At 41.4% G+C, this 59,157-nt stretch overlaps 1 protein-coding gene across 2 annotated transcripts; it reads left to right on the top strand.

The window, feature by feature from the left end:
• Positions 1 to 14,888: 14,888 nt before the first annotated feature.
• LOC308413723 (cytochrome P450 2B1-like) lies at positions 14,889 to 51,399 on the top strand (the record flags this gene model as incomplete). 2 transcript variants are annotated; one of them, XR_013974848.1, is made up of 10 exons in its annotated part: positions 14,939 to 15,059; positions 29,791 to 29,953; positions 30,088 to 30,237; positions 32,346 to 32,506; positions 33,225 to 33,401; positions 34,101 to 34,242; positions 35,691 to 35,878; positions 36,047 to 36,188; positions 48,315 to 48,484; positions 50,959 to 51,078. XR_013974848.1 is itself a non-coding variant. In XM_080908743.1 (9 exons), the coding sequence occupies 9 exons, from the start codon at positions 14,889 to 14,891 to the stop codon at positions 51,138 to 51,140; spliced, it is 1,476 nt and encodes a 491-aa protein (XP_080764869.1). In that variant the 3' UTR covers positions 51,141 to 51,399. The 2 variants fall into 2 exon arrangements, 1 of the variants encoding a protein (XP_080764869.1); XM_080908743.1 differs by lacking the exon at positions 48,315 to 48,484 and having other exon boundaries at positions 14,889 to 15,059; positions 50,959 to 51,399.
• Positions 51,400 to 59,157: the final 7,758 nt, after the last annotated feature.

The following is a 59,157-nucleotide window of genomic DNA, read 5'->3' as shown; positions in this document are numbered from 1 at the left end:
AGTATGTATGTTTCAGGTAAACAGAATCACATAGTGTGTGATCTTTGGTGTCTTGTGCCTTTATTTCACCTAATATTATCTAAGTTTCTGTGTCCTACAGGCTACATTCACACACCTACATGGGTTTTTCTCATATTATTTCTTAACATATTCTTCCTGCATCTTCTGTCTAGGCAGCCCATTGACCCTGAGCTGCATGTTTCTGAACATTGACCTCAGGTTTCCCTATGTTTCTCCTTAAATCTCCCAAGAATCACACCAATGTTTACATTAGTAAGGGTTCTCTAAAGGACAAGAGTGACAGAATCATTCTGCCAGTCCATCTTTCTGTATATCTGCCTCATTATGTATTTGTGTATATGTGTTTGTAAGTTTGTACCATGTATTTAAGTACTTACCTTGTATGTATGTATGTATGTATGTATGTATGTATATATGTATGTATGTATGTATGTATGTATGTATGTATCTATCTATCTATCTATCTATCTACCTATCTATCATCTACCTATCTATCATCCATGTCTCTAAGGGATTTATTAATCTAGCTAAGGTCTATGTCTAGGTACTACGCCAATGGTTGTCCCATAATGGGTAGCTGCCAATCCATGAGGTCACTAAGTTTCCTCTGTCCCATGTAGTGCTGCTATCCTGGAAGGTGCCTGGAGAGTTGCTGCTATTTCCATCTATATTACAATCCAGACGAAGTTGGATTCATTTCCAACCATAGCAACAAATTAGATGAAAGTGCCTGAGAGCAAGGACAGGCAGGAATAAAAAAAAATGCAAAATTCTCTTCTTTCCTTTGTCTGTCAGCAGGAGGTGTGATCAAGGTTTAGAGAGTGTCTTCCTACTTTAAATACTCTGACCAAGACACTCTTCATAAAAGTGCCCAGCAGCTTGAGCTTTAGTTGATACCAGGTGCAGTCAAGGTAATACCCAAGAGCAGCCACTACAATACCCAGACCAAAGACTTCCCTGATATTTTTACATATGTCTTTGTCTTAGGGTTTCCATTGCTTTGAAGAGGCACCATGGCCAAGGTATCTCATATAATCAACATTTACATTGGGGCTGGATTACATTTTCAGAGTTTCAGTTCATTATCATCATAGCAGTAAGCATGTCAGTGTCCAGGGAGACATAGTGCTGGAGGACCTGAGAGTTCTACATCTTGATCTGAAGGCAGTTAGGAGAAGACTCTCTTCTGCAGGAAGCCAGGATGAGGCTCTCTTAAATATTGGATTGAGCTTAGGCATTGGAGCCATCCAAGAGTCTACCTACACAGTGACAAACTTCCTCCAACAAGGCCACATTTAATAGTGCCACTTGTTATGGCCCAAACATATTCACAGCATCAAATTTCACTCCCTGGTAACCATAGGTTTGTTCATAAACATGAGTCTATGGTTGAAATCTTAGTTTGGTTTTCATTGCTGTGAAGAGTCACTATGACCAAGGCAACTCTCTTAAAAGAGACTATATAATTGGGGCTGGCTTACAGGCATAGAAATCAGTACATTAACATCAAGGCAGGAAGATGGCAGCACCCAGGCTGACATAGTGCTGTAGAAGGATCTGAGAGTTGTGTATCTTGACCCAACAGCAACCAGGAAAGCCTGGCTTCCAGGTGGCTAAGTAGATGGTCTCAAAGCCCATTGTACAGAGATACTCTTCATCCAACATGGCCACAGCTCCTAAGAGTGCCACTCCCTTGGCCAAGCATATTTAAACCAGCACAGGGTCATACCTAACCACAGCATAATGCAAAATACATTTAGTCCAACTTCAAAAGTTCCTCTAGTCTCTCACAGTCTCAACATTGTTGAAAGTTCAAAGTTCAAATTCTCATCTGAGATTCATCCAATCACTTAACTGTGATCCTTTATAAAATCCAACATCATGGGATATACAAAACCTTTCCAAAATGTCCTAGTGAGGAAATACTGGATCAAAGCCAGACAGAAATTCAGCTGGGCAAACTCCATGCATCTCCACGTCTGATATCAAAGCACTCTTCATATATCCAATTCCTTTTTCTTTCTTGTTGACCGCAACAAAGTTCCTTCTCTTGGGCTGGTTCCACTCCCTGTTAGTAGGGTGCCTCAGCAATGACCCCGTGGCTCTGCTTTCTCTAACATCCTGGGGTCTCCAAGGTAACTTCAGCATCATAGCAAGCACGCTGTGAAACCATGCCTTCAAAACCAGTACTGCCTGGGTGATTCTTACACATGACCACCAGGTCTTAGCATGAAGCCTCTCTCTGCAATAAAACTTCTTAGTGGTCTTAAAAAAAACACTTCCAAGAATAATTCTCCCCACTGATGCCCATCTCTTCTTAATCACCACTAATTCTTTAGCTCCAGTCAGCTACTAGCACCAATATTCCCAGTAACCTTTTCTATTTTTGTTTGCTTTGGTTGATAACGACTTTTTAAAAATAAATTCACTTTGCATCCCAGTCAGAGTCCCTCTTTCTTCCCAATCCTACTCTTACAAATCCCTGTTCCAACTGCCTCCTCATCTTGGGTACCATCTAATCCTGGGACATCTGGTCGCAGCAGGACTAGGTATATCCTTTCTCACCGAGGCCTGAGTTCAGGTAGGGTATGGGTATCAAATGTCAGGAAATAGAGACAGAGACTTCCTAATCCCACTTGTTAGAGGACTCACATGTAGACTAAGCTGCCCATATTACATATGTGCAGGGGGTGGGTCTAGGTTCAGCAAATACATGCTCTTTGGTGTTTCAATCTCTGAGAGCTCACAGCTTCCAGTTTAGTTTACTCTGTTGGTCTTCCTGTAGAGTTCTTATCACTTTTGGCATCCTCAGCTATTCGAGTCCTAGTGCTCTGTCCATTGTTTGGCATTCTGTCTCTGCATTGATTGCAATCAGTTGCTGGGTGAAGCCTCTCAGAAGACAGTCAGTCATGTTAGGTTAATCTGACTGTAAGCCTCACAGCACCTCATTAGTATTGTCAGGAATTGGTGGTTGCCCATGGGCTAGGTCTCAAGTTGGGTCAGTTATTGGTTAGCAATTATTTCAGTCTCTACTCCATTTTGTCCCTACATTTTATGTACACAGGAACAGTTTTGTGTCAAGAGTTTTGTGGTTTGGCTGGCGTCCTTATCTCTCCACTGGGGAGGGCATCCTGCCTGGCTAAAGGAGGTAGACTTTTCAGGGTTTCATATCCCCAATTCTTTGAGCATGTTCATATTGTTTATCCTTAGGCACCTTGTTGCAGTAAATATTAAAAAAATACTAAGGGTTTATCTCTTTACTGGCCCTGAGGTCTCACTCCTCAAGCTCGGTTTTAGCTCAGATCCGTGCGCTCCTCTGGCGCCCTGTCTGAGCTGACGCCACGGACCAACTTGTCCGTGCCAACTCCCTTCCCTGGCAGTTTTCTACAGCCTACTCTCTGCCTCTGTCCCTGGGAGTTTCTCTACCCCAAAATCCCACAAACACAACTCTACAGCCTGATAGCTTTTCATACAGGTTCATATATTCAATTCTCAATCCCCAAGCCCTCTACACAACAAGATTGCAGCAAATAGACAAAGATACAAACTGCCCTTCTATATGAGATGTTAGACCTGTAAAACTCTTAATGTTCATAGCTTTTTAACACCAATAAGTCCCACCTGGGTCCAGCTGGTCCTTGGGAAGCTCCATGTTGCCATGAACTCTAACCCAGTCCTCTGACCTACTCAGACCTTTCAGCCCTCTCCACTTCCCTTCCCCCCTCAGGTCACTGGATTTGCTTTATTTTACTAATTAAAATGGGCTGGGTCAGTTGGAATCATGTGAGTAGCCAGCCCTTCTTGGGGATGTGGAATTGACATTAAAATACAAACACCTTCAGGACAATCTACAGTACCACCCTTATCCCAGTACTCTGCCATGTCCTCAAGATACCCCCAAATCTCCCTGTCCTATCTACAGATTTCCCTTCCTTCTCCTGGTCTCCCACCCATCTCTCCAGTGTCTCTATACACCCAGTCCTCAAAGACTCCCATGAGCCTCCCCATGTCTTTTCTCATTCTGATCCCTTCCTTGATTTGCCTCCCATGGCTTTTATTCTCCTTTCTAATTGTCAGAATGGATTCCTTGCTTGTGCATTCCTTCTTGTTTAGGTCATTGGGTCTGTGTAGTGTAGCTTGGGTATCCTGTACTTAGTGGCTAATGTCCACAAATAAGTGATAAGTACTTGTCCTTTTGGGAATGGCTTACCTCACTCAGAATGACATTTTCTAGTTTTTTTTTTTTCATTTGCTTGCAAATTTTATGATGTCCTGGTTTTTAATACCTGAATAGTGTTTAATTATATAAATGAACCACATTTTCTGTGTCCATTCTTTGATTGAGAGACATCTTGGTGGTTTCCAGTTCCCATATTTACTATCAATAAAGCTGATTTGAACATAGCAGAGTCCACGTCCTTGTGATATGGTGGAACATCTTTTGGAGTATATACCCAGGAACTCTACAGCAGTTATAGTTCTATTTCCAATATTCTGAGACACTGTTAGATTGATTTTTTGAGTGAGTGTACAAGTTTGCACTCCTACTAGCAAGGAAGCAGTGTCCCCTTGCTCCACATCCTCAACAGCATGTGCTGTCACTTGAGCTTTTGATCTTAGTCATTCTGATGGAATCTCAGAGTCATTTTGATTTACTGATGACTAAGGACTTTGAACATTTTTTAAGTGCTTTAAGATTCCTCTGTTGAGAATTCTCTGCTTAGCTCTGTTACACATTTTTTAAATTTGGTAATTTGCTTCGTTGGCAACTAACTACTTGAGTTCTTTATGTATTTTGGATATTTGTTCTCTGTCGAATGTAGGGTCAGTATCTTTTCCCAATCTGTGGGCTGCCATTTTGTCCTATTGACAGTGTCTTTTGCCTTACAGAAAATTTTCAGTTACATGAGGTCCCATTTATCAAATGTTGGTCCTAGAGTCTGAGCCATTGCTGTTCTGATCAAGAAGTTGTCTTCTTTACCAAGACATTAAAGGTTATTTTCTACTTTCTCTTCTTTCAGACTTAGTGTACCTGGTTTTATGTTGAGGCTTTTGATATACTTGGACTTAAGTTTTGTGCAAGGTTATAGTGCATTCTTCTACATGCAGACATCAAGTTAGACCAGCACTATTTATTGAAGATACTTTCTTTTTTCCGTTGTATGTTTTTGCCTTTGTCAAAAATCAAGTGTCTGCTTGTGTGTGGTTTTACTTCTGGGATTTCATTCAATTCCATTGATCGTCCCATCGGTTTCTACACACGTACCACACATTTTTTATTACTCTTGCTCTGTAATATAGTTTGAGACCAGAAATGGTGATAACTCTAGATGTCCTTTTATTATTCAGGATTGTTTTGACTATCCTGAATTTTTTGTTTCCCTATATGAAGCTAAGAGTTCCTTTTATTTGTCTGTAAAGAAATTTTGATGGGAATTGTATTGTGCCTGTGGATTTCTTTTGGTATAATGGCCATTTTTGTAGTGATCGCCTATCTCGCCGGCAAGGAAGACGCACCACAACAGGATCCTTCTACAGGCATTTATTGCGGGCTTGATTGCAGTAGCGAAAGACCCCGAGCCCAGAAACCAGCCCTCCTTATATATGCTTAGGACTGTGTCGCCACCTGATTGGTGCATTCTGTGCGCCCTGATTAGCATACTCAGAGTCACCATGATTCAGCAAAAACAGGCAGGCGTGCATGTGCACTTAGGTTGCTTATCTCAAAACTGGCCACTCTCCCTTCGGGCTGGGCGCCATCTTGTAATGGCGAATTCAGTGGCTTCCCACAATTTTCACTACATCAATCCTATGGACCCATGAACATGGGGTCTTTCCATCTTCTGATTTTTTCCCTCAATTTGTTTCATAAGAGACTTGAAGTTCTTGTCATAAAAGCCTTTCACTTGCTTGGTTGAAGTTGCATCAAGATATTTACATTAATTGTGCCTATTCTGAAGGGTCCTGTTTTCCCAATTTCTTTCTCAGCCTATCTATTGTCTATAAATGTGGGCAACTGATTTATTCTGACTCTATTTTATATTCATCCACTTTGCTAAAAGGCCTTTACCAGCTGTAGAAGTTCTCTGGACGGACTTTGGATATCACTTACGTGTACTATTATATATCTGCAAATAATGAATCTTTCACTGCTTCCTCTCCATTTTCTATAGCCTTGATCTCCTTTAGTTGTCTTATTGCTCCGGCTAGAACTGTAATTCCTATATTGACTATCTATGGCAGACGTGTCTCTGATTTTTGTGGAAATGCTGTAAATTTCTGTCTATTTAATTTGATGTTGGTTATTGGCTTCCTGCACTTTAAAAAATTATTTTCTTGTATGTTTCTTGTAATCCTGATCTTTCTGAGACGTAACATTGAAAGGAAGTTAGACTGTTCAAAGGCTTTTTCATCATCTAATGTGATCATCTTGTAATTTTTCTCTTTCAGTTTGTTTATATGTTGGATTATGTGGACTGATGTTCCTATAGTGAACCAGCCCTGCATTCCCGGGATGAAGTCTACTTGATCCTACTGGCTGATATTTGTGTTGTGTTTTCGCAAGTGTTTTATAGGGTTTTTGCATCAATGTTCAAAAGAGAAATTGGGCCGAAACTCTTTTTCTTTGTTGCATCTTTTTGTGTTTTAGGTAGCAGGGTGGCTGTGGCCTCACAGAATGAGTTTAGCAGTGTTTCTTTTGTCTTTTTTTTTTTTTTTTTTGTGTAATCCTTTGAGGAGTATTGGCAATAGCACTTCTTTGAAAGTCTGGTAAATTCTGTGCTAAAACCATTTGGCCCTGGACTTTTTATTTTCATGGGAGATGTTCTTTTTAATTGAATATTTTGTGTATTTACATTTCAAATATCCCTTTCCTGATTCCCCTCCTCTGCCATCCCTCATTCACATGCTTTTATAAGACTGTTTCTCCTCCTACTTTCACCTCAACATGCTGGCATTTGCCTACATTGGGAAAATGAGTCTTCACGGGATCAAGGGCTTCTCCTGCTATTAATGTCAGACAATGGCATCCTCTGCTACATATCTGGCTGGAGCCATTGGGCTCCCCATGTGTAATCTTTGTTTGATGGTTTAGTCCCTGGGATCTCTGGGTGTTGGTCTGTTTACTTTATATTGTTATTCTTCCTATGAGGTTGCTAACCCCTTTAGTTCTTTTAGTCTTTTCTGTAACTCTTGTATTGGGGGTCCTTGTGCTCAGTCTGATGGTTAGCTGCAAGCATCTTAATCAGTATCAGTAAGGCCCTGGCAGAGCCTCTCAAGAGACATCCATATCAGGCTTCCGTCAGCAAGTACTTCTTGGCATCAGCAATATCAATCGGGTTTGTTAGCTGTATATGAGATGGATCCCCAGGTGTTGCAGTCTATGGATGGCTTTTCCTTCAGTTTCTGATCCACTATTTGTCTCTGTATTTCCTCCTGTGTGTGTGTATTTTGCTCCTCCTTCTAAGAAGTACTGATGCATCCACATTTTGGTATTCATTCTTGATGTTCATATGGTCTGTAAATTGTATCTCGGGTGTTCTGACCTTCTGGGATAATATCCATGTATCAGTGAGTGCATACCATGTGCATTCTTTTGTGTCTGGGTTATCTTACACAGAACGATATTTTTTAATTCTATCCTTTTGCTTAAAAATTTCATGAAGTCATTGTTTTTAATAGCTGAGTACTACTTCATTCTGTACATGTGCCATATTTTCTGTATCCATTCTTCTGTTGAGGAAGATCAGGGTTCTTTCTACTTTCTGCTAGTATAAATAATGCTGCTATGAACACAGTAGAGCATGTATCCTTGTTATAATTTGGAGCATCTTTTGGGTATATGCTGAGGAGTGGCATAGCTAGGTCTTTAGGTAAGACTATGTTCAATTTTCTGAGGAACTACCAGACTGATTTCTAGAGTGGTTGTACCAGCTTGCAATCCCACCAGCAATCGAGGAGTGTTCCTATTTCTCTACATCCTCAGGAGCATCTGCTGTCACTTGAGTTTTTGATCTAAGCAATTCTGACCAGTATGAGGTAGAATCTCAGGGTTGTTTTGATGTGCATTTTTCTGATGACTAGGGATGCTGAGAATTTCTTTAGGTACTTTGCAGCCATTTGCTATACCCCAGTTTAGAATTCTTTGTTTAGTTTTGTTCCCCATTTTTAATAGGGTTATTTGTTTTTATTTTTTTTTGAAGTCTAACTTACTGTGTTCTTTTTATATTGGGTATTAGCCATCTATCAGATGTAGGATTGGTTAAGATCTGTCCCAATCTGTTGGTTGCTGTTTTGCCCTGTTCACAGTGTCTTTTGCCTTACAGAAGCTTTGCAATTTTATGAAGTCCCATTTGTCAATTCTTTGTTTAGGTATGGGCTTTGATTTCCAGATCTTTCCAAGATTTTTTTATCATCAAGGGGTGTTAAATAATGTCCAATGCTTCTTCAGTATCTAATGAGATGATCATGTGTTTTTTCTTTGCATTTGTTTATATAGTGAATCACATTGATGAATTTTTGTATATTGAGCCATCTTTGTATAACTGGGATGAAGCCTACTTAATTATGGTGAATGGATGTTTTGTTGTTCTTGGATTCAGTTTGCAAGAATTTAATTAAGTATTTTTGCATTAGTATTTATAAGGGAAATTGGTCTGAAGTTCTCTTTCTTTGTTGGGTCTTTGTGTGCTTTAGGTATGAGCATAATTGTAACTTGAAAGAATGAATTGGGTAATGTTCTTTCTGTTTCTATTTTGTGGAATACTTTGAAGAGTTATTGAATGTCACATAGAATTCTGCACTAAACCCATTTAGTCCTGGATTTTTTTGGTTGAAAACATTTTAGTGACTGCTTCTATTTCTTTAGGGGTTAAGGGACTGTTTAGATGGTTTATGTGATTCTGATTTAACTTTAGTACCTGGTATATGTCTAGAAAATTGCCCATTTTCTTCAGATTTTTTAGTTCTGTTAAATTAGGATCCAATAATGTTTTAAATTTCCTCAGTTTCTGATGTTATGTTTCCCTTTTCATTTTTGATTTTGTTCATTTGAATACTGTCTCTTTGCCCTCTTGCTAGTAAAACTAAGTGTTTATCTTGTTGATTTTCTCAAAGAACCAACTCCTGGTTTTGTTGGTTTTTGGGATACTTTTAATGCCTGCTTTTACTTTCTTATGGGTTATAGGACTATTGAGATTGTGTACCTGATCTTGATTCAGTTTTGGTAACTGGCATCTGTCTAGAGAATCATACATTTAGTTTAAATTTTTCAGTTCTGTGGTGTACAGGATTTTTAAGTAAGAACTAATTATTCTTCAAATTTCCTAGTGTGTGTTGTAATGTCTTTCTTTTCATTTCTGATTTTGTTAATTTGGGTACTGGCTCTCTGTGTTTTAATTAGTTTGGCTAAGGGTCTGTTAATCTTGTTGATTTTCTCAAAGAATGAGCTCTTGGCTTTGTTGATTCTTTTTATTGTTCTCTTAGTTTCTAATTGATTGATTTCAGCCCTGAATTTAATTATTTCCTACTATCTATTCCTCTTGGGTATGTCTACTTCTTTTTTTCTAGAGCTTTCAGATGTAATTTAAATTTCTGGTATGAGGACTCTCTAATTTCTTTATGAATACCGTCAGTACTGTGAATTTTCCTCTTAGGAATTCTCATTAGCCCTTTAAATTTGGTTATGTTGTGCCTACATTTTGTTGAATTCTAGAAAGTGTTTTTAAAAATTTATGATTATGATTATGATTGTTGTTGTTGTTATTTACCTTATTCACTTTACATCCTGCTCAACTAGAATGTCTTTTATTTTTTTATGTTTTCTGTGACACAGAAATCATTCAGTAGATTGAGTGGTTCATTTTCCATGAGTTTGTATGCTTTCTGCTGCTCTTGTTGCTGTTGAAGTCCAGCTTTAATCCATGGTTTTCTGATAAGATGCAAGGCATTATTTCAATTTTCTTATATCTCTTGAGACTTGCTTTGTTACTGACTATATGATGAGTTTTGGAGAAAAGTCCTGTGAGATGCTGAGATGAAGAGATATTATGTTGTGTTTTGGTGAAATATTCTGTAGATATCTGTTAGGTCCATTTATTCATAATGTCAGTTAATTTTATTATTTAGCTGTTATTTTTTTCTGATTGACCTGTCAATTTGGTAAGATTTGGGTATTGAAGCCTCGCCCTGTTAATTAGTGGGATTCAATGTACTATATAAACTTTAGAAAGTTTTATTTTACAAATTTGGGTGGCCTTGTCTTTGGCATATAGATGTTCAAAATTGAGATATCATCCTGGTGAATTTTTTCTTTGACTAGTATGAAGTGTCCTTCCACCTATCTTTTTTTATTTTTCGTTAGGTAGCTATCTTACTAGATATTAAAATGGATTTTTAATGTTGCTTCTTGGTTACTTTTTTTGGTTTGTTTGTTTTTGGAAAACTTTTTTCAAGCTCTTTACTCTGAGGTAATAATTTCTATCTTTATTGCTGAGGTATGTTTCGTGTATGAATGATAAATCTTATTTTCACATCAGTTTCTGTTAACTTATATTTTATCAATGTTTAATTGATTACATTGATGTGGTATTAATGTCCAGGGACTGTTAATTCCTGTTATTTTGATGTTCCTTGTGTTAATGTGTGTGTCTCTCTCTGTGTGTTCTTTCCTTGCTGTTTTTATTGATATGGCTTACTTATTTCCTTGGCTTATTGGGTTTTGTTGTTTTCCTAACTAATAAAACTCCAACTTGGTTGGAGTTTTCATTGTACTATTTTCTGTAATGCTAGATTTGTTGATAGATATTGTTTAAATTTGGTTGTGTATTGAAATGTCTTGTTTTTGCAATATTTTGATTGAGAGTTTTTCTGAGTGTAGTAGTCTAGGTGGTCATTTGTGGTTTTTTTTTTTTTTCTTTTTTCTTTTTTTACCCTGCTAGACATCTTTCCAGGCCCTTCTAGATGTTAGTATTTCTGTTGAGAAATTGGGTGTTATTCTTGGCCTTTCCCCTTACAGCTTTTAATATTCTTTGTTTCATAGATTTTTTTTTTGTTTTGATTATTATGTGATAGGAGGATGGCCTGAGTAACACACCTCTCTTGGCTTTTCTTCTTTTTCAAAAACTCTGTTCCAGCCTATATTTTTACTGTCTAATCACAGACCTGGTGCCTGCCCTCCTTTAATTTGAATCAAAGTGGTTTATTTCTCTAAAGCTGCCATCATGAACTTTGGCATCGAATCTGTTAAACCTTCTGATGTTCTTCTGTGGGTGCTTTGTTTCTGTGCTTACAAATGGGAAAATCTCAAGTAAAGGCAAGTTACATATATATGACTTACATATCCATTTCATCTGTGCCCAATCTGGGTACACTATTAAATGCTTAAAAAATGCTTCCAAGTTTTTTTAGCAGCCGGATGGTGATGTTACCATCTTCCTCAGTTGTTTTCCACTTAATTAATTAATTAAATTAATTTGAGACAGAGTCTTTTACTGTATGTGAAGCCCATCAATCCAGTTAAGCTGGATTACTGGTCAGTGAGATTCAGGGATCCATCTCCCTCTGACTTTCTACCCTTTAGATGCTGGGCTTGCAGGTATACAATGGGTATCTGTGTCTAGCTTTTATTTAGATGCTGGGCACCTAAAATTAGGTCTTTGCGCTTTTGAAGCAGGTACATTTCTGGCTAAGCTATTTCCCCAGTTCCTCTTGAACTTTTCACTAACTTTTGAAGAATATAAAACAATGGATGCTATTAAGAAATTTCCATACACATTAATTACACTTCACTACTCCACTACCCTGTCTTTCTCTGTAGTAGGAATTGAACATGTGGTCTCATTTATTCTAGACTAGAATTTTACCATGGAGCCCCAAGCCCCTACTATTGGTAGTTTGAGTGACAATGACTCATAGATCCATATGTTTGAATGCTTGGCCTCCAGTTTCTGAAACTGTTGGTGAAGGATTAGGAAATGTGGCCTTTGTAGAGGTGTGTCATCAGGAGTGGGCTTTGAGGTTTCAAAACCCCACACCATTCTCATCTCAGTTATTGGTTCTCTCCCCAACCCTCTCTCTGCCTTATGCTTATAGACAAAGATTAAGCTCTCAATTAGTGCTCAAGGGCCATGCCTGCCGGCTGCCATGCTCCTTGCCATGATGTTCATGGATTCTAACCTCTGGAATTGAAATAAAACCCCCTTAAACATTTTATTCTATAAGTTGCCTTTGTCATGATGTCTCTTCACAGAAATTGAAAATCAACGACAATACCAGGAAAATGGTCTACCATTATGATGTATCGCCAATTCTTTTAAAGTTTTAATTTTGAGATTGGATCTTCCTGAGTTACACAGGCAAGGACTGATGTTTAATGTCAAGCTTCTCAATGCAGAGATGAGAAGCAGGGCTGCCTGTCCATCCCTGGACCTCTTTCTTAACAACACTTTATTTCCTTTTAATGGGGAGAGAGATGGAGGGAGAGGAGGCAGCACCCTTCTTGTGATGTTCAGCCAATGCTTTTCTGGATCCAGGACATAACCTCAAGAAAGTGCACTTCAGTAACCTAGGAGGAAAGTCAGAAATCCATGGTAATTTCAGGTAGAAAATCTGTTCTTTCCTGACCTTGTACAGTGCAACCATAAACTTGACTACAGTGCACACAGGATAGCTACTTTCCAGACATGACCATCAAGAACTTTAAGTGTTCCAGATGTGGCAGCACACGTCTGTGGTTCCAGCAGTGGAGAGGCCAGAGGAGAACATTATGAATTCAAGGCCAGCCTAGGACATATAGGGAGAACTTGTCTAAGATGAACACATGAAGTGTCCAACCAGTGCATTAAAAATGTTTGGTGGTTTGAACCTATTTACTTGAGAAGTTGAGGCAAGTTGTCCTCACGTTAAAGGCCAGACTGAGCTGTAAAAGGAGACCTAAAATAGATACCTAAATATGATAGTACAAACATGTAATTCTTACACTTGGGAGGTAGAGGCAGAAGGACTGGGAGTTCAAAATCAGCCTGGAAAGCACAGTAAGAGTCTTTTCCTTCCAAATTCCTGCTACAAAGCAACCAAGAAGAAGGATTTATTTTCTCTTAGTTTCGTTGCAGGCAAGGTATGACATTCGGAGCTTTGGTCTAGATGTGGAAGCTTGTGGTTGTTTTTATATATGGCAGATGGAAGAAGGAAGAGAAAAAGGACACACACAGAGACACATAAAGGGGGGGAGAGAGGGAGGGAGGAGAGAGAGAGACAGAGAGAGAGTCATATGTAGTGGAGTTGTGACTCATTAAGTTGACTCTAACAACCTTCTTCTTTGTTGCAAGCTTTACTCCTTAGTTTCCTGCCACCTCCCCAGATAGTATCAGTTAGGTACAAAGTGTAGAATCAGGAATTTCTGGGACAGATTTCACAATTCACATAGAACATATTATGAATAGATCAATGTTATCACTGTTGTGCTGGGCTGTGTGAGATTGTCTGGTTTTCTTTTTAGCTTTCTATTTCCTTTACGCAAGAGGGAAGGTCAGATAGCTTCATGTGATATGAACAAATCAGGAGGATGAAGGGAATCATTTGTTATTAGATACAATGATCAGTGACTATCTTTGTTAAGGTCTCTCTTTCTGTGGCAAAACATCACAGCAGAAAACAACGTGGGGTGGAAAGGGTTTATTTTGCTTGCACTTTACAGTTTGTCCTCCAAGGAATCCAGGGCAGAAATCCAGGGCAGGAACACAGGGCAGGAACACAGGGCAGGAACCTGGAGGCAGGAGCTGATGCAGTGGCCACGGAGGGGATGCTTCTTACTGGCTTGCTCATTATTGCTTGCTCAGCCTGTTTTTTATTTTTTATTTTATTTAATTAATTTATTTATTTATTATTTTTTTATAGAAACAAGGACTTTCTAAAAGCCATCCAGCATTGAAATTTTCCACAGTGGGTTAGGTCTTTCTCCATGCAATCACTAAATAAGAAAATACTCTACAGGCTTGCCTGCTACGTGATCTTAAAGACATGCTTTCTCAATTAAAGTTCTCTTCTACCAAATGATTCTAGCTCGTGTCATATTGACACAATAATCAGCCAGCTCAGAGATCCAGGGGCCCCCACTGCTTCACTGTCAGGTTTCAACCTCTCTCTCTCCATCTGGCTCCTGAAACTCACTACTCCGAAATCTCTTGCGTATACTTTCTTTTCCGTCCCTTTCTCCCATTTGTGGCTCTCATGAGCCAGAGAATGAAATGGGAACTCTGGAGAAATTACACCTGCAGACTTTATAAAGTCCCGTGCCAGGAAATGAGGAGACGGAGACATGCACAGGATTCTGGGACGCTATTCTTGTCAACTGAAATATAATCACATTTACACGGAACACAAAGGACATACAGAGACGCCTTTATAATTTAAGGTCATAAATGTAAATATACCCCAGACATGCAAGAACAGACTGGCCATCACATCTCGACTCAGAGACAAAAACACACATCTGTACATTTTTATCAGAAAGGACCTTTCATGAATTGAAAGGCTACAGCACACACACACAACCCCATGCCTTAGTGAGTAAACAGACAAAACTGAGCCGACAGCTGCACACTATCCCCACAAAGCAGGAGGCGTCACTTGCACTGCCCCCGTTTCTCCTGTGTATCTGTTTCATGGTGCCCTTGCCAACATCCACGGTGCGGGTAAGGGAATGAGAAGTGAGCAGCCAAACAGGAAGTTGCTATGGGTGCTCAGTCTCTGGGCAACGAGAGAGAGGAGGCGGGATCATCTGATGTTGCATAACTGAGTGGAGAGGCGGGTTCAGCATAAAAGATCCAGTTGGAGTGTGCATTGAGGTCAACAGTGGTTAGATCAGGACCATGGAGCCCAGCATTTTGCTCCTCCTTGCTCTCCTTTTGGGCTTCTTGTTACTCTTAGTCAGGGGACATCCAAAGTCCCGTGGCAACTTCCCACCGGGACCTCGTCCCCTGCCCCTCTTGGGGAACCTCTTGCAGATGGACAGAGGAGGCCTTCTCAATTCCTTCATGCAGGTGAGACATGCACAGGGCCTGAGCCCTGTGGGTTTAGCCCTGTGTTTCCTCTTGGAGATCACTCAGCAGGAAGGGCAAGGGGCTCCTTCCTGGCTGTAGGTTCGGGTTGGAAGGTTGCTGAGGGGAGAGTGAGATATTAATTCATGGGGGATGATGCTCAGATGGACAGGAAAGTCATGCTGCTGTGTGGGGGCACTGTGCTTAGAGGGCACTAAGTGTAGAGGTGTTGAGGTATAAGCAGTAGAATTTTACTCCTTGGGGCTTGTCTGTTCCAGAAGAGAAAGACAAATATCAGAGTCATCATCATGAAAGTTTGCTTCTGCCAACAAGAGATTAGCCTTAGTTATTCCAGGACAAAGGTAAAGAGAAGCAGGGCAGGAGGAGGAGTGGGTAGGAGTGTTTATCAGTTTATACCAACAGTTGGCTTGGCATTTACCCACCAGCGTCTTTTTGGTGCTTCACACATGGGTTTCATTTAAAAAAAATGGATTTTTTTGAAACTTACATTTCAATTGTTATCCCTTTCTCTAGCTTCTTTTCTGGATTCCCCTTATCCTATTTCCCTCCTCCTGCTTCTATGAGAGTTCTCCTCCACCCACTTACCCATTCCCTCCCACCTCCTGGCCCTGGAATTACCTTCCACTGGGCCATCATCTTTCACAGGACCAAGGGCCTCTTCTCTTATTGATGCTGTATAAGGCCATCCTCTTCTACATATGTGGCTAGAGCCATGGGGCCCTCCCTGTTTACTCTTTGGTTGGTTATTTAGTTTCTGGGAACTCTGGGCCAAGAGTCTGATTGATTGATATTTTTATTCTTCCTATGGGGTTGAAAACCCCTTCAGCTCCCTCAGTCCCTTTTCTAACTCCTCCACTGGGAACGCCATTTCTGTCCAATGGTTGATTGAGAACATTCACCTTTGTATGTGTCAGACTCTGGCAGAGCCTCTTCAGAGACAGCTATATCAGGCTCCTGTCAGCAAGCACTTCTTGTCATATACAGTATTGTCTGGGTTTGGTTGCTGTATATGGAATGGATCCCCAGGTGGGGCAGTCTCTGAATAACCTTTCCTTCAGTCTCTGCTTTACACTTTGTCTTTTCTCCTGTGAACTTTTTGATCTTCTTTCTCAGAAGGACTGAAACATCCACATTTTGGTCTTCCATCTTCTTGATCTTCATGTGGTCTGTGGGTTGTAAATTGGGTATTCCAAACTTTTGGGCTAATATCAACTTATCAGTGAGTGCACACCATATGTGTTTTTGTTTTGTTTTGTTTTGTTTTGGTTTTTTTTTTTTTGGTGACTGGTTCACCTCACTCAGGATGATGTTTTCTAGTTTCATCCATTTGCCTAAGTATTTCATAAAGTCATTGATTTTAATACCCGAGTAGTACTTTATTGTGTAGATGTACCACACTTTCAGTACCCATTCCTCTGCTGAAGGACATCTGGGTTCTTCACAGGTTCTGGTTATTATAAATAAGACTGTTTGAACAAAATGGAGCGTGTGTCCTTGTTATATGTTGGAGCATCTTTTGGGTCTATGTCAAGGAGTGGCATAGCGGGGTCTTCAGGTAACACTATGTTCAATTTTCTGAGAAACTGACAGACTGATTTTCAGAGTGGTTGTACCAGATTGCAATCCCACCAGCAATTGAGGACTTCTTCTCTTTCTCCACATCCTTTCCAGCACCTGATGTCACCTGAGTTTTTGACTTTATTCATTCTTACTGGTATGAGGTGGAGTCTCAGACTTGCCTTGATTTTCATTTTCACGATGAGTAAACATTTTAAACATTTCTTTACATGTTTTTAGGACATCCAGTATTTTTCAGTTGAGAATTTTTTGTTCAGTCCCCCCCCAACCCATTTTTAATAGGGTTATTTGGTTCTCTGGAATCTAACTTCTTGAGTTCTTTGTATACATTGAATACAAAGCCCTCTATCAGAAGTAGGATTGGTAAAGATCTTGTCCCAATCTGTTGGTCGATGTTTTGCCCTATTGACAGTGTCCTTTGCCTTACAGAAATTTTGCAATTTTATGCAGTCCCATTTGTCAATTCTTGATCTTAGAGCATAGGCCATTTGTGTTCTCTACAGGAAGTTTCCTTTTGTGCCTATGTGTTCGAGGCTCTTCCCCATTTTCTCTATCATCACTTTCAGTGTATCTGATTTTATATAGAAGTCCTTGATCCACTTGGACTTGTTCTTTGTACAAGGTGAAAGAATGGATTGATTTGCATTCTTCTACATGTTGACCACCTCGTGGTCCAGCACCATTTGTTTAAAATGCTGTCTTTTTTTCACTGAATGGTTTTAGCTCCTTTGTCAAAAGATCAGGTGACCATAGTTGTATGAGTTTATTTCTGGGTCTTTAGTTCTATTCTATTGGTATACCTGTCTGTCTCTGTACCAATACCATACATTTTTTTATCACCATTGCTCTGTAATACAGCTTGAGGTTGGGGATTGTGATTCCCCCAGAAGTTCTTTTATTGTTTAGAATAGCTTTTTGCTATCCTGGGTTTTTTCTTATTCTATATGAATTTGGAAATTGCTCTTTCTACCTCTATGAAGAATTGAGTTGGAATTTTGATAGGGATTTCATTGAATCTTTAGATTGCTTTTTGCAAGGTGGCCATTTTTACTATATTAATCCTACCAATCCATAATCATGGGAGATTGTTCCATCTTCTGAGATCCTCTTTTATTTCTTTCTTCAGAGACTTAAAGTTCTTATCATACAGATCTTTCACTTGTTTGGTTAGAGTCACACCAGTGTATTTTACAGTATTTGTGACTAATTTGGAGGGTGTTGTTTCCCTAATTTCTTTTTCAGCTTCTTTATCCTTTGAGTCAAGTTAGGCTACAGATTTCTTTGATTTAATTTTATATCCACCCACTTTGATGAAGTTGTTTATGAGATTTGGGAGTTCTCTCTTGCAATTTTTGGGGTCACTTAAACATAGTACCATATCATCTGCAAGTAGTGATATTTTGATTTCTTTCTTTTCAATTTGTATCCCTTTGCCTTCTTTCTGTTTTCTACTTGTTCTGGCCAGGATTTCCAGCACTATATGAACTAGGTAGGGAAAGATTGAGCAGCCTTGTCCAGTCTGATTTTAGTGGCATTGCTTTAGGTTTCTCTCCATTTAGTTTGATGTTGGCTACTGGTTTTCTGTATATTGCTTTTAGTATGTTTAGGTATGGACTTTGAATTTATAATCTTTCCAAGACATTTAACCTGAAGAGGTGTTGAAATTTGTCAAATGCTTTCTCAGCATCTAAGGAGATTTGTTTTTGTTTTTGCCTTTTGAGTTTGTCTATATAGTAGATTATGTTGATGTATTTTTCTATATTGATCCATCCCTGCATTTCTGGGATAAAGCCTACTTTATGATTATGGATGATTATTTTGACGTGTTCTTGGATTAGGTTTGCGAGATTTTTATTGAGTGTTTTTTTCATTGATTTTCATAAGGGATATTGGTCTCAAGTTTTTTTTTTTTCTTTGCTGGGTCTTTGTGTGGTTTAGGCACACTTCTCTTTCTATTAAGTGGAATAGTTTGAAGAGTAATGGTATTACATCTTCTGTGCACGTCTCATAGAATTCTGCACTAAATTTAATCTGGTCCTGTGCTTTCTTTGGTTGCGAGAGTTTTAATGACTGCTTCTATTTCTTCAGGGGTTATGAGACTGTTTAAATGGTTTATTTGATCTTGATTTAACTTTGGTATTTGTCTAGAAAATGGTCCATTTACTCCAGATTTTCCAGTTTTATTTAGTATAAGCTTTTGTAATAGGATCTGATAATTTTTTGAATTACCTCTATTTCTGTATTATGCCTCCCTTTTTATTTCTGAGTTTGTTAATTTGGATAATGTCTCTGTGTCCTCTGGTTAGTCTGGCTAAGTGTTCATATATCTTGTTGATTCTTTCACAGTTGATCTTCTCCTGGTTTTGTTGATTCTTTGTATAGTTCTTTTTGTTTCTACTTGATTGATTTCAGCTCTGAATTTGATTATTTCCTGCCTCCTAATCCTCTTGGGCAAGTTTGCTTCTTTTTGTTCTAGAGCTTTCAGCTGTGCTGTCAAGCTGTTGGAGTGTCCTCTCTCCAGTTTCTTTTTGGAGGCACTAAGAGCCATAAGTTTCCTCTCAGCACTGCTTTTATTGTGTCCCATAAATTTTGGTATGTTGTGTGTTCATTTCTATTACATTCTAAAAAGTCTTTGATTTCTTTCTTTTTGTTTTCCTTGATCAAGTTATCATTGAGGAGATCATTGTTCAGCTTCCATGTGTATGTGGGCTTTCTGTTGCTTTGCTGTTATTGAAGACGAGCCTTAGTCTATGGTGATCTGATAGGATGCATGGAATTATTTCAATTTTATTACAATGGGATTATTACAATTTTTTTGTATCAGTTGAGGCTTGTTTTGTGACTGACTATATGATCAATTTTGGAGAAGGTACCATGAAGTACCATGAAGCTTTCATAGTCTTTGTTGAGAAGTCTGATTAATTCTGACAGGTCTGCCTTTATATGTTACTTGACCCTTTTCCCTTACTGCTTTTAATATTATTTCTTTGTTTTGTGCATTTGGTGTTTTGACTATTATGTGACAGGAGGAATTTCTTTTCTGGTCCATTTTTATTTGGAGTTCTGTAGAGTTTTTGTATGTTCACGGGCATTTCTTTCTTTAGGTTAGGGAAATTTTCTTCTAATTACTTAAAGGTATTTCATGGCTCTTTCTTTAAGTTGGGAATCTTTTCTGTCTTCTATACCTGTTATGTTTAGTTTTGGTTTTCTCATTGTTTCCTGGATTTTTGGATGTTTTTGGGTTAGGAGTTTTTCTGTTTTGTTTTGTTTTTCTTTTTTTTTTTTTTCATTTTGTTTGACTGTTGTGTCAGTCTTTTTTTTAATGGTATCTTCTGCACCTGAGATTCTCTCTTCAATGTCTTGTATTCTGCTGCTGATTTTGCATCTCTGACTCATGACCTCTTTCATAGGTATTTTATCTCCAGGGTTGTCTTCTTTTGTTATTTCTTTATTGTTTCTATTTTCATTTTTATATTCTGGATGGTTTTGTTTAATTACTTCACTTGTTTGTTTTTTGTTTTTTGTCATTCTTTAGGGGATTTTTTATGCTTACACTTTAAGAGTTTCTATCTGTTTACCTGTGTTCTCCTGTATTTCTTTAAGGTAGTTATTTATGTCCTTCCTAAATTCCTCTATCATCATGAGGTGTGATTTTATATATGAATCTCACTTTTTCATTGTGATGGAGTATTCAGGACTTGCTGTAGTGGGAGAACTGGGTTCTGATGCTGTCAAGTAGCCTTGGTTTCTGTTGTTTATGTTCTTGCACTTGGCTCTTGCCATTAGGTTATCTTTTGTTCTACCTGCCCATCTGTCTCTGACTGGAGCCTTCCTTCTTGTGATCATAGTTGTGTAAGAATTCCTCAGAGTCTAGTTGTCTCTGTGATCCTGTGATTCTGAGTTCCTGGGATCCTCAGATCCTGGGTGTGTCAGAGCTTCTTAGAGTCAAGCTGCCTCTAAGATCCTGAAATCCAGGTGTGACCACACTACTAAGATCCTGTTATGTCAGAGACCCTGGGAGTCAAGCTTTCACTGGGATTTGCTGGAGTGGGTGGGAAGCCAGAGCACTGAGTTTGCTTCAGGTACAGATAAAAGCTGGAAGGAACCAGTGCCTCTGCCTAGGCAAGGGTTTGTGATTCAGTTGTTCCTGTAGGGGTCCCAGTTATGCTGGGTGTTGGGGAAGATGTTGTGGCCTCAAATGTGATCTCAAGTGTGTCAGAGCTTCAGTGCTCCTGGGTGTTCCCGGACTCCTGGGAGTTGAGCTTTCTCTGTGATCCTGGCATGTTAGAGCACCTGGGAGATGGGCTTCCTCTGGGTATGTGGGGATGGCTGTGGAACCAGCACTGAAGGTCTTCTCAGGGCACAGGCTCAGACTGGAAGGGACCCACAACACTGGCTGGGTGGGGGTTCTTTTGTCCGTTGATCCCTGGGTACCAAGTTACTCCGGGTGTTGAGGCAGATGATTTGCCCTATTCACCTGAGATCCTGATCATGTTAGAGCACCTAGGTGATGGGCTTCCTCTGGGTATTGTGGGAATGGGTGCAGAACCAGCGCCCAAGGTCTGCTCAGGGCACAAGTTCAGACCATAAGGGAATGGTGTTTCATGTTTAGTTACCACCTACTAACTAATAATCACTATCCGTAATCTCTACCTTTTTATGAGAGAGCTGAGGCAGTGACTGTAAGTTCTACCCCTCTGTCCAGTGCCATGGCTGTGGATGTCACATCCGTGTGTGGATGTCACATTCGTGTGTGGATGTCACATCCGTGAACCACGCATTTGTTATCCTCTGGCTTAAAAAAAAATCTCTCCTCTAAAACACCAATGATAAATTCAGTTATGTTATTTTATTTTTTGAGGAGGAATCTTCTTTCGTTTTTTAGAGGTTGGATCTCACCTCATGATTTTCCTACCTTAGCCTCCAGAATGACAGGCATGTTACCACACCCTGCCACGCATGTTTTAAACACATGCCTCTCATATGTGAGAAAGGTCAAACCAACATCCTACTTGATCTATTTTAAGAAATAACTTACTGTACATACATACCGGACCTTCACCCCTCCTTTCTCTCTCCCTCAGAAACCTTTCTTTGGCCAACGCTTCCCTTCCTACCTTGATGTCCCTTTTTGTTTCTACCCACTGAGTTTAGTTAGGATCTTTCAGGGTGGGTTGATGTGTGGTTTATTTCTTGGAGATCACTTAGTATAAAGAGAAAGGTTGGATGCCTTCTGGGCTCTAGGTTCAGTTGGGAGGGTTGGTGAGTAAAACATGAGATGCTGGCAACTTCCTGATTGTGTGGGGACAATTTGCCATAACATGAACTCAAGAGTGACTATACCACTAAGTAATCAACTCCCTCCCCCAGCCATCTGCGCCACTGCCCACAGTCCCACAGGGAGTGGTGGTAGCACCCACAATGCTGCATCTTTCCTCTGCAGTGAAGGTGATCTTTTTCCATTAATTAACTAATTAACTTAGGGGACACTCAAAGTCCCATGCTAACTTCCCACTAATTAATTAAGTAATCAATTTGGGTGTCCCTCATCACCTCCCCTCCTCTTTTGAGAGGGTGGAGGCTCCCTGGGTATCTTCCCCACCCTGACACATTAAGTGTATGTGAGGCTAGGCACATCCTCTTCCTCTTCAACTAGACAAGGCAGTCCAGGCTTTTGGGATAGCTCTTGCTCCAGTTGCTTGGGACCCACATAAAAGCCGAGCAGCACCTCTGCTATTTATTTTCAGGAAGGCCTAGGTCCAGCCTGTGTATGCTTTTTGTTTGTAGTTCAGTCTCTGAGACCTACAGGGGTCCAGGTCAGTTGGCTCTGTCGGTCTTCCTCTTGTGGGGTTGTTATTCCATATGAAACCCTTAATCCTTCCCCCAACTTTTTTCTAAGACTTCAGAGATCCATCCAGTGTTTGGCTGCAGGTCTTTGCATCTGTTATAGTCACTACTGGGTGGAGTCTCTCAGACAACAGTTAAGATAGGCTCCTGTCTGCAAGCATTACAGAGAATCATTAATGGGGTCAAGGATTGGTTCTTGCCCATGGCATGGGTGTCACACTGGGCTAGTTATTGGTTGGTCATTCCCTCAGTCTCTGCTCCATCTTAGTGACAGTGACCTTAGGTTATAACCACACAGGGCTCTTAGGGTCTAGGAAATATGCAGTTGACAGGAAATTAGAACCTATACCAACTCTGATGATGATCTGGTTGACTTTCTTTCTTTCTTTTTAAAGATTTATTTATTTAATATATGTGAGTACACTGTATCTGTCTTCAGACACACCAGAATAGGGCATCAGATCACACTCCAGATGGTTTTTAGGCACCATGTGGTTGCTGGGAATTGAACTCAGGACCTCTGGAAGAGCAGCTGGCACTCTTAACCACTGAGCCATCTCTCCAGCCCTCTGGTTGCCTTTCTAAATATATGCTTTGAACAATAAAGAATCCCATGCTTGACTGCTTAGCAATCATAGTGGCAGGATCAGAGAGTGGGGCTGCGTCTCTGACACCCGAGAGCTGACAGTCTGGCTAGAGATGTAGAATAAACTCAATCAAGTTTTTAGACTTCTTGTCTGCTCACCTGGATGACACAGAACACAGACAAAACAAGAGGCTGTTTCTCCCTAGGGTTTATAAGTATTTTATGTGCACAAGTGTTGCCTTCATGTGAACCACATGCATTATTGGTGCTCAAGATGAGTGTAGGATCTTCTGATGAGTTAAGGGTTGTGAGCACCAAGTAGGTGCTAGAAACTGAACCCGGGCTTCTGAAAGTATAGCAAATGCTTTTAAACATCAACCTCCAGCCCCAATTTAATTGAGTTTTGAGATCATCTGAGGGTCCATAAGGGTTTATTTCAGAGGTAAAATCGGATCAGATTTGTTCGCTGGAGTGAGAATAAGTGGGGAAAGGAGGCATTTCTGGGGAGCAATGAGGTACAGACAGAGCAGGATAAGGTCCAGGTGACAAGAGCATGATGTAAAGGAGGAGTGGTAGGTGTTGAATTTTGGGGTCAAGGGGAGGAAATGGTCTGACTGAAACCAACCATAGTTAGAAGTGGAACAGTCCACCTCAACCAGCAAGAGAGCATTTCCTGGTGCCTTAGTTTTCTGTTGTTAAAACAATAAACAAGAAGTCTGTTATCAAGTAAGGAGGTGTATAGACCTAGAATGATGACTCATGGGTTAGGAATGCTTGCTGCTCTTCCCGAGGATCCAGTTTGTTTCCCTGTGTCCATTTATGAAAGCTAGCAACTGCCTGTAGTTTCAGCTCCAGAGCATCTGACATTTTCCTCTGACTTTTGGAAGTACCCCCACACATGTGGCTCACAAATACACACACACACACACACACACACACACACACACACACACACACACACACACACGACGATTAACACCTAGGAGGTTTATCTAGGTTAGAATCATGGACAACACACCCACATATGTAAAAGAAGAAAAATCAAAGGAAGAGGGAGATGTGGAGGAGGAGGAGGAGGAGGAGGAGGAGGAGGAGGAGGAGGAGGAGGAGGAGGAGGAGGAGGAGGAGGAGGAGGAACTAAGAACCACAACATTGTCTGGAATTCCTGACATCTAGTCAGGATATTCCTGAAACTCTTGCATTCAGGGTTCTTATCCAACTGTAACTAGTTTCTTTATTCTGTTCCATCACCTCTTCTTAAGAGATTACTCTATCGTTAAGGAATGTGAGTGGTTACTTACCTGACATTTTCCTGCTGGGTGGAGTCATTAAGTGTGATGGGGGCCCTGAAAATAAAGCAAAGATTTTAACAACCAAGTGCAGGGAGGAAGACAAGGTCTTGATTGAAGTCTGGATAGAGACATGATGGAGAAGAGGTAAGAGAGGTGTAGGGAGAAGCTAGGTTGGAGACCTTAGGGAGGAGACAGTGATCCCATGCTGCTGAGAGCAGGCATGAGTATACATACACATTACTAGCATTACTAGCCCTAGGCAGAGAACCAGAGGAAGCTAGAACAAATGGCATTTTAAAATGCACAAATTAGGTGCTGGAGAGATGGTCTCTCAGGACCATTGGCTGCTTTTCTAGAGGACCCGGGCTCAATTCCCAGCAGATAGACAGACAGACAGACACATACATATGGTTCAAAATGATCCTAATTCTAGTCTCAGAGAACTTTGGCTCCATCTTCTGGTCTCTGAGGGCACTGCAGTAATGTAGAGTATTTACATACATGCAGGGACAATACTTATACACATGAAGTCTGTTATACTCCCATGGTAGGCTCACAAGAACATGCATCTCTGTCTGCTCACTGGATACATCATCAGGCCTTTATGTCTGGCTCCTGAGCCTTGATTCAAGAAAAGTGTGCCCAGGATCTATTTTCAGGTGCTCTGATAAGTTTTAGAATGGCTTATATCACAGTCTAGAGTCCCCCTCAGGTGGCTCCTTGGTCCTGCAGTGTGTTCACTTTTTTTTTTTTTTAATCCTCAGAGGATTTTTTTTTTTTTTTTTTTACAGTTTCATTTGGGTCATAAGGGGAAATCTACTGCTGGAAAGTGGTGTGAGAAACAAACACAGAAGGAACTACAGGGCAATCTTACTAGAGTGTGAGATTAAAAGCACCAGGGTACTCAAGTGGCAAATCTTGGAAGCTGCCAGAAGAGAAAAATTTGGGTGAGAAATAGAGAAATCTGTTCTATTTTCAAGCAGCCACATGGTGAGAAACAAGTAAGTGAGCTTCGGAAAACTTAATGTCCGGAAAAACATGCTCAGCCTATGGTTGGCATCTGAAAGAACATGTGATAGAAAGGAAGTTTCCAAAGAGCTACTATTTTTCTGAGTCAGGACTCAGAAGAGGAGGCAGTTCCCATAGTCAGAGGCACCACAGTGTTGCCTGATGGAACTTCTGCAGGTGCTTCCTAGAATTTGGATGGAATTCCAATTAATTATTGATATGTTATTTCTCCACCAGTGAAATGAGCAAATTCGAGCCAGATTAGGTTATATTAAAGGCAGGTTTATTGGGAAGCTGCACTGGGGAAAGTTCACTCGCCCCAAGGATCTAGGCTGCAGAAGTTGCCATGGGAAGGGTTAGGGAGAAAAGAAAGAGAGAAAGGATGTGCACACAGAGAGAGAAGAGGAGGAGGAGGACACACACACACACACACACACACACACACACACACACAGAGAGAGAGAGAGAGAGAGAGAGAGAGAGAGAGAGAGAGAGAGAGAGAGAGAGAGGTCTGGATTATACAGGGAGGAGGAGCTTTTGGGAGATGCCCAGTCTCTTGCTGGGTGAACCTGCAGTCCAGCTCTAGTTTGATATGTAAAACATGTACCTCAGTTGTTTCCCCTGGGTCTGAAACAAAACAGTTATCATCATCTTAGTCATTGTTGTAGTTGTCATTGTCACTATCATCACCATCCTCATCATTATTGTCCATTTAACATATGTGTACTTTGTGTGTGGATGCATGCACCCATTACATGGCGGTTAAATGGGGGCTTCCTTGACTTCTATCACTCTTCGTCCATTTCTTTTGGCACAATATCTCCCCGAACCTGGGCCTGGCATTCTCACAGCTAGGCTGGAAACTGGCAATCCCCACAATCCTGCCTCTACTTCCACTTTTGAGCTGGGGTTATTGGTGTGTATGGGACAACAGGTTTATCACTGGGACCTGGAATACAAACCCCAGTCATTATGATGGGGCAGCAAGTGCTCCAGGCTGCTGAGCTTTAATTTAAACAATTTCTTAAAAACAATTTCTCTTAGTTTTACTTGTATAAGATTGATTTGTCTGCTTGTATATCTGTGTATTATGTGTATGCCTGGTACCTGCAGAAGTAAAAAATAGCATTGGATCGCTTAGAACTGGAGTTGAAGATAATTGTGAGCCATTGTGAGGGTTCAGGGAATCAAAACCAAGTTCTCTACCTGAGATCTTAACATCTGTACCATTTCTCCAGCCATGCTTGCTATAATTTCGAGCTTCAGTATTTTTAAAGTTGATCATTGCTCTAGAGCAGTGATTCCCAGCTTTCTTTATGCTGAAATCCTTTAATACAGTTCCTCATGTTGTGATGACTTCCCCCCTGGCCATAAAATCATTTGTTTATAACTGTAATTTTGCTTCTGTTATGTGTTTGTGGTCTGAGTTGCATGGAAGAAAGAGAAACACTTCAGAATGTAATAGATTTAGTAAAAGCAATGAGGGGGGCAGAATAAGCCTTTGATAAACTACTGCCTAGTTGCTTCACAGAAGGGCTTTTCTTGATTGTAAAATAACAAGTCCACTCCTCCATATACAAATTTATAATGTCATCTAATTGTTGTCTCAGGGAACCATTACCTAAGAAAACACTCCTAGATATTAAATAGTCTTCCCTCTGCTGCTCTAAATTTCATCCAACTCTCTCCTCTGAGTCATAGTGACTCTCTGTCTCCTCCCTTGAACCTAGCCCACCAAAATCTAAGGATCCTGTCCATATCCCTTTGGCCAACTATTAGCCATTGGCATCTTTATTGATCTATCAAAATTCAATTGGACATGAGGACCTCTTGTGGTAAGTATTTAAAAAGGTTACAACATTTCCTTCAAGTCACTGCTCCACACTGATCCCTGGTTGCCTTTAGCCCAGGCAGTTGCTCTCTGGTGTTAGTTCTGGCACTGCAGGGCGAGATGGAACTTTAATTAACTTATATCTGGTTAGTATTTCTCACCTGGCTGACTCTCTGCTACCTGAGAATTCTGCTCACATGTTCTGTAGCCACCCCTTTCACAGAACACTTGGAGCTGAGTTGATGCATAAAGAAAAAAATCCACACAATAAACTCTGATTCAATTGGTATGATATAATTTTCACACCTAGAAAACCCAAATTGTCCTGCACAATACATTTCTTATAAAAATATTCACAACAACATGAATCTATGCAGAGATAAGCAGAGAGGAACATCTATGTCTGCTTCCATCTTGACTCCCTCTCCTTGTTCTAAGTCTTTGTTCCTGTTTATCCTCCTTATCATCCAATGATAGGCCTTGTTTTATCGAGAGTTTGTCTTCATCTGTGTAAGGACATCAGCTTCCAAGGACCTTCAGCATTTGGACTTCCATATTCATGATTGAATCACAGCATCAGGACCAATCTTCACCACAAGGGGATGAGGGTGGATGCAAACATGCACCATGCTATTCATTGTTCTCAATACTGAAAGGTTTTAATATTCATAGGACCAATTCCCTGTAGATGCCCAGAGATGGTTGTACTGCCAGGCATTTCCCAATCTGAACTGTAGACATGATTGACAGTCAGGATCACCACCAAGGATCATCCTTTTCCCACCCCAAGTAACCCAGTGACTGGGTCAGGGCCATTCTCTCTGACTGTTGTTAGGAGGCATTGATCACGTTGAAGCTGGGTCACAGGAAGGATGGTTCTTGGTTGAGATTCAAGAGTCAGCCAGACTGAAAGGCATAGACAGGGATCTTTATCCATATTTATATCCGTATCCACATCCATATCATATACATACCTGTGTATATATTTGTATCTATCCATATATATATATCAAGAAGCAGGTTAAGCCCTCTTCTTTCACCAGTAAGAATTTACTCCAAACTCTTGAGAAATAAAGAGAAAACTCTTTAATAGTGCGCATCTGGTTCTGGCTGCCACCCTGGAGACACTAACTTCAAACAGAATTTTAAAATGGCTTTTATAGAGTTTGGGCATTGGCAACCCACATGTACTATCATCTGTAAATCTCTTTTAAGATTTGCAGCCTCATTCTCACATTAGATTTTGAGCAATTAAACAATCTTTACAGAGCAGTGAATTTCAAGTCTATCTGTTTCAGGTAAGTGGGAGATTTACAGCAGAGATATTGTCATCATCACTTTTTAGACCAGTGCTGTCCCCTTGAGTGGTTGTCACTCAGGGTCTCAGTCACTGTTCTGGCTGTGATGTGACACCAGAGCTGAGTGTGACACAAAGGCCAAGGCAGCTCTCAGGAGAAAGCTTTTGTTGGGGGCTGAATTGGAGTCTCAGAGACTTAGTTCATTATCATCATAGCAGGAGCATGACCACAGGCATGTGCAGAGCTGGAGCAGCAGCCAAGAGCTACACCTGGATCTATGGACAGACAGAGTAACTCTGGGCTTGGTGTGTAGGTTTTCAAATCTCAAAGCCCACCTCCAGTGACACATTCCCTCCAACAAGGCCACACTTCCTTATCCTTCTAATCTTTTCAAATATCATCAATTCCTTGCACCTTAGCACTCAAATATAGAAGCCTTGGTTGACTATTCTTATTCAATTGACAACACCCAGGGTCATCCTGCCCTCATAGAAGAATTACACTCTTCCTAACGAAGAATTGGGACTTAATGCTGGTTGTTACCAAATGCTATCCCCTTTGAACTGCCCTGGGGAGCTATGTTCTTTAAATGGAACCCAACTGGAGCCTAGCTGGCAAGAATCTTAATGAATTGATGGTAACAGATATATATTCTCAGCAAGGCTAAGCTTCAATTGTGTTTAGGGCACAATTCTTTTCCTATAGTTTCTAACAAGTCTGGTTAGTTTGTTACTTATTCCCCTTGTCACATTAGAGGCGGCACTTAACCAAACCCTACCTTGTGCAATGTAGTATTTCCTAAGCAGATTGGTTGGTGAATTCTTTGTAATATCAATTCAATTTTATTGAATTGTTTTATCAATTTATTGAAGTGTTTTATTATGAGTTTTTATATTATATCTATAACCTGTTTATATTTGAGACAAAAATTTATGTTACCCAGCCTGGCCCCCAGCTCAACAGCAGCCAGAGATGCTCTTGAATCTCTGGACCTTTTTATTTACTTCCCAAGTGCTGAGTGTTTGGCACTAGCCAGGCAACAGCACACTAGCCCAGCCCCCACTGTTCTAGTGAAACACAGTACTGCCTGGAACATTTAAGCAGTCAAGGGACACCTTCCTGGTGGTGGATTCACCCTGAAATTTCTAGGTCCTAAGAAAAGGAAGGGGGTCCAGGGACAACCTATTTACCAATCTTTATCTAAGTGTTTTAACAATTTAACAACAATTTCTATTCTGGCTAACACCAGTCCTGGTTCCTTTATGTTTGACAGCTTCGGGAAAAATATGGAGATGTGTTCACAGTGCACCTGGGACCACGTCCCGTGGTCATGCTCTGTGGGACAGACACCATAAGGGAGGCTCTGGTGGGCCAAGCGGAGGCTTTCTCTGGCCGGGGGACAGTTGCTGTTGTCGAGCCGGTCTTCAAGGAATATGGTGAGACTGTCAAACATTGGAAAGAGGGGGGTGGAAAATTGGCACAGAGAGTTGATTCTGATAGAGGGGAAAAACCCAGGTTTCTTTGAACTTCATGTGTGACCCGCCCTCCCATGCTTCCTTTACTTTCTCAGGTGTGATCTTCTCCAACGGAGAACGCTGGAAGGCCCTTCGGCGGTTCTCTCTGGCCACCATGAGAGACTTTGGGATGGGAAAGAGGAGTGTGGAGGAGCGGATTCAGGAGGAAGCACAATGTTTGGTGGAGGAACTTCGGAAATCCCAGGGTGAGTCTGGGAGAATGGGCACGAAGGAAGATGGCAGAGACATGAGTGTACAGCCAAAGAAAGAGAAAGAGACATCCATGAGTAGAGAAACACACACACACACACACACTTGCGTACACATAAACACACACTCACACTTAATCATAAACACATTCAATCACACTCATTCAAACACACACATATTTACTCACACATTCACACACATTTACATATTAAAATAAACACATACCAACAAACACATATAGAAATAAACACACACAAAAACACATACACATAAACATACACACATACTCAAACACACATAAACACACACATAAGCATAGATCCATTTACATATACTTATACACACAAACAAACAATTCACTCGCACACATACATTAACACACACATATGCGCACACATATAACCACACACATAAACTAATAAACATACACAAATTCACTCACATATACCCTGAAACACACACATTCACATATAAACACACACATTGACACAAACACTGTGGGAGAGAGAGAGAGAGAAATACATAAAAACAGGGAAAGAGACATGAGGGTCACAGTGTCCAAGAATAACTCAGAAAAACAGATTGCATGATTAGCGTGCTGGGTTCTTCCAGTCCAGGAAATTGATGCCCATGTTAAGATTGTATGTCAGGAGGCATGACGGCACAAGCTTTTCCTCCCAGAATCAGGGGCCTGAGAAAGAAGGATTATAAATTCAAAGCCAGTCTGGTACATCATCAAGTCTTGTCTCTAAAAGAAAGAGTTGATGCTGTGGGTGCACATGCAGCTCTCGGTCTGATCCCCAACACCACAATATTGGCAACGTGTTACATGCTGGTCTTCATAGTGTATCTGAGATGGAGGCAGGAGCTTAGACATTTGAGGTCATTCTTGACTTTATATGGTGTTCAAGTTCATCATGGTTACACAAAACAGTCTCAAAGCATGGTCTATGTCCAATGCATGTGTGGGAAACAAGGAACTGTGTTTTTCCATTGTGGATAGGTGATTTGTGAGGCAGTGATCAAAGATGCCAGGCGGGCTGTTTTACTCTGTGGTAGGCTTTGGGGCACTTTTTAAAAAAACCTCCATACAGGGACATACTGGTGACACAGTCTGTTGTTGTTTGGTTCATCATACTGCTGTTTGTCACAGATGAGAGACTTGTTAATCCACCCAAACCCTTCCCTGCACCAATCCAGCCTGAGGGAGATGCCCATCAGCTCAGAGTCAGCTTGGTGATGGGGGTGGTGCAGGGTGGAGACTAACTCTTCATGCTGCTCCTCTCAGCTCTCTGGGTCTGAATCCTGGTCCCAGACACTAGTTACTTAGATGAACTTAGCTACCGTCTACTTATACCCAAAGTGAAAAGAAAAGCTATTTGCCCCGGACCCCTCATGACCAAGTTTTCAGCACGAAGGAGAATATTTTTTTGTCCCAGAGGGATAGAGGCAGTGACAATAAACGACAGGAGACAGGAGAATAAGGAGAAAGGGAAGAAAGCAAAGGAGAGAGGAGAAAGAAGAGGGGAAGGACAAAGGACTGCCTCTACATTTTGGGACAGATGTGGCACATGGACCAAATGGCAATATATAAGGGTAAAAGAGGAGCCACATGTTCTCAGGAAATGTTTAATTTTAATTGAGCCTGCTAATTGGATGAGCCAAAAGGGGCTTTTAATTGCTGGAGTTCAATACTTGGATAGCTGGACGTTGGTAGTCAACCAAAGGAGAAAGAAGTGGCCAAATATAAGAATAGACCTTGGGGACTAGTCTTAGGATTTTAATCTAACTTTTTTTTTTTTTTAGCAAGGAAGAGGGAATGGCCAGAAAGGGCAAGGCCTGCCAGAGCTCAAGTGGGTTGGTGTCCATTCATTAATAGGATTGTATTTCATGTATAATATTAGATAAATTAAAATTAGATAAGTTGTTGCATGCCACGCTGAGTGCAGGACCTGGTGCATCATAAGTGCAGGCTTGGCAGCTGATGCTATGCTTTGAGTAGTGATTGGAGGAGACAGTTTTTCAGAGATGGGGCCAAAGCCAAATGTTGTACCATTCATGACACCATGTCTGCTGTCTCCTGTCCTGCCTCCTCATCCTCCAGGAGCCCCCATAGACCCCACCTTCCCCTTCCACTGCATCACAGCCAACATCATCTGCTCCATTGTCTTTGGAGAGCGCTTTGACTACACAGACCGCCAGTTCCTGCGCCTGTTGGAGCTGTTCTATCAGACCTTTTCCCTCATAAGCTCATTCTCCAGCCAGGTGAGTGGGTGGGAACAGAAGAGCATCCAGGGCAGAGAAAACAAGAGACACTTTGTGGATGAAGGAGGGGGTGTCTGAGGGCTGGAAGGAAAACAGAGGCAGCATGGAGTGACAAGAAGGATGAGACCGGGAGCAGAGGGATAGATGGTGAGCAATGAGGAGAGACTTGACTGTAGCAATACAGAGTCATCTATACACGAAGATAATAATGAATCAGGGGCAGTGGCTATAGCTAAGAGTATACAGTACTTATCTATCATGTATTAATCCCTGGGTTCATTTCTAGCATGACATTAGCCAGGTGTGGTGATACATATATGTAATCCAAGTACATGTGCAATCAGAGTTTACAGTCATCTTTAGACAAGTATTGAGTTTGAGGACAGTCTGAAAAACATGATGTTTTATTTAACAAAACAACCAAAACCAAAATGATGGTTTAGGAAAGAGAAGAGAGCAAAAGAGGGTAGAGAATACAAGGCGAGACAGTGCTGAGAAAGATTCAGAGATTTTCTGATAGAACGCTGTGTGTATGTGCATCAAAGTGAAAATGGAGAAACAAGAGAAGATGAGCAAGAGAGGGAGGAAGGACTGAAGGAGGGAAGGGGAGAGGACAGAAGGGAGAGAAAGAGAGAGCATTGTTCCTAGGGAACCTAGAAACACAGCCTTCTTGAGTCCTGATAGCTCCAGGTGACCTCCTGGGCCCTTCTTTTTACAGGTGTTTGAGCTCTTCTCCACCATCTTGAAGTACTTTCCTGGTACCCACAGACAAATCTCCAAAAACCTCCAGGAAATCCTGGACTATATTGGCCATAGTGTGGAGACGCACAAGGCCACCCTGGACCCCAGCGCTCCACGGGACTTTATTGATACCTACCTTCTGCGCATGGAGATGGTTAGTCCTGCATGGATGAGAGGTGTTATGAGAGAGTGTGAATAATGGGGATGTGTCCAGAGGAAAAGACTGAAGAGAACAGAGGATGGTGAGCAGATGTAAAAATAGAGTGGAGAAGATTCAGACCATCTGGGAAAATAAAAAACAAACAGAGAAAATGGGAGATATGATATAGGGAAACACAAGGCGCAGGGAAAAAGTTGAAAAGAACCACTGAGAAACAAAGAACATGAGCTATAGAACATGATAAACCACCAAGAACAAAGTAGGGAGAGAAGACAGAAGAAACCAAGAAATATTGTATAAGGATATTTAATTGAGGCTGGCTTACAGGTTCAGAGGTTTAGTCCATTATCATCAAGGTGAGAACATGGCAGCATCCAGGCAGGCATGGTGCAGGAGGAGCTGAGAGTTCTACATCTGGATGCCATGAACAGACTAAGCATCCTCAGACAGCTAGGAGGAGGTTCTCCAAACTCACCCACAGGGGTGACACACTTCCTTCAGCAAGGCCACACCTTCTAATAGTGCCACTCCCTGGGCCAAACATATTCAAACCATCACATGTCAAGTAATGTCCAGAGTTCCAGATAGTTTGAGACTCATGAACAGAATAATAGTGGCCAGAGATGTATGTGCATCCCCTTGCAAAGGTTCAGTCACCCCTGACTCATCCTTCTCTCTCCCATCTGGAATCAGGAGAAGTCAAACCAAAGCACGGAGTTCCATCACCAGAATCTCATGATATCCCTGCTCTCTCTCTTCTTTGCTGGCACTGAGACCAGTAGTACGACACTCCGCTATGGCTTTCTGCTCATGCTCAAGTACCCCCATGTTGCAGGTATGCCAAGAATTGACAGTTGTGGTATCTTCTAGTTCTCTATTGGATGTGTAAGTTTGAGTGGATGAGAGAGACATGGACCATTTTCATCTGGAATTCTAAATATTTTGTTCTACTTGTAAAGGCGGTGATATGGGTGGTGGGTAAATAAACACTCAGCGGACTCATATTCTGTTGTCTGCTACCCTTCATTCCTATTCTCCTTCCTTCCTTCCTTCCTTCCTTCCTTCCTTCCTTCCTTTCTTTCTTTCTTTCTTCCTTCCTTACTTCCTTCAATCTTTAGATCATTTATTATTTATATTTCTATCCATCCACCTCTTCATACATCTGCTTATTTTGTTCATTTACCCATCTATTGCCCCACCCATCAATGAACAAGTCATCTGTCTCTCCCTTCAGTCATTCACTAAATATCAATCCTATTTCTAAGTATCTAAGTCCTATTTCTTCTGTCTTCCTACTAAACACTTATTCACAAACAGTCACATGCACGCGTGCATACATACACACATCTACCAGCATGAGTACATACCCACATACACACACACACACACAAACACACACACCTTGAATCCAGTCAAACATTTATAAATTAAATGATTAATTATGTGTGTACTGATTGATTCTTTAATCACCCACTGATGCATTTCATTCATTTATTTCAATCAATAATCTTAAGTGTTATTCCTTTGGTCAGCAGAGTTGAATAAACTGTTGGCGATCGATTCGTTCATACTCTTATCTCTCCTTCTATCAACAGGTCCCATTTTTGATCCTTTCACTAAATGGCCTTTGAATCCCCCATTTATTTGTCTATCCATTATTCCATTCATCTACCAGTTGAATCGCTTTTTGATTTACAAGTTGAATACACAAGCCAGTGTTTACTCTGTTCCTTTCACTAACTCATGAATCTGTGCATATATTGATTTATCCATTGCTTTTTTTACTTATTAATTTCTACATGTATCTGTTGATTGCTTAACTTAGTAATTTACCTATTTAACTGTTATACTTCTGAGGACATACTTTCAAGTTTTTAATATAAAGTTCCATTTAAGTTGTGTGTGTGTGTGTGTGTGTGTGTTGTGTGGTCAATATTTTGCTAAGGTGAGAATTTCTCCTGCTTTGCCTCCAACCAACCCCTGTTGAATCTTTGATTGCTGAGAAGTTTCTCTGTGTAGTAGCCATTTGCTGTCTATTTTTTTCTTTAGTAAACACCTGCTGAAATGAGTTTGGAGCTCATGGAGGAGAGATTTAATATAGTTTTGAACATGGCACAGAGAGGCACTTAAGGACAGGACCATTGTTTGTATGCTTGAAAGCTCTCAGTTTCTCTGCAGGGTCCCTTTATTGCACCCCTTTTTTTTTGGTCATTGGCTGATAGAATACAGTATCATTGCTACAAAGCAGGTAAAGCAGTTCCACCTTTTCTCTTTTCTATGCAGAGAAAGTCCAAAAGGAGATTGACCAGGTGATAGGCTCACACCGGGTGCCAACCCTTGATGACCGAACCAAAATGCCGTACACTGACGCAGTCATCCATGAGATTCAGAGATTTTCAGATCTTGCCCCTATTGGAGTGCCACACAGAGTCACCAAAGACACCATGTTCCGAGGGTACCTTCTTCCCAAGGTGAGACAAACTGTGATTCCTCATCGCTATTTTATGAATATACTCCATTTTCCTAACCAACAACCTCATCCTGTCTGTGGTTTTGCAGTACTGTGTTGCTTAGGGACTGACAGTTTTGCATGCGGAAGTTAGTGTACATTAGCGTCTTTGTCTCATGGCTTCTCCTAGAACACTGAGGTGTACCCCATCCTGAGTTCAGCTCTCCATGACCCACGGTACTTTAAACAACCAGACATCTTCAATCCTGAGCACTTCCTGGATGCCGATGGGGCACTGAAGAAGAGTGAAGCTTTTCTGCCCTTCTCTGCAGGTGAGACAGACCTGCGATTCCTTTCCCAGACACCAGAGGGCAGACTCATCTTCTGGGACACAAAGAGTAATAGATCCCTGTTTACAGAGTCTCTCCCAGCTGCCTTGTCTGAACCAATCCATTCACCCTGGCTACAGCCCCATGAGGGGAGTCTTGAACTAAAGGATCATGCAGGTCAGGAGGACTTTTGGGAAGTTATCAAGGCAATGCTAAGAAATTTAACACGGTGGAAGGCAGGGTTAAGGGGGGGTAAATCACATCATGTGACCGATGCAGTATAATAGAGTTTTATTTGGGGACAAAAAAGGAGTGAGAACTTAGAGAAGGGAGACAGAGAAAGACAGCGAGGACAGAAAGAGAAGCTGGACAGGAACATGGTGGTGTGTGTGTGTGTGTGTGTATGTGTGTGTGTGTGTGTGTGTGTGTGTGGCAGAGAAAGTGAGTGAGAGAAAGAGGGGGTAGACTATGGAATAGTGTGTGTGTGTGTGTGTGTGTGTGTGTGTGTGTAAGAGAGGGGGAAATATGGGGTAGATAGCAGTCCTTTTTGTATGTTGTTGCTGCTGCATCTGGCTTGTACCTGGCAGGCATTGGCGGCAGATGATGATGAAAGCTGTTGCTAGGTCCCTGGGAGAAGTCTAGTGGAGTTGTCTGTAAGCCAGCATTGCTCCTTTCTTGTGTAAATAAATATGAGGAACTAGGAAAGGGTAGTGTTGAAGCAGGAATGCAGTTGTTCTGTTCTTTAAACTGCTTCTTGTTTACTTTGGTATGAAGGACTGTCTTTGGGAATCCTAAAAAAAAAAAAAAAAAAAAAAAAAAAATTGGGGCGTTGGATGAATCCTGGGAAACCTGGATGTTCCACTGCTTTCTAGGATCTGTGGGATCCTGTGGGGCTAGGGAAGTGCAGGGTCAGTAGAAGAGCCTGTGAGGGCAGACAGGAGCACCTGTGGGTAGCTTCTCTGGGACTGTTCTGGATGCAGATTTTGAGTAAACATTTGGAGTTGACAGGATAACATTTTTCTTAGGTGCACCTTTTAAACCCCTAGGTCCATGGTCTTAGTAGTTGGAGGAATAAAGTTCTGAGAGCAAAGAAGGGGAGAATAGGCAACAGGTGGGAATGTTAGGTTATTGATTGATAGGAACAATTATCCAAATAGAGTCCGTTTGACAGTGAGATGTCAATAAGGCAGATTATCTTTCTTGAAGCCTACATGAAGCTTTTTAAGTTTAAAAAAGAGATACATTTTAGAAATGTTAATTCTAGTCCATTTTGAAACTCACATTGTAGGAAAAGGTAGTAAATACCATGTTGTGGTACAGTGGAGGTTGTTAGACAACATTTGTAAAAAGCATGAGCAGTCCTTAAGGTGAGCTCAGAGCCTTCTATGGTTCAGAATGGGTGAGAGGGAGTTTTCTCTCTATTCAGAAGACCGGATGTACATTAGTTTAGCACAGTGAGAAACATCTTTAAGTTTATAGTTCAAAGATAAACAAAGGAAACTTTACATCTTGAACTTGTAAGTATGAAAAATGGATCAGATAATGCCATGTTTTAGTAGATTTGGGCTAATAATTTATCTGAACTCCATTGATCAGTGTTAGAAGTCTGAGCTTTTGAAGTCCTAATATAATAGTACCATAGTGACTGGAAAAAAAAATCTGAAGAATTTGTTCCTTTTATGTACCTTAAGCCACTTTTCTATTACTATTCAAGTGTTTAACAAGCTCAAAACATTTTCTCAGATCCTCAGAACTTAAGCTTTTATATCTTCACACCTTGCATAAAGTTTACCTTTTTTCCCAATCCAGTTATTTACAACGAGATACATGTGGTTGATCACTGGGAGCAGTCACTGTAAAGTGGGTGCCTTTAGATAAGGGAACAGAAAAAATCTGTATATTAAACCTCTTTATCTGTTAACATAAAGAATTTTAGCAAGTCAATACTCTTTGCTTTTCTAATAACAGATCTGGTAGCTTCAACCAGCTAATAAATTGACTCATGAGCTAACACGTTGGCTGTGTAACTTGGGGTAAGGGCTATTTTCCAGTTGTCTGCTGTCAAGCTACAGTAAGCTTAGCTGTCAATGTTATCAGAGACCTGAGAAGGATAAATTATAATCTACATGTCAGATATTGATTGAAATGACACATTAGTTCATAATTTGCTACCTAGACAATTCTCTCAAATTCCTATGGTCTTCATTGCAACACAGCAGAGGCAGTTTGTTCTTCAGGCCCAGAAGATGAGAGGCTTTTTTATTTTCCCTGTGGAGAAGGAACTTGGGAGTGAAAACCAACTCTTTGGGTATTCTCTGTTTTTCCACAGTTCAGGCCAGTCCCTGACAATGGGCAAGGCATTGAGGCAGTCTTTGCCTAATGGTTGGGGTATTCCAATCCTAGTGGAGTTATTCAAAACTGTATTTGGAGATATTGGTTGGGTCACCATTAGGATTAGGGAGTCTCTGTCTGTCCTAGTAAATTTAAACATTTAATGCCATATTCAGCAGATCTCTGATAGGTTTTAAAGTTAGTACCTATAAAGTATATCTAGGGTAAACAACTAATGTCTGTTTTTAGTCATCTGCTCTAAACTCTACCTAGAAGACATAAAACAGGAGGCTAAAGAAAGCTTAATATCACAATGAACTGCATCAGTTTTTAGTATGCCTTCAAATATAATCTTGTACTCATTAAGGTATATGGTCATTTATAAGGTTACTGACTATCCATTTGTATTTAATTGTAGTATTTTTTATAGAACTAGAGCTATTAGAATAGCTTTAGGGACTATAACCTGTTAGGCCTTAAAAGTATCACCATTTTTAATTGAATTTCTTCTTGTATCCGAACAAAACCCTTCAACCTATAAACACAGTCTATAAAGACACTGGAAACTTTTGACCTTTACTTTGTATTTTATTATAAAAATATATATCTCATTAAAAATCTTAAGGTTATATTATAACTTAATATTATTATAAAAAACAAGGCCAAACATCTTTTATGGCAGTAATCTATAACCTTTTTAATGTTGTAAGACCTTCAAAATAATATAAACACAAGTAACCATTTTAAGAGTAAAAACATAGAGCAATATTATAAGCCATGTGTCAAGACAGTGCAAAAATCATACAAACATCTTATAAAAATTCAATAGGACCAGTGAAGACCTGCTTCCTGGTCTGCTAAGGGCACACCTTGGTGCTCTTAAGATGGCAGTGAAGTCATAAGTAGGAGGCATTTGTCTGTGAGCACTGTGTAGATGGGACATGTCTTTACATGTTTGTCCCTGTTTCCATACTCCAGCTTGTTACGTTGTAAAAGAAATAAAAACCACGAGCCTTTATTTGAGTAAAGAAAACCTTTCATGATGGTTAATATCCTGATCCAGAGAAAGTTCAGCATTACAGCACCCATTAGTGTCAGCAGGCTGTTTTTGTAAACAAAGGAGGGAGCTGGGCATGTGACATGGTTTGATTGGTGCTGAAAGACCCCCAAATTGGGGAAGCCCCTCACTCTCAAGTACCAGGAGGACGGGAACCCCAAAACTCACAAATAGCAAGACTTGCTGCAATTAGGCAGAAGGTGTATTTAGGAAATCAGAGGTCTGAGGATGACTGGTATCTCACACAGGAGATAGAGGAGTTGACCCCAAACTCAATTGGGGAACATATTTATAGGGAAAATTACATAGGTAGTTAGCAACAAGCACATAGAAATTTCATTGGCTTATTCAAAATTGGCATTTTCTGTCTGTTTTTGGATATTATTTAACTCCAGACCATTTGTTTTGGGGGACACCGACCTTCATACTTGTTTTTCTCTGGACTGTAAAGTCGGACTTTGTCAACACCAGATGTTTTATGGTGTCTGAGGTCAGGCTGCTTCTTGACACATGTCATGTTATTCTTAGCCTTGAGGCATATCTGTTCTCAGGGCAGATTGAAATTTTAACTCTTTCATTCCCCACTTCTTCTAGTAGCTAGTTCTAATCTTAGAATTTGGTACCCTGTTCCTCGGTCCCCTCGAAGTCCTTTAATGCATGATATTGCTGATGAAGCATTAGGACCTGTATCACACCAACTCTTTCTCTGACAAAGGTTACTAACTTATTCATGATGCAGGGTCCAAATGTCAGGGGTAGCAACAGAATAATTATAGGCCACAGGAATGTGGAAATCAAGGTGGTGAGCCAAGGTGAGTGCGAGAACCAGCTTTTAAACCACCCTTGATTAGCTTCTCTATGTGTCTGGTGGCCAGTCTCTCATGCAGCTTAGACATGGAGTCCATGATGACACCAGAGTGGTCAACATAAAAACAACACTCTTCTCTTAGGGCAGTCTATAACCCTCCCTTTTTAAGAAATCACAAATCCAGTCCCCTGCAATTTTGTAAGCTACTTCAGATAGAAAAGTAAGTGACTCTTCTAACTTGCTAACAGATTGCTCTAAGGCCGCTAAGTCTTCGGTCATTGCATTTCTCAAGTTTGAAAAGTAGCCGTGAGAGGTGACCATTGCTGCAGTGCCTGTCCCAATCCCTGCCAGCCTGACACCCAGCAGTACTGCTCAAGTCAGAGTAACTGTTGGTCTCAGGTTATACACATTGGTTACAAGCCCCTCTGGATGATAATAAACTCAGGGTACCAATTGCACTAAGACACAAAAATCTTGGGTGGGGTCAAATACTGAGGTGGGGACACAAGGAGTAAGTCCAGAACTACAGGCCCACCAGGTGTCAGTTTGAGGGACTAGATAGCATGGATGAATTGACAATCAAAGTAGAGTTGCAAAGTGAAGTATGGGGCCTAGGAACGTTCCCTATACATAGGCCTGTCCCAGATACTTCTGTGAGGGTTAACTTGTGGCTTGATCCCCATGAAGAAAACTGGAGTGACTCATTGTAGGTGACAGTTCGATTGGTCACTATCCCTTCATAATAGGGGGGTCTGGACCCCAGACAGAGCCAACATGATTTAGTAATATTTGGGGTCTGTCTGATTCAACACTTGAAAAACTCCCTGCATGAGCTTGAGAAGTCTCTGTTGGGTGTCTCTGGAGGGAAGTACTGCGGTGGCAGTCTTGTCACTCAGGGCCATTATAGTGGTGACACTTGGATTCCTAGATGGGACCTGAGGCTGGGATGGTGCCGGGACAGGCTTAGGGTTTTTTGCTTCTGGTAAAACTTTATTGGGCCCTACCGGAAAACCAGCGGAGTTCTCTATTTTAAGTTTTAACTTCATTATTAGGCCTGGGTCCTTTCCAGACACATAAAGTCTAAGTTCCCAACTCAAGCCCTTAACCCAGTCTCTGAACTGTTTGCCCTTTTTAGTAAAGGTAATGTTTAAAGAATTACAGAAGGGGGCTCTGCTGCAGGGGCCTCTACTAACCTGCTCTATTCTAGACTTTAGGGAGGCACAGGTAGGTCTATCAGTGTGGTTTTTCTTTACCAGGATGAGTTCCCAAGAGGAGGTGGGATGCCACTGAGCTTCTCCCATAGTTTCACACTCCCATGTTTTACAATAATAGGATTCCGGCCCTCCACTTAACTGCTTGAGGGCATGTTCTACCATCTCTGGGGCATACATATATGTCGGCTGCCCTGATGGCACAGCGGGTGAGGGGGTTAGCACACCCTGGAGCCACCCCTGTTTTTCCAATTACTGGTACATTTTCTGCACATGTTCAGGAATGTCCAAACTATCTAACCCCACCACCAGGTGGCATATGTCTGGTGTGAGGGAAGGCCACCAAGTCCAAGAAGGGGCCGTTTTTTTTTTTTTTTTTTTTTTTTTTACTGACCATACAACATCTCCAGTTTGTGATATCACCTGCCATGTCAGCTCCTGGGGGGCATGGGTATTAAGGGTGCCTGCAACAGAGGTGAAGTTTAAGAGGATTGGCAGTCTTTTCCAGCTTCCAGTCATTTTTAAGAATGTCTGGTACTCTCTTCACGTGGTAGGCGTGGATCCAAGCAGCAATCCTGTCTACCTTGACAGCCTTAGAGGTGGTCAACAGCACTAGATAGGGTCCTTTCCAGTGAGGTTCTAAATTCCAGGCCGGGTGATGACAGATCAGGACTGCATCTCCCACCTGGAACTGGTGAGGGGTCTCCAGGCTTCCCGTTTTAAAGGCACCCTTCAGCCAGCTCCAGACTTCATGTTGAACTGTTTCTAGTGCCTTTAAATGAGCAAATAGGGTTTTAGGAAGATCCTCAAAATTGGGGGCACCTTTCAAGTTAAGGAGGGGAAGGGGACTCCCATACATAATCTCATAAGGTGTTAAGCCAAAGGGGCCAGGGGTGTTCCATACACGAACAGGCTGAAGGGAAGGAGGACAGTCCAGTCTCCCCCACTGGTCTCTGAAGCCAATTTTGACAAAGTCTCTTTTAGAGTTCTATTCATCCTCTCTACCTGTCCTGAACTCTGGGGTCTATATTTGCAATGTAATTTCCAGTTAATCCCCAGCTGTGTGGCCAGTCCCTGACTTACCTGAGCAACAAATGAGGGTCCATTGTCAGTCCCAATTACTTTGGGTATCCCAAACCTGGGAAAGATTTCTTTAAGGATCTTCTTAGCTACCATGGTGACACTCTCCGCTTTGGTGGGATAGGCTTCTACCCATCCTGAAAAGGTTTCTACAAAAACTAAGAGATATTTGTTACCATATCTGGCAGGCTTGACTTCAGTGAAATCTACTTCCCAATGGTCACCTGGCTGGCTCCCTCTGAGTCTTTTTCCAGAGGGGAGTTTTGAATGTCGTGCATTAATCATGGCACAGGGCACACAGTCTTTTACCACCTTATCAACAGTCTCTGAAAGTTTGGAGACATAATAGTTTGAGGCTTTGATTAGAGTCTCAAGATTTTTAGCTCCTAAATGAGTCAGACAGTGTAGTTGGTCCACATAGTCGTGCCTGTTCTTCTGGGGAAGGGCTAGTTTGCTGTAGGGGTGTATCTTCTCTTATTCATTGACAGAGGAGGGATTCCTAGTTTGTCCATGTGTTGATAATCCTCTCCAGTATATTCAGAGTCTGGTTTCTGGGCTGCCGAGTGGTCCACGAAGATTCCTGCCATAATCATAACCCCTTGGGCTGCCTCCTTGGCTACAGAATCTGCCATCCTTTTGCCTTTTCCAATTCTGTCCTGTCCCTTTTGATGACCTGGGCAGTGGACTATAGCCACCTTCTTGGGCAGGTGGATAGCTTCTAGAAATCTCCTCTTTATTTTTAATGTACTTTCCTGCAGAGGTTAGTAGCCCCCTCTGCCTGTATATAACCTCATGAATGTGTGCAGTGGCAAATGCATACCTGCTGTCCATATAGATGTTTACAGTTTTGCCCTTAGCCATCTGTAGTGCTTGGATGAGGGCTATCAGTTCAGCTTTTCGCGCTGAAGTCCCTTCTGGCAGATGGCTGGCCCATATGATGTTAGTTCCATCCACTACTGCTGCCCCTGCCACCCTCTTACCTTTGACCACAAAGATGCTACCATCCATGTACCAATTTAGGCCTTCTGTCCATGGCTGGTCTTTTAGGTCCCTTTTTGTACCCGTTTTTTTTTTTTTTTCTGCCAGGATCTCTTCACATTGATGTGTCAGGTCTGAGTCTTCATTCTTTGGTAGTAGGGTGCCAGGGTTTAGGATGGCTGGAGGGGAAAAAGCTATCCTGTCAGTTAGTAGCAGTTCTGGTAATGTGTCATGTGGGCATTTGTCATCCTTCAATCAGGGGGCTGTCGCATAATACTCTCAAGGGAGTGTGGGGCCACTATAGTCACCCGTTGCCCCACAGTCAACTTATCATCATCCTTGACAAGCAGGGCTACAGCTGTGATAGCCCTTAGGCAAGAAGGCCACCCACTTGTGACAGGTTCCAACTTTTTGGACAAGTAAGCCACCGATCTTTTCCAAAGTCTGAGTAATGACCCCTCTGGCCACCCCAGCTCTCTCATCCATGTATAAGATTAAAGGCTTAGTCAAGTCTGGTAGTGCCAGGGTGGGGGCCAATAGCAGGGCTTTCTTGATTTCATCAAAAGCTATCTGATGTTTGGGGGGCAATTAAATGTTTTCCCTTCCTTAGTGAGAGGGTACAAGGAAGCCATGAGTGTGGCAAACCCGAGGATCTACAAAACCCAGCCATACCTAGGAACTCCCTCACCTGCCAAGGGGTGGTAGGCACAGGAATCTGTGTGACTGTTTTCTTCCTGGCCTCTGTCAGCCACCACTTTCCCTTCCGTAGTGAGTCACCCAAATAGGTTACTTCAGTCTGGCAAAGCTGGGACTTTTTGGCTGAGGCCCCATATCCCAAATCACCCAGTTCCACAGTAATTTCTCAGTTCTATGGAAGCATTCTTTTTTAGTGGAGGCAGACAGGAGCAGGTCATCTACATACTGCAGGAGGGTTACCTGGGGAATTTTGGTCCTAAAAATAGCCAGGTCTCGATGTAATGCTTCATCAAAAAGAGTGGGTGAATTCTTGAATCCCTGGGGCAACCTAGTCCAAGTGAGTTGACCAGTTTGTCCAGAATCTGGATCCCTCCACTCAAAGGCAAAAATAGGCTGACTGTTGGCATGAAGCCTTAGGCAAAAAAAAAAATCCTTTAGATCAAGTATTTATGTTCAGGTGGGAGGGAACTAAGGAGATTATAAGGATTTGGAACAGTTGGACGTATGTCTTGTACTCTCTTATTTACCTCTCTCAAGTCTTGCACTGGCCTATAATCGTTTGTGCTGGGTTTTCTCACTGGCAACAAAGGGGTGTTCCAAGGTGATTGGCATGGTATCAATATGCCCAAGGAAAGGAACCTTTATATATGCGGCCATATCCCCCTCCCCGGCCTCTTTACTCACCAGGTACTGCAGGACCCTGATAGGGGTGCTGTCTGATTTAAGCTCCACCACTACCATTGGAACCCTGACTGCCATTACTATGCCCTCTGTCTCTGCCCAGGCTTGAGGAAAGTTAGACAGCCACAAGTTCATGTTTGGGGTTATCTCTTTCTTTGGTTGCCCACACAATTTATATTCTTCCTCTAATTTTAGAGCTAATATCATGGTTGTTGGTTCCTCCCATTTCACTTCAGGTCCAGATGCAGTAAACTGAATTTGGGCTTTAAACTTAGTCAATAAATCTCTTCCTAGCAGAGGAGCTGGACACTCAGGGATGACCAAGAAATGGTGGAAGACTTGGCCTCTTCCTAAGTCCACAGTATGTGAAGTAGTCCATGAATACTGTTTCTTTCCAGTGGCCCCACACACTGCAGTCTTTTTTGTGCCCAGTTTCCCTAAAGGCCATTTCAGCACAGAATATTCAGCTCCCATATCTACCAGAAAGTTCAATGGGGTCCCCTCTACAGTTAGGGTTACCCTAGGCTTGATGAGGAGAACTGAGCCCCATCCCCTCTAATCATTGTCTTCTTCAAAGTTTAGTACTCTGGGGGTTCTCTCCTTCCTCTTTACTTGCTCTAGGTCTCTTGTTACCCAGGTTCCCTGTCTCTCTATGTCATACCTTACTTCTTTCTCCTAGAACTGTGGCCAAAATTCTAGTCAAATTCCTTTCTTGTTTACAATCCCTCCAGCTCTCTTTCTCTTCTGCCTCCTTTTTCTCTCTCTCTTGCTGCTCTTCCTCTGTCTCCCTCTTGTGGTACACTTTCTCTGCCTCTTTAACTAAATCCTGTAAAGTATAGTCTTGTAGCCCTTCCAAGAGCTGCAGCTTTTTTTTAATATCAGGAGCTGACTGTCCTATAAATGCCATAGCAATTGCTACCTGTTGTCCTGGGGAGGTAAGGTCAAATGGGGTATACCTTCTATAAGCCTCTATGAGATGTTCTAGAAAAACATATGGTTGCTCTACAGGCCCTTGGAGTACTTCTCTTACCTTAGCCAAATTTGTAGAGCATCTTGCAGCCCCTTTGAGACCTGGCACCAGAGCCCGGCGGTAGACTGTCAGTCACTCCCTACCTGCTGCAGTGTTGAAATCCCAGTCAGGTCGGTTCCGAGGAAAGCCTGCATCTATCTCATTGGGGAGCTGTGTAGGTTTACCTTTGGCCCCTGGCACATGCTGGCATGCCTGTAGGAGGATCTGCTCCTTCTTCTCTGTGGTGAACAAAATCTGCAAAAGCTGCTGGCAGTCATCCCAGGTGGGCTGGTTTGAGTGCATTAGGGACTCCATCAGCTCAGTTAGACCAGCAGGGTTCTCAGAGAAAGGGGGTGATTAGATTTACAGTTATAGAGATCAGCAGATGAAAACGGCCAGTACTGGAGGGGTTAGAGATTGGGTGTGTCCACTGGGCACCATAGACATGCAATGGCAAGGCCACCATGGAGCCGGGTTCTGCAGCCGCACCCTGCGGCTTCAGGTATCTGTGGCTGGTCCTCCACCTCATGCTCCCTCTTGTGGGGCAGAGATCTGAGGATGCTGTGGCAGAAATTGGGGGTACAAAGGAGGAGGGGGGACTGGCCACTCAATCTCAGGATAGGTCTTTGGAGGAGCAGTAGGTGCTGAGGGCTCTGGCTTGGAGGGAGCCTTATTTTTGTTTGTGACTTGGGTGTGCTGCAGAGGACCAGTGTTCAGGGAAACTGACTCATGCCTTCTGACCCATGGCTTTTCCTAGGGTAGAGGATCTTAAACCAGTTCTTGCCAGATGAGATGTAAGGCTGCTGATCAGGGTGCAATCCCGGTCCTTCCTGAAAAACAATGACTTTAACATCTGAAATTATAGTCAGGTCAAAAGTGCCCTCAGGAGGCCAGCCAACACCAAAAGTTGGCCATTCAGTGGCACAGAAAGTCTGCCACTTCCCTTTTTTAACTTCAACTGACATATAATGTGCTCCATCGCTACCTTCAGTCCAGTGGTCTAGTGTCAGGCTTAGGAAGGTCGTCACAGTCTGTCCCATTGTCCCAGAAAACACTAAATAAACAAACAGTAGACTACACAAAGAGATCACAATATCCAGACAACAACGGCCATGCCTAGTCTGTAGGCAACAGCCAAAAGCAGTTTCAGAAGGAAGAGGTTTCCGTGGTTCCTCTTCCAGAAGGACTATGCAATTCTCCTTTACCCTGTAGGTGACTGTCAGGCGTCCCTGACAATCCTGTATTCCTGAGGTGTCCCTCAGGGCTGCAGCCTGTGTTTCTCTGGACACGTCGGTCAAACGCAGCTCCCCCCAGCCTTATGGCTAAGAAGAGCAGTTGCAAAACCGAAAGTGCTTCTCAGATTCAAAAAGAACAGAAACAGACAGTGGCCGTGTACTTAGACACACTCAGTCACAAATTGGGGAATCCCCTTTATCTCCAAGTGGGTCCCGGATTCTTGGGTGGTTGCAAAATCCCGGACAAGCCCCCAACTGAAAAACTCCCAAACTGGGGGAAGCCCCTCACTCTCAAGTACCAGGAGAATGCAAACCCAAAAACTCACAAAGAGCCAGACTTGCTGCAATTAGGCAAGAGGTATATTTAGGAAATAAGAGCTCTGAGGACGACTCGTATCTCATGCAGGAGATAGAGGAGTCAACCTCAAACTCAATTAGGGGGACATATTTATAGGGAAAATTACATAGGTAGTTAGCAACAAGTACATAGCAATTTCATTGGGTTATTCAAAATTGGCATTTTCTGTCTGTTTTCGGATATGATTCAACTCCAGACCATTTGTTTTGGGGGACACCTACCTTCATAATTTTTTTCTCCAGTCTGCAGAGTCGGACTTTGTCAACACCAGATAGTTTATGGTGTCTAAGGTCAGGCTGCTTCTTGAAACATGTTATGTTATTCTTAGCCTTGAGGAATATCTGCTCTCAGGCCAGGGTCAGTGGAGCTAGCTTGAAATTTTAACTCTTTCAGTGCCAGATCCATTTTTGCCTTACTTGGCCATGCAGAAGTTGGCAGCCCAGGTTTGGTCAACTGAAAGAATGACCGAGTCTTGTGCTTTGGAAGAATATAATTTCAAGTTTCTGTGGAGTAAAGTTGACTATTCTGTTTGGTTATTTTATTACATACAGAAGCTTCCTTCAGCCAAATTAAATTAGTTTTATGGGCTCTATAGGGTATAAATATGGAAACTATATGTTTAACTTTTAAAAAATTAACTTTATATCCTGGATCACTACACCTCTTTCCTTGTTCCTCTCTCCAGAGTGGCTTTCCCAATCTCTTCCTCCATTTCTTCTCTGAGACAACAGAGGACCTGTGTGGGTATCCCCCAACCTGGCTGGTCTGGCTGGTTTTGTGTCGACTTTACACAAGCTGGAGTTATCATAAAGAAAGGAACCCCAGTTGAGAAAATGTCCTCCATGAGATCCAGCTGTAAGTCATTTTCTCAACTAGTGATCAAGGCAGGAGGGCCCAGCCCATTGTGGGTGGTGCCATCCCTGGGCTGGTTGACCTGGGTTCTATAAGAAAGCAAGCTGAGCAAGTCAAGGAAAGCAAGCCAGTAAGTAACATCCCTTCATGACCTCTGCATCAGCTTCTGCTTCCTGACCTGCTTGAGTTCAAGAACTGACTTCATTTGGTGATGAACAACAATGTGGAAAGCATAAGCTGAATAAACCCTTTCTTCCCCAACTTGATTATTGGTCATGATGTTTTCTGCAGAGATACAAACCCTGACTAAGACACTGGCACATCAAGTCTTTGCAGGGTTAAGCTCATCTTTTCAATGAGGCCAGACAAGGCAGCCCAGCTGGAATACCATATCCCAAAGAGAGGCAATAGCTTTAGGGATAGTCCCTGCTCCTGTTGTTCAGGACCCACATGAAGACTGTGCTGAAAACCCGTGACATATGTGTGAGGGTGAGGGTGTGGGAGATGTTTAGCTTGTGTGTACTCTTTGGTTGGTACTTCAATGTCTGAGAGCCCACAAAGGTGCCCAAAGTTAGTTGTCTCTGTTGGTGTTTTAGTGGCATTCTCATCCTCTTTGGTGCCCTCAATTCTTCCATATGATTTCCTGAGCTCTGCCCAATGTTTGGCTGTGGATATCTGAATCTTTTTCAGTTATCTGCTGAGTGGAGCCTTTCAGAGGACAGCTATGCTATGCTCCTGTCTACAAGTCTAATGGAGTCTAACATAGTATCATTAATAGTGTCTGGGCTTGGTGTTTGCCCATGGATGGTGGAGCATTATTGGGGGTCCCATGTCCATTGGCAAGGCTCGATATCTCAAGTTTGACTACACTTACTTAAAGCCATTGCTGGGCAAGTGTTGGGCTCTAGGGAAGCTGCAGGACACCACTCCATGAATGGGGAAGCATAGTCTGAGTCTCAGGAGGTCAGGAGCTATCTCAGGGGTCCCCAGTATTACAAGGAGGCCCAGGTCATTCCATTTTCAGACTCTTGGACACCTAGGCATTGTTGGTTACCTTGGAATAGTTGAGAATGGAGAGGGGGCCAGTAGGTTGGATCTAGCCCAGGGCCAGAGGGGAAAAGAGGGGAAAGCTCCAGTTAGACCCATTGGGAGAATCTTTGATTGGATGGCTTGATGCTTGTGATTGGTTGGTAGCCATGGCTGGGAGTACAGAGAGGCAATCTATGGGTGATTAGAGACAACTCTGTAGGTGAAGGCCTTCTACATGGCTTCCCATAGAAGATCCCAATGAAAAGAGGCAGTCCATGGTCTTAAGGCATTTATTGTCTTGGCAGAAAGTGGATGAGTAGAACTATACCCCACTTCTCAAGGTGGGTGTGAGATTAAATACTTTTTGTAAAGAGGGGTGTCTAGGAAGAAAAGGGAATTGGTTAAGTCTCTAGGCTTTTTGGCATCTCACTATAATGGAGATCTCTCATGAGCCTGTGTGACCTGTGGTCATATCCTCTACCTGTGGAGGAGCTTGGGGTGTTGCCTATTGTGAGATTGATGGCCACAAATCTATGGAGATCTATGGCTAGTGATGGACCTGATTTCCCGGGAGTCAGGCAAAACGTCGATCTCCCTTCAGAGTAGCCTCAGATTCATAAAAAACCACGCTGCATTTCACAGTCCTACAGAATGTTGGGGCTGATTATTGCTTGGCTGTTTCCTCAGTCACTGCTCTACCTTTGTCCCTTCATTATTTTAGACAGGACAAATTTTTGGTGTGTGTGTGTGTGTGTGTGTGTGTGTGTATGTATGTGTGTGTGTGTGTAGTGTTCTTATACATCCGCTGGGGGTCCTGCCTGGCTACATCAAGTATGCTCTTATATTTTATATCTATATAGATATGACTGTAGCCTGTAGGACCTCCCTCATCCCAGGTACCTAGGATTTCCTAGAGATTCTCCCATCTACTCTCTCACTACTACCTGCCCTGGCAGCTAAAAATTTCATTTCATTCTCCTGGCCCTCTGTCCTGTCTCTCTTCACTCCTGATCCTGATGCCCCCCTTCCAATTGCCCTCCCATGCCATCTCTCACACAATTCCTTCCCTCTCTGCCTCCGGTGACTATGTTATTCCCCCTTCTAAGTGAGATTCACGCATCCCTGCTTGAACCTTACTTTTTGTTTAACTTCTTTGGGTCTCGGGAGGATATCATTGATATCCTGTATTTCTCCATAATACCCATTGATTAGTGAGTACATCCTGTGCATGTGCTTTTGGGTCTGGGTTACCTCCCTCAGATGATATTTTTTTAGTTTCATTTGCCTGCAAAATTCTCTTAACATTCCTACTTAATTTGTAGGTTGATGATTAAACTCACTGTTATTTATTGCAATTGGCAGAAATGTTAAAATGGGTTTGGGGATGTGACAGTCCAAAGGCTATACACTGGATAGGTGCTCACATAAATACCTTTGTGTGTCCACAGGAAAACGGATTTGTCTTGGCGAAGGCGTTGCCCGAAATGAATTGTTCCTCTTCTTCACCACCATTCTCCAGAACTTCTCAGTGTCCAGCCCTGTGGCTCCTAAGGACATTGACCTCACTCCCAAGGAGAGTGGCTTTGCCAAAGTACCCCCAACATACCAGATCAGCTTCTTAGCCCGCTGATTAGACTGAGGCAGCCAGTGTCCCCACTTGTGTGGAGCATGTCTCCATCTTTATGCCTCTGAGAAAGCATCTGGAATCCCAGCCCAAGGTTACTGCTCACCATGTCCTATTGTAATTTTCCAAAGTCCCACAGCCTGTTCCCTTTCCCTGTGAGTGACACTGAAGAAATAAGTCAACCATGTTTCTTGACCTGTGAACAGAGACACCTTGAGGCCACATCTCATGCTGAGTCACTCCCATCTTCCTCCCAACAGCCCAAGTCCTCTCTCATCTGTTCTCCACACTCTGTGACCTGTGCTAATGGACTCTGTATGTGGTCTCAATGCTATGTGTATAGATTTGTATAGTATGTATGGTTCAGGTAAACAGAATCACATAGTGTGTGATCTTTGGTGTCTTGTGCCTTTATTTCACCTAATATTATCTAGGTTCCTGTGTCCTACAGGCTACAGTCACACACATCCATGGGTTTTTCTCATGTTCTTTCTTAGCATATTCTCCCTGCTCTTCTGTCTAGGCAGCCCATTGACCCTGAGCTGCATGTTTCTGAACATTGACCTCAGGTTTCCCTATGTTTCTTCTCATATCTCCAAGAATCACACTGATGTCTGCATTAGTAAGGGTTCTCTAAATGAAAAGGAGTGGCAGAATCAATATCAGTCAGTGTATATGTTCTTATGTATCTATTGTCCATGTATCTATTCATTGTGTATTTATGTATGTGTGTTTGTATGATGTATGTATGTATCTATCTATGTATCTGTCTGTCTGTCTGTCTGTCTGTCTATCTATCTATCTATCTATCTATCTATCTATCTATCTATCTATCATCTATCATCCATGACTCTATGAGATTTATTAAACTAGCTAAGTTGTATGTCTAGGTAGTACAGCAATGGTTATGCCATAATTGAAAAGCTGAGAATCAGGTAACTATTGTCCATGAGGTTGTTAATTTTCCTCCGTCCCATGTAGCGCTGCTGTCCTGGAAGGTGCCTGGAGAGTTGCTGCTATTTTCATCTCTGTAACAATCCAGAAGAAGTTGGACCCATTACCAACCATAACAACAGATTAGATAAATGTGCCTGGAGAGTGAGGTTAGGCAGAAAAAACAAATGTATAATTTTTTTTGTTCCTGTGTCTGTCAGTAGGAGGTGTGATCCAGGTTTAGGGAGGGTCTTCCTGCTTCAAATAATATGATCAAGACACTCCTAACAAGAGTGCCTAGCAGCTTGAGCTTTAGTTGATATTAGGTGCAGTCAAGGTAATACCCATGAGCAGCCACCACAATACCTGGACCACAGACGTCCCAGATATTTTTACATATGTCTTTGTCTTAGGGTTTTCACTGAAATGAAGAGGCACCATGGCCAGGGTAACTCACATAAAGGACAACATTCTATTGGGGCTGGCTTACATTTTTAGAGTTTTAGTTCATTATCATTATGGCAGGAAGTGTGACAGCATCCAGGCAAACAGAGTGCTGGAGGAGCTGAGAGTTCTACATCTTGATCCAAAGGCAGCAAGGAGAAGACTCTCTTTTGCAGGGAGCCAGGATGAGTCTCTGATAATAGTGCATAGAACATTGGAGCCCTACAAGAGTCTACCTACACAGTGACACACTTCCTCCAACAAGGCCACACCTCCTAATAGTGCTGCTTCCATTGGCCCAAACATATTCACACCATCACATTCCACTCCCAGGCTCCCATAAGTTTGTTTGTTCATAAAAATGAGTCTATGATTGCTGTCTTAGTTTGGATTTTATTGCTGTGAAGAGTGATTATGACAGGGGCAACTCTCTTAAAAGACAACATTTAACTGGGCCTTGTTGCAGTAAATAAGAAAATGAAAGGCTTATCCCTTTATGGGCCCCCATGGTCTCACTCTGCAGATGCCACTCTAGTGTGAAGCCAAGTGCAGAGACTCTGTCACTTGGTCTGCAATCTACACTCTCCACAAGATTCCCTTCCCAGGTGGTTTATTCCTGTTACTTCTGTCCCAAGTGGATACAACTGCCCCAGTGTGTTCCATCTCTCCTTTGCCCAGCACAATCATGACTGGCGAACCAATGTGTTAGGCTAGAATCCACTAAAAAGTTAAGACTTCAGCCTAAATGTTATAGAGAAAGTGTCATATTCTAAGTAAGAGGGGTCCAGCGCCATGTTGAGTCACATGATGTCTCAATATCAGGAACCTTAAACAAAAAAACACAGAGGCAGTCTCTGCTGGTAGGTTGTGGCTGTCCTGCTATGAGAACTCATGTGAACATAAACATAGAGAGAGATTAGTGGCTACTTGATTCTCTGACAAAATTGTTTTCAAAATTAAAAAGTTTATTTGTTTGTTTTAAGATGGTATAAAGAATTAATGTACAAGTTAAGTTTGTTTATCTAGTTAGAAGAAGAGAATATAGAACTCACCCAAATCACATGGGAATTTTCACCTGAGGTTTGGAACTAATATAGAAGTCTGTACACCAGGCAGAGTGAATACAGAAATATGTTAGGGAAGTTATTAATAAATAAAGATATGATGCTCCAGACTGAGAGAAGAACAGATCAAAATACTTTGTACTAAAGTTCTGGTTTTATAGAATTGTTTAGTAAATGTATAAAATGTTGGTTCAAAATTAGATAGAGAAATTTAGTCACTGACTCTGATAGAGAGTAGTAATTTTTGCAGGCTAAAGGTTTATCATTGATAGAGGTCTGTGCACCAGACAGGGTGAATACAGACATATATTAGGGAAGTTATTAATAAATAGATATTTGATGTTCCAGCTTGAAAGCTGGATAGATCGAAATACTTTGGACTAAGGTTCTGGTTTTACCAATTACTTACTTAATGATTTGTAAGCGATAGCAAATTAGTTTGTTTTGTGAATTACCCAGCTATGTCTACATGGCTCATCAGATGCCAGCTAGTGAGGGTTTGTGGTTATCTTAATTGTTTATATTGTTTCAATATTGGTATGATGTTGAGTTTTGTGCTTATATTATTTCTCTGGGAAAGAATAAAAGATACAAGATATTCTAGCTGCCATCTAAGGGACATACTATTTTGGCAGAAACGTTTTGTCTTTGTGTTTTTAAAATGTGTGATTTGGCTCTGTGTGCCTTCCAGAGTTAAGTGGACTAGATTTGATAGAGGTAGACCACCTAAAAAACTAATTTTAATATGACCAACCAAAATATATCTCGATACTCCAATGTTTTCTGTTGAGTTACACACACACACACACACACACACACACACACACATATATATATATATTACAGAATGTATAACTGTGGTGAAGCTTGTTTCAGAATGCTGAACTGGCCTGATTCCAGACATCAGAGACTACAACGGTGTGGCTTTTCTTCTTGAGGCCTGTACTGGCTGGTTTTGTGTCAACTTAACACAAGCTGGAGTTATCACAGAGAAAGGAGCCTCAGTTGAAGAAATGCCTCCATGAGATCCTATAAGGCATTTTCTCAACTAGTGATCAAGGCAGGAGGGCCCAGCCCATTGTGGGTGGTGCTATCCCTGAGCTGGTAGACCTGGGTTCTATAAGAAAGCAAACTGAGCAAGTCAGGGGAAGCAAGCCAGTAAGTCACATCCCTCCATGGCCTCTGCATCAGCTCCTGCTTCCTGACCTGCTTGGGTTCCAGTCCTGACTTCCTTTGGTGATAATCAGCAGGTGGACATGTAATCTGAATAAACCCTTTTCTCCCCAACTTGCTTCTTGGTTATGATGTTTTGTGCAGGATTAGAAACCCTGACTAAGACAGCCGCCATTGCTGTGCTGTGGCAGCGATAAGGAATGATGATATTCATGAATGGGTTGTTGCCATTCACGATTTGGATCCTCGTTTGGGTCCCATTGCAGCCCTGGTTGCCTCCATCAATGCCTTGGTCATGGAGCATGTCCAGAGGACTTGCCCCTCTTTTTAAGGGCCCCCTTATCACACCTTTTGGGTCAGGGATGGTGATTTCCCCAGCCATTTTTTGTTGTTGTTAATAATTATTTTTGCTCTTCTTCTTCTTCTTCTTCTTCTTCTTCTTCTTCTTCTTCTTCTTCTTCTTCTTCTTCTTCTTCTTCTTCTTCTTCTTCTTCTTCTTCTTCTTCTTCTCCTCCTCCTCCTCCTCCTCCTCCTCCTCCTCCTTCTTCATCTTCATCTTCAAATTCCAGATGAATTTGAGAATTGCTTTTTCCATGTCTTTGAAGAACTGTGTTGGGATTTTGATGGGGATTGTATTGATTCTGTAGATTGCCTTTGCTAGGATGGCCATTTTTACTATGTTAATTCTGCCACTCATGGGTATGGGAGATCTCTCTATTTTCTTAGATATTCTTTGATTCCTTTCTTAAGGGACTCCAGATATTTCACTTAATTGGATAGCGTTACCTCAAGATATTTTATATTATTTGTGGGTATTGTGAAGGGAATAGTTTCCTTAAATTTTGTTCACATCCTGTTTATCATTTGTATGAAGAAAGGCTACTGATTTATTTGAATTAATTTTCTATCTCTTCACTTTGCTAGAGTTGTTTATCAGCTAGAGAATTTCTCTAGCAAAATTTTTGGGTGAGCTTATGTACGTTATCTTATCAACAGCAAATAGTGATACCTGTGTGTCTTCTTTGCCAAGTTGTATCCTCTTGATCTTTTCTTTTGGTTGTCTTATTGTTCTAGCTAGCACTTCAAGTACTATACTGAATAGATATTGGGAGAGCAGGCATTGTCTCATCCCCAATTTTAATGGGATGTTTCAAGTATCTCTCCATTAATTTGAAATTGGCTGTTAGCTTGCAGTAAATTGCTTTCATTATGTTTAGGTATGGACCTTGAATTGCTGATATCTCCAATACTTTTAAAATGGAGGGGTGTTGTATTTTGTCAAATACTTTTTCTGCATCTAAGGAGATGATCATGTGCTTTTTTGGGTCTGTTTATGTAGTGGATTACGTTATTGGACTTTCATTTATTGACGAACCTTGCTTCCCTGGGATGAAGCTTGATCAGGGTTAATGGTGGTTTTGATGTGTTCTTGGATTTGGTTTGCAAGAATTTTATTGAGTATTTTTGCATCAATTTTCATAAGTGAAATTGGCTTGAAGTTATCTTATTTTGTTAGGTCTTTGTGTGGTTTATAGAATGAGTTACATAATGTACATAATGTTCCCTCTTTTTCTATGAAATAGTTTGAAAAAATGTTGGTATCAGCTTTTCAGGTTTGGTAGAATTCTGAACTGAATCCATCTGGCCCTGTTTTTTTTTTGTTTTTTTTTTTTGGTTCAGAGGTTTTTAATGTTTTCTTCTATTTCATTATGGGATATGGGCTTATTTAGATAGTTCACCTGCTCTTGATATAACTTTGTAATGTGGTATCTTTCTAGAAAACTATCAATTTTCTCCAGATTTCCTCCAGATTTTCTAGTTTTTTTTTTTTTTTTTTTTTTTTTTTTTTTTTTTTTGAGTATAGGCTTTAATGGTGGGAGCTGCTGATTTCTTGAATTTTCTTTAATTCTGTTATTTCTTTCTTTTCATCTCTGATTTTGTGAATTTGGATACAGCCTCTGATCCCTTTTGTTAGTTTGGGTAGGGATTTATCTATTTTGTTGATTCTCTTAAAGAACCAGCTTTTGGTTTTGATGTGCTTTTTTTGTATTGTTCTTTTCAGTTTTATTTAGTTAATTTCAGCCCTGATTTTGACTATTTCCTGCCTTCTACTCCCCTTGGGTGAATTTGCTTCTTTTGGTTGTAGAGCTCTCAGGTGTGCTGTTAAGTTGCTAGTGTAAGAACTCTTCAGTTTCTTTACCAGGGCACTTAGTGCTTTGAATTTTCATCTTAGCACTGCTTTCATTGTGTCCCATAAATATGGTTATGATGCTAACTACTCTACTCCCTGGAAAAGTCTACATCCTGAGGCATACCAGAGGATCTTCTGCCCGAGGACCATTTGCTAAGAACCTTCCTGAAGTCCCATAGCTACGTCTGGGAACCCAGTGGCCTCAGGGATACACCATACTCTATTTCTCCTTCCCACCTACTAAATACTACTCCCCTTCCTTGTGGTTCTTTCTGCTGTGACAGACTTCTAGCTAGTCTACTTTCTGGAAGAAGTTCTATGTTGATGAAGAATATCTGCATTCAGAGCACTTGATATCACATCCTGAGGCATCCCAGGAGATCTGCTGCACCTAGGGAATCTGATATCACAGCTGGAGACATCCCAGGAGATTCACTGCACCTAGGACACCACAGTTTGAAGGCATCCCAGGAATATTTCTGTACACAGGACAACTGACCCAAAGGACTGAAAGCCTTGCTGGAGTTCAGCTGCAAGAAAAAAAATCCAACGGTCCTCCTGGAGAACAGCTTCACTCAGGACAACATTTTTACTGCTCCTCCGAAGACCCAACAGTCTAAAGCCTTTTAAGGAAATCTAATGCAGCCAGGGCAACAAATCAGCAGCCTCTCTTCCCCTCTGAAGATACTCCCACTGGAAGACCCAACTGGATATCTGCTATGGTCAGTGCAGCAGGCATACCAGGAGACCTGTAACAACCCAGGGACAAAAGAGGCAGACCCCAGACAGAGTCACCCAGACCTGTAAACACCAGAGAAAACAAGATGGTGAGAGGCAAGCACAGTACAATAAACAGCAGAAGCCAATATATATGGCCATCAACAAACTGTAGTTCTCCTGCCTTAGCAATCCGTGAATACACTAACACACCTGAAAGTCAGGAAGCTGACCTAAAATTCTATCACATATAGATTCCTTTATTTTTTTTTAAGGTTCTAGACTGTTTTCATGCTTTATCTGATCATGATTTAACTTTGGTACCTGGGCTCTTTCTAGAAAACTGTTCATGTCCTCCAGATTTTCCAGTTTTGTTCAGTATAGGCTTTTGTAGTAAAATCTGATATACATTTTTAATTTTTTAGTTTTTGGTTATCTCTCCCTTTTCATTTCTGGTTTTGCTAATTTGGCTATGTCTCTCTGCCCTCTGGTTAGTCTGGCTAAGTGTTTATCTAACTTGTGGATTTTCTCAAAGAACCAGCTCCTGGTATTGTTGATTCTTGTATAGTTCTTTTTGTTTCTATTTGTTTGATTTCTGCTCTGAGTTTGATTATTTCCTGCTCCTCTTGGTGTATTTCCTTCTTTTTGTTCTAGATCTTTTAGGTGTGCTGTCAAGCTGTTAGTGTATGATCTCTCAAATTTCTTTTTGGAGGTACTCAGTGCTATGAAATTTTTTTTGTTTGTTTGTTTTGGTTTTTTTGCACTGCTTTTATTTTATTCCATAACTTTCAGTATGTTGTGTCTTCATTTTCATTCAATTCTAAGAAATGTTTAATTTCTTTATTTTCTTTCTGACCAAGTTATCATTGAGTATATAGTTGTTCAGCTTCCATGTATATGTGATTTTTCTCTTGTTTTTGTTGTTATTGCAGGCCAGTCTTAGGTTGTGGTGATTTGATAGACTACATGGGATGAATTCAACATTTTTGTATCTATTGAGGTTTAATTTATGTCTGAGTATATGGTTGACTTTTGAGAAGGTATCATGAGGTGCTGAGAAGAAGGTATATTATTTTGTTTTATGATAAAATATTCTGTAGAGATCATTAAAATCTATTTGGTTCATAATTTCTTTTAGTTTCACTGTGTCTCTATTTATTTTCTGTTTCCATGACCTGTCCATTGGTGAGAGCGTGGAGTTGAAATCTCCTACTATTATTGTGTAAGGTTCAATGTGTGCTTTGAGCTTCAGTAACATTTATTTTATAGATGTGGGTGCCCTTACCTTTGGAGCATAGATGTTCAGAATTGAGAATTCATTTTGGTGTATTTTTCCTGCAATGAGTATGTAGTGTTTTTCCCCCTCTTTTTTGATAACTTTTGGTTGAAAGTTTATTTTCTTGAATATTAAAATCACTACTCCAGCTTGTTTCATCTACCCATTTGTTTTGAAAATATGTTCCCATCCTTTTACTTTGAGGTAAGGTCTGTCTTTGCCTCT

Source organism: Micromys minutus, assembly GCF_963924665.1.
Source record: "Micromys minutus genome assembly, chromosome: 32".
Lineage (NCBI taxonomy): Eukaryota > Metazoa > Chordata > Mammalia > Rodentia > Muridae > Micromys > Micromys minutus.
This window is presented reverse-complemented; position numbering and strand designations above follow the sequence as displayed.